The sequence below is a fragment of the Epinephelus fuscoguttatus genome, linkage group LG5 (assembly GCF_011397635.1).
Source record: "Epinephelus fuscoguttatus linkage group LG5, E.fuscoguttatus.final_Chr_v1".
Lineage (NCBI taxonomy): Eukaryota > Metazoa > Chordata > Actinopteri > Perciformes > Serranidae > Epinephelus > Epinephelus fuscoguttatus.
The window spans coordinates 26466935-26523805 of record NC_064756.1 but is presented as its reverse complement, the minus strand read 5'-3'; the positions used below and the strand labels follow the sequence as shown (position 1 = coordinate 26523805).

The window sequence follows — 56871 nt, the reverse complement described above, 5'->3', positions numbered from 1 at the left end:
ATTGTAACTTTTGTTCTTCTGTCATTGATAATAATCCTAACAAGTGATATCAGGCATTATATTGCCAATATTAAAAATAAAATTACTCTAGCCTATTTGTGCTCATAGCAACAGCAAAGCTGGTGGTAAATAAAGCTAAAATTACACATTGTAACCCTAGTTCTATGGTGTCGAGCTGACCCTTCTACCGGCTGAAATAACATGGGACACAGCATGTGACACATCACGTCAGGTACGTGACGCAGGATTCTTAACCTGCTCACAGACTCCATCTCATGTGGTTGCTGCCATCTTCACTGTGTGCGTTTTGAGTTTTGCCAAGTGATATTACATTATTACATATTATAGTTATGGAGGGTTTGGAAACTTATGCTATGTAAACTGTTACCAAATTAATGAACTGAATTGCTTTAAGAACAGGTTGGATTGATTTATTAAATGTGAAATGTAAAAACACACACAACCCAGATAGCACACATACATCTGGCCGACGTCGGCCTGAGGACAACACATCGGCCCTGAATTTATAACGTCTGACAAGTGTCGGCCGCATGGGCGGATATCTTTAAATTTAATACTCTTTTGTCTCAGATCATCAGACGTCTCTGTTACGTCGGATTTGGGTCGGCCCAGTGCTGTAGAATGTCTGCCCACATACGGAAGTCGCCACAAAGGCGGAATTTAACCTCCGCGGTCTTTGTTTCGAACGGAGCTTGAGGGACATAGCATCTCATCGCAGTTGATTTCAGGTAAGCTAATTGGAATAAATTGGCAGAAAATAGCTATGTTGATTCTTCTGTGACCATTAAAAGAGGTTCCTGGTGATAGCATCTGTCCCCGCAGCTAACGTTATCTTTCGTTAGCTGTTAGCTAGTTTAGCTGTTTAGCTCATGTTAGCTAACAGGCTACAACTGTGCTGTTTTCATTTTATTTTCCCTAGTTGACGTCATCTGCTCATCTGGTTATTGTGAGGACTCGTATTGGGCTAAAGTGGAAGGGCCCGCAGCTGCGACCCGTGGTCCCGCGGCCCCCCGGCCTGACCTGAAGTGTGCATGAGAGGAGCAGAGAGGAGTGCGGAGGTAAGGCGGGGCGGGCCTACACTGTGTATGCCAGAACAGGTGCTCAAGTGTGGGGGAGAGGAGTGGAGAGGAGCGCAGAGGTCAAATAGTGAAGTTGAAGGATGCCTTCGGTATGTTGTTAATGTGATTTTATGGGCAATTTGTCAGTCGAGGTCTCCTCCTCTGCAAAGCAAACTGACCCGGTGGCTACAGGTAATAGCGCAGTTTTGAAACCACTGTTTTTCCGAGATGAAGGACTGATTGTTGAGCTGCTGTTAACAGTTAACGGCGTTAACGCCGGATCCCGTTATTTAACAGTTTCAACACTAAGAGTGACGGACCCAAAGCCTTCCATCTGGCTAAAAGACAGCTGACATGCTAAAAAAACAATACAGTGGTGAAGTTGGGATTTGTTTCTTGAAGTTATGTGCTCATCATCTTTTCTGTCTCTTGCAGGCTGCCAGGAGAAGCGGACTGGCCATCAGATATCGTTTGTGGAAATTTGAAAATAAAGTCAAACTGACTTTTGTCTCTTCTTTGTGCACACTTACACACAAAATAGGGTAACAGTCAGCTATTTTTGAATGTTAGCATTGATTTCTCACATTGAATGGTGAAATATTTGTAGTTTGAAAAGTCCGACCTAAATGAATAAAGGTCATAGTTAACGAAGCATATGAATATTATTGAAGGAGCGCCCACTGAGCGCAGCTTCTTTTATTTGATCATTTGAACGTCACATGGTGATCATTTTTGATTAAAGGCCGACGTCTCAGCAACATCTTGGCAATGAGCAAACGCTCTCCCTGCTACGTCTTAATGATCTAAACTCTAAACCGACGTTGGCCAGATGTATGTGTGCTATCTGGGAAGGTTGCTCCACTGCTTTGCATTACCTCTGGTACAATAAGGTATTAATTATTCATCATGTTTAAGCAGATTGTCTCACTTCTTTGCACAGATCTGTGTAGTTTTTAACTGATTGCACAACACCTTTGTCCCATGTATGTTGGTCGTAAGAGTAGAGTCATAATGTGTTGTGTTAAAGTATTCTCACCCATATTATCCAAGTTATCTGTCCCCAGCTATTCTTTCTCAATAACTTAACATTGCTGTTACTATCAACCTGTTTTTGGCTGTGTTTCTGTATTGCATAAGTAAATGGATTAATGTCTTATGAAACTAAGTGCAGGTTTTATGACTCAGTGCCACGTCATATGATTGCTTTCTTTGTGTTCCTCTCGGGCCTCAACAGGATAATGTAACATTTGGGTCCAAACAGTGACACCAAGAGGCCAAAACCTGAAGCTAGGATGGCAAATACCTCAACTGCATCTGCATACTTGCCTGGTGAACTGACATAAGCAGGGACAAAGGCCACCCACACTGCACAGAAGATCAGCATGCTGAAAGTGATGAGTTTGGCCTCATTGAAAGTATCTGGAAGATTCCTTGCCAAGAATGCTAACAGAAAACTGAGGATGGCCAGTAAGCCAATATAGCCCAGTAACACTCCAAAACCAACTGTGGACCCAACTACACACTCATAAACTATCTTGTCATTGTGGTATTGAGTGTTTTTATGAGGAGCTGGTGAGGAAGAGACAAGCCAAGCAGTGCAGATTGCTGCCTGAATAGAAGTAAGAACCAGAACTGTTCCTCTCTGCTGCAAAAGACCAAACCACTTCAGATGGGCTTCACCTCCTGGCTTGGAGGCCTTGAACACAGCCAGAACCACCATGGTTTTCACCAGGATGCATGATATACAAAACACAAAGCTGATCCCAAATGCTGCATGTCTCAGTTGGCATGTCCACAGCCTGGGACATCCAATAAAGAGCAGAGAGCAAAGGAAACATAATTTAAGAGACAGCAAAGGTCACCAAATGCTGTGGTGAAGTTGACCTTTTCCAAGTAATACACAAGCTATGTATATCAGAATAAGAGACAGAGGAAGACAATTATTACTATTTTATGACCACCATGAACACAGTTGAATCCAGTATTCAATAATCAAACTGCACACTACACTTATGAAGATATTAACAATTCATACAAATTATTTATTTAATAGTGACATCACATCACTAACAATATTGTGTTCCCAGTGCCAAGACATTGTCTTGTCTCAGACCTTATAACACTATAAAATGCTGTCATCCAGTGGTAGGTAAAATCCTTTCAACTATCTGCTATGCAGTTTACAATTAATAATCTCATAGCATTTAGACAGATGAATGGTAGGGTGGTGGTGGTGGTGATGATGGGGGTGTAAAATGATATCCCACCTGCCATGGCTCCAGTCTTTGCAAACTGCCACAGCTGTGCCCACTGAAAGGTCCTCTCCCTGGCTCACACTGCAGCATGTCATCAAGAGCATATGCCAGGGCATACACAGCCTTGTACACGTTATACTCTGGCCTGAGGTTGGAAATGTCAAATAATTCAGTGTCCACATTCTCCAGATCTTCCTGTCCAGTGCATAGAGATCCCCCAGCCTCCACCCAACCTGCTTGAGGTGGTGCAAATTTACACTGAAATGTGTGTTCCCAAAACTGATTTACCTGAAATATATTTAAAATAGAGGTGGAACATTAGGGAAAGGAATAGGGTTAGGGAAAAAAAATAACTAAATGCTATTTTTTTTTTTTTTTTTTTTTTTTTTTAACTGTCATAAGTGTGTCAAGAGACAGACACAATCTTCTTGCTAGGGACAAAAGCATTTTGCTCACTGACAATTTTAGGAAATAATTTTCATTATAGAAATGAGGAATATTACTAAAACTGTCCCACGCTGCTTAAATACTGAACACTTTACCAGAAGAAAATTGGTGACAATAGGCCATACAAGTTAAAAGCATTTGTTATCTTACTTATGAGCAGGGACTCTCTGTATGTCTGTTTAAATGTGAAGACACACCATCCTTGTCTCAACATTGCACAACTCCTGTTGACCTGGAACCCCCACGCGGGTCGCCAAATTCCTGTATTACATTTGTGCTCTTTGTGCTCACAAATCTTAAACTTATAAATACAAGATTAATTAGCAAAGATCAACTCCCACCAGGTAATTTTCATAGCTGTTGTTGTGTTGTAGGTCAGGAAGTATTTGCAGCAGAAAGTCCCTGAACCCTGGTATGTGTCCTCGACGGATAGCAATGCCCAGAGTGCCACCCAGGTATGGCATGAGTTGAGGAGTCTGAAGGACAGTAGCTGCAGTCCAGGCTTCACTGGCCATCCACTGCAGGCCTGTCATGTTCTGCCTCACCACCTGTGAATTGTATTGTAAAAAAACAACATAAATTCATACTGTCATGACATGGTTGATATCTTGTCTTACTCAATTCATAAACTGGTGCAGTCCTGTGTTTTACACAGTATAATGAATTAAGTGATGTGTGTCATCATAACTGGACGTCAGTGAAATTTGTCTTAGTCACTCAAAAACCCTGCAGTGCCTTTAACAAATAAGATGTGTGATTTATTCAAATAGGGCAATTATTTTATTGGAACCTAAATCTATTTGTTTGACCACTGAAACGTATATAATATATACATATATATATATATATATATATATATATATATATATATATATATATATATATATATAAGGGTTGCAATTGAGTTGTAATTTTAAGCCAAACCTCTTTCATGAGGTTGATCATGTGACTTTGATGTGCAAACACAATGACCACATGAGCTGTAGAGTTCCTCATAACATCCACAATCCTTCTGAGTTCAGATGGATCATTGCCCCAGGGCAAAACCTCTAAGTAGGCCAGACAGCCTCCACCAGACTGAGCCAGGTCAGATTGGAAGGATCGGGCAGCATGGAGTCCATAATCATCATCACTGATCAGCAGACCTGCCCAAGTCCAGCCAAAGTGCCTGAGAATCTGAATCATAGCACGCACCTGAGTAAATACAGAGTGGAGGGATTAGTGCACAGGCTGGAATAATCTTTAAGTGGAGAAGCTGCTAAACAGGTTCCACAATGGATCATGTTTAATTATTGTCTTTCAGTTTTGTTAGCTGAGACCAAACAGGTCCAGTGACACAAAGAATGTGACACATTTTACACAAAACAAATACAGTATTAGTTGCATTCCAGAAATATTATTTCTGAAGAACGTTTAACTGGACATGCTGTTTCAAATGCATTTGTATTTTGTTGATAGATGGTCACCTGGAAAGCATCACTTGGTATCGTCCTAAAAAAGGATGGAAACTTCTGCCGGTCACTCAGGCACGAACATGTGGCAAAATGACTCACCTGTGAAAGACAGACTGTTCATCCTAAAAACATTCAAAGCCTTTATTGACTCCTTCAACTTTTCAAGTTTGATTAGTTCATGTTTACAAATAACATTAAATCTGAAATTAAATCAAAATGATCCAAAAGAATTATGGTGGAAAACTTACCATAGGTACTCTGTACAAACCTAAGACAGAGGAGATGGCAATAGAACGTGTAGAGGAAGAATCACCCACAATGCCTAGGACTGGAGGGTTTCCTACACAGGTCTTGTCCAACATAAACTGCTCCTCTCGACCGCTGGCTAATGACAACGCTGCACGGAATCCAATTCCTAGTTTACCGCAGTTGTCATAAAGACTATAACCCAGAGTCACATTAGGCAGCAGGTTGGAGTTTCTGTTGATCTCATCAATAGCAAAGGCCATGGTCTGGGCCCGCCTGAATCCTAGAACATCAAAACTAACATAAAAATACCACTGTTGGAAAATTCAACAACTGTTCTGACATGTACATGCACAAATACAGATTTTGACCTGACAGACTCACCTGTGGCAGGTTGGCTGTTGTGGTTTGGAGGTAAAAGACAAGTCAGAAAAGACAGAAAAGAAGTGGACCTGAAACAGCCCACCCAGAACCACATCTCCAGCCTTGTGCATCCCATTTAGATGAAATTGTCCCAGTAACTGGCAGGAGGTGGAATAATGAAGAGAGATCATGGCAGAGGAAAAGTAGGTATACAACAACATCAGGTACACCAGCAAGAACAAGTTGATATCTAAAAATGCAGACATGACTGTCCTCCTGTTTACCCCTCTTTGACCTAGTGTCAGCTCCTTTTATTGACTTGTTTAATGTTGCACACCACCCATCAGAACATAAGCATTAGTAGGGGCAGGGCCTAATATATAATTAATTTGAGATCAACTTTAAATTGAGGCAGAATTAATTTGTGTACCTTTAATAATATCTCCCCAAGGTCATTTTAGCAACGCCTCTAAAATACAATAAATATATAAAATTAAAATTTGACATTGTACATTTTTGCAAACCACAGAGATGTTACAATTGTGTATTATTGTCTAGGGGATATAATGGAACTGTGGTTTACTAGTTATGCTTTGGCACAAAAACCACCTGATTATGGTTGGGAAAACATCTTATTCTGGCCAAGCAGCATCCCCTGGAGCTAAAAAAAATGAAGCCAACATGCAAGTGCTTAAAAACTGCAATTCCTGGAATGGTCACTTGAGGCTGGCTCCAAGAGAGAGTCAGTTCACATGGCCACCAATGTTAAAATGCCCAACTTTACAGCAGAAATAAAAAGCCTGGTACAAAAATGGTTTTGGCCTTTAATTTACCCATTCATGACAGTTGTACTGGAGGTGAGTTTTGATATAACTCAGTTATAGTTATAGTTATTTTAGTTATAATCGAACTCACTTGTTTAAATTTTGTTAAGAATCAAAGTGATGCAAAATAAGGGTGTGGCATCTTTGAGTGACAAGTTGTCTGTGAGGTGTCAGCACAAACTATAAGTCACATCCAGTCTCACCCCTTCATGGCTCCACCCTCTCATCTAAATTTCTGACAGCCTAAATGCTCAACTCAAGGCTTCAAATGGTGAGTCCACAAACCAACTTGGTGATGTCACGGTGGCTACATCTATTATTTGTATGCAGTCTATTGTTTTGGCCTAAAATACACAGTTTTGGTGCCACAGTCACCTCTGAAAACACAGTAGTGCGTGGCCAAAAAACAACCAGTGTAATTGTTTGTTGGTCTTGAACACTGGTGACTATTGGTTGGTCACTTGGCAACTGTTTCACCTAGATGTCCCACCATCCACCATTTCCTTCCATTTATAAAGTTGGTTCATATACATACAACTATTCATAGTTTGTGGAAACTTACAATGCCAAATTTTCCTTCTGGCGACAGGGCTGGGATGACCATTGTGATGAATGATCTACTGAATTTTGCACAAGAGTCATGTTATGTGTTTATTATAATTTTTGAATGATATTAAATGGACTTTGACATGTACATTGAGTTGTAGATAAAGTAGGTAGACTGTTTTACCTTCCAGTAAAACATCTACTTGCTGTGTTCTGAGGAATATGCAGTGGGAAACAAGCTTTTAATCACTTTGCAGTTTAATACATACGTGTATCAGAAGAGTTACTATTTACTGTGTATAACTCAAAATTTGTGTGACAAGCAAAATTTGGTGAGTTAAACTCACCAAATGCTCAAATCAGCCCTGAGTAAGTCCACTAGATGGTAGCAGTATACCAACCCATTTGGTGAAATAATCCATCCTCCCATCCATCCGCACTGTGTCTGTATGATGGAGAGTTATTGTATCTGGATGGTCCCCATAGTAACTTGGCAGGTATTAGATACAGTAAGTTCTGCGGAAACATTTGCAAGGCACATTTCCCCATTAGACCTTAGTCTGTCCCACTGGCAATGTTATAGATATGGTAACTGTTGGTACTATTTCTATGATTACAGGCACAAACTTTAAAGAGTGCAGTAATCCATTTAATCCCAAATTTTTCCCAGACATAAAACTTTCCAAATGATATGTCACTGGTAACCCTTAATCAACATTATTCATTTTTTAAAATTTTCCAGGAAAAGTCAGTGAAAAGTCAACCAGTCAGTTCAATCAATCAATCAATTTTATTTATGGAGCCCAATATCACAAATCACAATTTGCCTCACAGGGCTTTACAGCATACAACATCCCTCTGTCCTTAGGACCCTCGCAGCGGATAAGGAAAAACTCCCCCAAAAAAACCTTTAATGGGGAAAAAGCAGTAGAAACCTCAGGAAGAGCAACTGAGGAGGGATCCCTCGTCCAGGACGGACAGACGTGCAATAGACGTTGTACAGAACAGATCAACATAATAAATTAACAGCAATCCATATGACACAATGAGACAGAAAGAGAGACAGAGACGGAGAGAAGATGCAGGACAAATGGTAACGGTAATAGCTTACAACAACATTAATGGAAGTAATGATATTATAATTATAATTCTGGCTATTGTGGTACAATATGTTGAAAGTATATATTAATATCTAATAGTATACATATGTGACAATAATCATATGTGTATAGTAACAGTAGAAGTAGAAGTATGACTAATGATAACAGCAGCAGCAGGAGGCATCTGGCAGGACCACAGCAGCAGCACAACCACACACGTCACACTATCCAGGCACCGCTGCGATATGAGTTAACCTGCGAGACAGTGGAGCACAAAGGCTCCAGTGAAGAAGACGAGTTAGTGACATGCAGTATGGCCGAGTTAGCAAGATGCAGTAACAGGACATGAGAGAGAGAGCGACAGAGAGAGAGAAGGAGAGAAGGTGCCCGGTGTATTATAGGAGGTCCTCCGGCAGACTAGGCCTAAGTCAGCCTAACTAGGGGCTGGTACAAGGCAAGCCTGAGCCGGTCCTAACTATAAGCTTTATCAAAGAGGAAAGTCTTAAGTCTGGTCTTAAATGTGGAGAAGGTGTCTGCCTCCTGGACCGTAACAGGAAGATGATTCCACAGGAAAGGAGCCTGATAGCTGAAGGATCTGGCTCCTGATTTACTTTTGGAGACTTTAGGGACCACGAGTAACCCTGCGTTCTCAGAGCGCAGTGTTCTGGTGGGATAAAATGGCACTGTGAGCTCTCTTAAGATATGACGGAGCCTGACCATTTAGAGCTTTATAAGTTAACAGTAGGATTTTAAATTCAGTTCTGGATTTTAGGGTCCATGTCATTGGTTCGACATCCCATTAGTCCGACTGTCAGCGGTGCTGAACGGCTCGCGGCGGGCGTATGGTGCTCCGTGACCGGCTTGAGGCGGAGCAGGCTCATGGCTTATGTGTTTGTCACTTTCTTTTTCATTTTAACCCACACCATGATCTTTTCCTGACCCTAACCAAGTGGTTTTTGTGCCTAAACCTAACCAGACCTTAACCACAGGGCATCATGATGATTTCGGAATGGACTTCGGAACAATGAGTTTAATATGGTTGGAACAATGGGATGTCGAACCAATGGGCTGTTGGACCAATGGGCAGTTTCCGGATTTTACAGGGAGCCAGTGCAGAGGAGCTAAAACAGGAGAAATATGATCTTGTTTCTTATTTCCTGTTAGTACACGTGCTGCTGCATTCTGAATTAGCATATATAGAGTAAATAGGATTGGTCCGAGCACAGAACCTTGCGGAACTCCAAAACAAACTTTACTACTTAAGGATGATTCATCAAGAACGTGAACAAACTGAAAACGATCAGATAAATAAGATTTAAACAAGCTTAGTACAGAACCTTTTAGGCCAATTAAGTGTTCCAGTCTCTATAGCAGAATTTGATGTTCAATAGTGTCAAACGCCACACTAAGATCTAATAAAACAAGTACAGAGACGAGTCCTTTGTCTGAAGCAATCAGAAGGTCATTTGTAATTTTAACTAGTGCTGTCTCAGTGCTATGATGCACTCTAAATCCTGACTGAAATTCCTCAAATAAATTATTATCATGGAGAAAATCACACAGCTGGTCTGCGACTACTTTCTCAAGGATCTTTGACATAAAGGGAAGATTAGATATTGGTCTATAGTTGGCTAACACCTCTGGATCCAGGGTGGGCTTTTTTAGGAGAGGTTCAATTACAGCTACCTTAAAAGACTGTGGTACATAGCCTGTTAATAAAGATATATTGATCATATCTAATAAGTGAGTGTTAACTAAATGTAAGACTTCCTTAAGTAGCCTAGTTGGGATGGGGTCTAAGAGACATGTTGATGATTTAGATGAAGAAATCACTGTGGTCAATTGTTTGTGTGCCTCTAATAGTTAGAATTTTGTCGTTAACCCTATGGGCCCGAACGACACATAATGCGTCCAAAATCACACCCGTTCGTCTCTACTGATTTTCTCCACGACCGTCAAAGCGAGAAGCTACGCATATTACGTCAAACAGTGACTGCAGCTGGAACCACAGCTCTTCCCAGCCTTCTTCTGCCGGCTAACAAAGCAGTACACCATCAAGTGACTCTTTCTCCCATCCACTCAAGGATCGGTAAAGTAACAACTGGGCATAGCTTTATCACAGCTTTACAGGCTAAGCAAGACTGTTTAACTTGTATGTGATTTAACCCTATGGGCCCGAACAACGCATTGTGCATCCAAATTCACACTTGTTCTTCTCTATTGATTTTCTCCGCGACCGTGCGTCATAGCGAGAAGCCACACATATCACGTGAAACAGCGAAATTGTAGCTTTCCGACAAGACCAAGCAGTTGTCGGTAGTCCAATGTTTTCACAGCGAAAAAATGACATAGTTACACTAAAATTATGTATAACAGAGTTTTCATACAGCTCTGCACACACTTGGATGGATTACTCGGGAATGCAGGCTCCCACAGAAATGCCACGCATATCACATTAAAGCACAGGAGCAGAGCTTTCCAGTGATACCACACACACTATTGTGCTGTCATCCCATCACGCTATAAATCCAGATTAATTGTCTACAAAATAAAAACCTGACGAATTTCTTTACAATCCATTATACAGATCTTGTTATCACTTCATGTAGTGAGGAATATCGTATCTTACCATGTCTTAGGCTTGCGTGTGATTCTCCCTGTCTATCCACATTTGTAGTCCAGCTTTCAAGGTGCAAATTTCTCCATATTGTCCGGACACTCCATCAAACTTTGTATGACAAGACCAGCCACTTCACCTGTGCACACTCAGACAACTGCAGCCTAATTATGCATGACAGGGCCTTAGTCACCATATACATTGAGGGGGACACGTGCCCCCCTACCTATAACCAAAATGTCCCCCCAGTAAACTGAAACTGAAAAACAAATATTATCTTGGAGGACATCATTGCACTTGGTTGACTATTTTTATGTGATCTTAGATATAAATATTGCATGTTTCTTTCAGATAAAACACATTTTTGACTTGTGAATGAGTCAATGGAATTTCTTGCAATAATGAAATAATAAAGAATACTGGCAATTATGTCTGCCTGGCACAAACCACATGTTTTGGACAACTGTGAAGTGACAGAATGTCCCAGCATCATGGTTCTTATATTGCCAGATTCCAGAGAGTCTCCCCTCTTCATATATGGCAGAATATGTCATTTTCCAACTTGCTATGGTGAGATACATGTAAAAATGTAAGAATTTAGTCACACGGATTTGTTTTTTTCATTGATATAAAAATTAATTTAAAATACAGGCACATAGAAGGACATGAAATTCAATCTGGCCCAGATTGTCCTGAAAAAAAAAGAAGATATAGCATGTGTATGTAGCCTTTATAATGACTGTGATATGAGCTTAAAAGTAAAGGCAGTACAAATACCCCCAAAACGCCTAGGGCCCATAGGGTTAAAAAAGCTCATAAAATCATTACTGCTAAAGGCTAAAGGAATACAAGGCTCAATAGAGCTGTGACTCTCAGTCAGACTGGCTACAGTGCTGAAAAGAAACCTGGGGTTGTTCTTATTTTCTTCTATTAAAGCTGAGTAATAGTTTGCTCTGGCATTGCGGAGGCCCCTCTTATACGTTTTGAGACTGTCTGCCCAGACTAAACGAGATTCTTCCAGTTTGGTTAATCGGCAATTCCTTTCAAATTTTCGCGATATTTGTTTTAACTTACGGGTTTGAGAGTTATACCAAGGAGCGAACTTTCTTTGCTTTGTTAACTTCTTTTTAAGAGGTGCTACGGAGTCGAGTGTTGTTTGCAGCGAGCCTATGGCGCTATCGACAAGATGATCAATTCGGGAGAGTTTAAAGTCGGTATCATTTCCTTAAATTTTGCAACAGCAGTGTCTGATAAACATCTAGTATAGTAACTGAAGTAGTAAAAAGAAATCAAAAGTAATCAAATAATGATCCGATATTGAGGGATTCTGTGGAAAGACTGTTAGGTTATCAATTTCAATTCCATACGTCAGAACTAGATCGAAAGGTATTGTTAAAACAGTGAGCGAGTTTATGTACACCCTGACTGAAGCCAATGGAGTCTAATAATGAGATAAATGCGGTAGCCAGGGAGTCATTATCAACGTCAACATGAATGTTAAAATCGTCTACAATAATAATAATATCTGATTTAAGAACTAAACTGGATAAAAACTCTGAGAATTATACAAATTCAGAATATAGGCCAGGAGCACGGTACACTATAACAAATAAAAGTGGCTGCAAGGTTTTCCAGGTCGGAGAACAAGACTTTCAAATGAATTATAATCTAGTTTAGGTTTAGGGCTGATTAACAGGCTAGAGTTAAAAATGGCTGCAACTTCCAATGTGGGTATTATTATGACTGGGAGGAGTGGATTCATTTAGACTGACATATTCATCTTGACACAGCCAGGTTTCAGTGAGGCTGAGTAAATCAATATGATTATCTGATATTAATTTGTTTACTAACACTGCTTTCGATGATAGACACTTGGGCCCGTATTCACAAAGAATCCTAAGACTAAAAGTAGCTCTTAGTGACGTCCTTCTAAGAAAAATCTTAGAATTCCTCGAATTCTAAGATTTTTCTTAGAATTTTCCCTTGGTAAAATAAAAGTTATTCACAAAGCATCTTAGGCCATAAGAGAGCTCCTAAGGTAAAAAACTGTTAAGAGGAGGGAGGAGGACTTTTAAGAAGGCTAAGAGTGTCTTAAACAGAGAAGATGGCGGAAAGACAGAGATGAAGGAGAGATATTCTCCGTATATTGAACTACAGTGATTTAATTAGACGCTACGGGCTTGATCGTGCAGGGATAATGTTTTTGGTTGACTTCATCAGGGATGAGCTTACTTTTCCCACCCAGTGTAGTAACGCAATAACACCCGCTTTGGATTGCAGCACGTACCAGCGCTTCTCACACTCATCGCTTGTGCGTAAAAGGAGAGGGAACGACGCACTGATTTGTCAGGCAATGCGCTCCCAAGTCTGCCTCTTCCCTTGTGCCGTGATCCCGGGACCGAATTTCCCTCTTAAAACTCCTTTGTTCTCCACGAGCTGCGCCAACAGCAGGCACTGCTCTTCTGTCCAGTTCGGCCTTCTCGTTCTTTTATTCTCCATTTCATTCGTTGTTTTGGTCATTCTGCCAAATCAAACCACTTTTTACCAGGAGGCCAGCAATCACAGTAATTGCTGACAGCTGAGTCTGCGTCCACCATTAATATCAAATAGATTAAGTAGTAAAATTACCAGCATGGTGAGTAAACATAATAAGCAAATCAATATTATAATCAGCATGTGAATGAGGTACGTTCAAACATTTTGAAGCTGTGTAACAATTAATTTAATTTTGCTGAGTTTCATCATCATGACATAAAATTATTTTCACGATTACACATTTCTTAATAGCCTACAGTCTAAGTTCTATGATCAGTTGATTTCACTGTCCATTCATTACTAGAAGCACATTTGATTTTATTTTTATTTTTCTTTTTTCCTTTTTGTAACAACCAATCACAGCTTTTAGAAGACTGCGTCATACCTAGCAACGGGGTCAACCACACCTCCTCACCAAGATAAAAGTTTCTGTCTCCTCCTTGCTCAGAGTTGCTCTCAGAAACTTCCTGAATCACTCTTAAGCGAAGATTCCTTGCTAGGAATTTTTAGGCTAAGTTAGGAGCTCTCTGAGAGGACTCTGAGAATCTTTGTGAATACGGGCCCTGATATTTAACAGTCCACATTTAATTCTCCTGTTTTGTCTTTCTGTCACAGAAGAGGTTTTAATTTTTATGAGGTTGTTATACACAACTCCTCTTTGTTTAATTTTAGATTTAGATAATTTAGGTGGTCGGGGGACAGACACCGTTTGTTTAAAACTATGGGTGTGTAACTGCACTAGAAGCTCAGAGAAGCATATAAGACTTCGACTCTGAGTCCTTTGCCAGGTTCCTAGATATGAGAGCAGCTCCATCCAAAGTGGGATGAATGCCATCTCTCCTTATAAGACCAGGTTTTCCCCAGAAAGTTTGCTTTATGGTCTGTTATAATTGTGACCAGCAGGATAATGTGTTATATCTACCATTTATTGACTGAATTCACATAATCTCCTTTGAGTTAATCAAAATTCACATCTATCCCAGCTCAGTTATTAACAAATTTAATGGTTGTTACTGCACAATGGAGTAATGTGGGTTTTCACCAGATCCACACACGTGAAGGCTGCTGTTGATGAACATCCCTTCCAGTGGGTCTGGGGATTGCCCACCATCCTGTCAGCTCTCTCATCTCATCTTAAACTTTTAGAGTATATAACATAAGAAACATAAACAAACGTAGACTGTACATTAGGGTGAGCAACTCCCTCCTAAGGGCTGGGTGTTGCCACCAAATGTTGTCAGCTTCCATTAATTAAAGATTAGAATGGTGGTAATGTTCCAAATAATAAGGCAACCTGATGCCATCCAGCAGCCTATAATAATGCTGCAACAGGTGCTTTCCAGCTTACCAGCGGCATATCATAACAACCAAAAAAGTTACGCCCAGCCGTGTCACATACTGACACTACCCGGCCATGTATCATACTGCTGCAAAAGGTGGCTTTTGGTGTCACATGTCTGACGCCGAAACCACTGACAAAGTGGCGATATCTGACAACTTTGGATTGAGAACTTGCTTCCCTAATCACTGATAAAGGTGTTCCTGCAGCATATGAATGTAACAGCCTGGCTCACAAAGACAAAGGAAAAGAAGCTGGAACTTTGAGATGCCTGTTTGGGTGTAGCTCTGTTGAAAGCCTGTTTGTTAATGAGTCTATGTGAATGTGATTTGTGTTGCAAACGGTCTGGATTAGTGCAGAGATTGTTTACTTGTGTGCAAGAATCTGTTTGTGAACAGTATTAGCAAACTAAACACTTAGCTTTGGCGAAGCCAACTAATCAATGACCTAAATGCAAAGAATCACAGCAATACATCAATGACAGTATTAAATCACATACAAGTTAAACAGTCTTGCTTAGCCTGTAAAGCTGTGATAAAGCTATGCCCAGTAGTTACTTTACCGATCCTTGAGTGGATGGGATAAAGAGTCACTTGATGGTGTACTGCTTTGTTAGCCGGCAGAAGAAGGCTGGGAAGAGCTGTGGTTCCAGCTGCAGTCTTTGCTGTGTCCTTGTGAGTTAGATGCTGGATGCTAACTCACTTAGTTCCTTGTTGTTGGAAATTAAGTTGCAAACCTTGTGCTTGTAAGTGTAACTCCTCTGGTTCAGGTTGGCCTCAGCCTTGAGTGTGGGCAAGTCGTGGTCCAGGAAAAAGAGAGGCTGTTAGCAATTAGCCCCACCTTTGATGGTTCAGGGCAAGGAGCAGGGGCCAGACCATCTGGGCTGTTCCAGGCCCAGCAGGAAAGAGGTGTGGGCTGCTCCGCAGTTCCGGAGCAAGAGCGAGATTTGTCTGAAGGGAGCAGACCTTCTACAGATGCCTGTGACATCACAGAGTCACATGTCACTGTAAAAGTCCTGTCCACAAGTTGTAAGACTTGTGTCTCACTGAGGTGTGAGGTGAGACCTCCTGGAGATGGGTATCAAATAGCTGTCTTTGTTTGGAGAACAAAGAGTATGCAGAGAAGGAAGCCTTTAAATGTCCAGTTTAGATTTTACCAAATGGCAAATAATCTGTGGTCCTGTGAATCCCAGCACATGTGACACAACACAAATTTCATTCAGACTGTTATTATTTTAATATTTACCTTAAATGCTTTGATGCATCATTCAGCAACATTTTTAGAGCCTTAAAACTGAAACCCTTTTCGGCGGTAACTACTGTATAATGCCTGATGGGATTATTAATTACTTATTACCTCAATGCCTAATGAGTGCAGGCAAATACTTTTCATCTCTATTCCCCCTTCCCTGAAATAAAGCAGAATATTGCATTCATTAGAAGTCCATTTCATTTTACTGATGATAATCCTTTGTGAGTGTCTCAGGAGTAAATATGTTGCAATTCATATCTGAAAACTAAACAATAAACAAACTCATAATACAAATGTGATAGCCTGTTGAATTAAATTACTAATAAAAACTAGACTGACAGCATGTCAAATCACAAATATGGCAGACACTTCAAACCAAACTTTCTAAATGTTGAGTGTAATTCCATGCAGGCTTTAGAAAACAATTGTAACAATGAATACAACATCTCAAACAGGTATAATTTCTTTCTGTTTAATATTTGACCACTGCATTGTCATATATTCCAGAATTTTGGCCACTGAAGCGCAGTGGGGCTTCTCTCAGACCAAATCACTACTTTGTTCACAAAAACATGAAGAGTTTGATCAGTGCAAGGCACAGCCCCCAGACATATTCAACAGCTGTTTGTGTGCTTTGGTGATTGCGTGGCCCTATCCAAGAATGCCTTGCAAGATGGCTTTGTGAGTGCATCTCCCAAGCTTACAGGCAGGCGGGCAGGGAACCTCCCACTGTGGCCTGGGTACTCTCCTTATATGGTGTGGCAATGTCTGTGGCCTTGTTTGGCGGGTTGAGTGTCGAGGACATATGGCAGCATCTTGGTCTACGCTCTGCCTGTTTCAATGGTTCTATCTCTTGGACATGTCAGGCTTCTTTTCAAGGTCTGTGCTCACTGAAACAACACAGGACTGGTGAAAACATTTGGGTGTGTTGCACCTGACTGGCCCCTGGGCGTGATACATTAGCATGTTTCCATGCTCCTTGATGACCCAGGAAATGTGGTGTGCAGGGTGTCTATTGCTTGTTTTTCGATCCCTGCAGGTTACAGCAAAGCTCCACCCAGTTAGGTTGCCTACTATCTCTGTTGACTAAGGCGCGCTACTTCCTCAAAGAAAAAGTAGGTGCACTACATCAACTAACCTTCAGCCGGTCAGGATTATTGTAGCTTAATGTTATGTCTTGACGGGGTGTTCATTTATCAGGGTCCACCCACTGTATCCAAAGAGTCCAGCAAAGAGCTCAGCCTGTGCTAATAGAACTAGGGTTACAATATTGTAACTTTTGTTCTTCTGTCATTGATAATAATCCTAACAAGTGATATCAGGCATTATATTGCTAATATTAAAAATAAAATTACTCTAGCCTTTTTGTGCTCATAGCAACAACAAAGCTGGTGATAAATAAAGCTAAAATTACACATTGTAACCCTAGTTCTATGGTGTCGAGCTGACCCTTCTACCGGCTGAAATAACATGGGACACAGGACACGACACATCACGTCAGGTACGTGACGCAGGATTCTTAACCTGCTACACAGACTCCATCTCATGTGGTTGCTGCCATCTTCACTGTGTGCGTTTTGAGTTTTGCCAAGTGATATTACATTATTACATATTATAGTTATGGAGGGTTTGGAAACTTATGCAAACTGTTACCGAATTAATGAACTGAATTGCTTTAAGAACAGTTTGGATTGATTTATTTAATGTGATATGTAAAAACACACACAAGGTTGGTCTGCTGCTTTGCATTGCCTCTGGTACAATAACGTATTAATTATTCATCATTTTTAAGCAGATTGTCTTGGTTCTTTGCACAGATCTATGTAGCTTTTAACTGATTGCGCAACACCTGTGTCCCATGTATGTTGGTCGTAAGAGTAAAGTCGTAATGTGTTGTGTTAAAGTATTCTCACTCATATTATCCAAGTTATCTGTCCTCAGCTATTCTTTCTCAATAACTTAACATTGCTATTACTATCAGTAACATATATCATCATAGTAGTATAGTATATATATATATAGTATAGATAGTATCATTACTATCAGTGCGCGAGGCAGGATACCAACGTGGTCCAGGTGCTCTCCAACTTCCATGACCCCAAGGAGAGAGGAGTGGTGCTGAGAAGGAAGGGAGGCGACATCCATCCAGACCCAGGTTCCTGTGCATGTTTGCCTGGCCGACTATCAAAAGCGTATGAAGGGGGTGGACCTACTGGACCAGGTGGTAGGCTACTACATCTTCAAACACAGGTCCAAGAAATGGTGGTGCCAGCTCTTCTTTTTCTTCCTCTCTGTCAGCTGCTACAACGCCTTCGTCGTGGCAAAGAGTGCTGGAGCAGCGAAGAATGGCCTGAAGGACTGGGTGGAGGACCTGGTTGGTGAGCTGGTCACTGATGTCAGGGCAAGGAGTGCCCCTCAGCGCGCCCCCCAACCATCCTCAGGCATGCACGATCATGAGAAGCTCTTTTCTCCCAAGAGGAAGACTTGCATTTTGTGTGCAGAGAAGCCTGGCTGTCCTTCTGCAACAGAATATGGATGCCGGCAGTGCGAAGTGCTGCAGGAGAAACTAGATATCACACAGCCCAGCACACACACACACACACACACACACACACACACACTCTTATTGATCTTGCAAGTGAAGGTACTGTGCAGGTGTGAGGGTGAGTGTGTGTGACACACATGCACACACACACACACCCTCACACACAGTATGTGCATTCTCAAGTACCTTCACTTGCAAGATTGTGAGTGTGCAGGTGTGAGGTTGTGTGTGTGTGTGTGTGTGACACAGATGCACATACGTTCACTCACCCTCACACCTGCACACACACCTGCACACACACACACACACACACACACACACACACACACACACACACACACACTCACAATCTTGCAAGTGAAGGTACTTGAGAATGCACATACTGTGTGTGACTTGAGTGAGTTAGGACTGACAAACACAAACATGCACATTACACACCATGGACTTGAGACTGAGACTTGAGACTGAGACTTCTTTGTTCATTGTATATAGTTATCTGAAACACACACACTCTCTTCTCTGTCTTATGGTTGTCTGTTATTGATATTTTTGTTGTTTATTGAGTTTCTGAAAATCTAAGTTGAAGATTGCTGTAAAACAAGTACAAATAAAAGCTACACTTGTATGCTCTAAAATGCTTTTTATTTCATGTTTCAATCTGCTCCAGAGCCTGAGAAAATAAGGTTTTAGTAGACGAGGTCAGTTCTTTTACATTTTTCAGAATATGCTCAGGATTAGGGCTTTATAATGCCTTTTTTCCAGGCGCGATTAGGTCTAAATGGGTTAACATTGCTGTTACTATCAACCTGTTTTCTGCCTGTATTTCTGTACTGCATAAAGAAAATAGATCAAGTCTGTCTAATAAAACTAAGTGCAGTTTTTATGACTCAATGCCACGACCCATGATTGCTTTCTTTGTGTTCCTCTCTGGCCTCAACAGGATAATGTAACATTTGGGTCCAAACAGTGACACCAAGAGGCCAAAACTGGAAGCTAGGATGGCAAATACCTCAACTACATCTGCATATTTGCCTGGTGAACTGACATAAGCAGGGACAAAGGCCACCCACACTGCACAGAAGATCAGCATGCTGAAAGTGATGAGTTTGGCCTCATTGAAAGTATCTGGAAGATTCCTTGCCAGGAATGCTAACAGGAAGCTGAGGATGGCCAGTAAGCCGATATAGCCCAGTAACACTCCAAAACCAACTGTGGATCCAACTACACACTCATAAACTATCTTGTCATTGTGGTATTGAGTGTTTTTATGAGGAGCTGGTGAGGAAGAGACAAGCCAAGCAGTGCAGATTGCTGCCTGAATAGAAGTAAGAACCAGAACTGTTCCTCTCTGCTGCAAAAGACCAAACCACTTCAGATGGGCTTCACCTCCTGGCTTGGAGGCCTTGAACACAGCCAGAACCACCATGGTTTTCACCAGGATACATGATATACAAAGCACAAAGCTGATTCCAAATGCTGCATGTCTCAGTTGGCATGTCCACAGCCTGGGACGTCCAATAAACAGCAGAGAACACAGGAAACATAATTTAAGAGACAGCAATAGCTGGAAACTCAGTTCTGAATTGTTGGCCCGCACTATAGGGGTGCCACGATGATGGATAAAGATTCCTAGAACAACAACACATATAAATGTGCCCAACAATGAGGCAGTTGTCAAACAGATACCCAGAGGCTCATTATAGGAGAGGAACTCTGTTTTCTTAGAAACACAGTGGTCATGTTGGGAACTGGACCAGAAATCCTCTGGACAACTGGTGCACTCCATGGAGTCTGTGAAAATAGGGAAAGTAATTAGATAAATGGTTATATTAATCATTCAGACTGCAATTTTTAAACTGAATACCAACCAGTCATATTGCTGACCTTCCCCTCAGAACAAGGGATGCAGTCAAAACAGCACTCAGGTTCCCCCTTCTTTCTGGCCATGCGGGTACCTGGAGGACAGCTGTCACTGCACACTGAGAGGGGTGGCTGTAGAGAGCAAAATTATTGTGTCTTTCTATGTTAATGTATACCGCCAAGATCTATAGTACAAAGGATAGTTGCCATAATGAGTTATTCATGGGACACAAAATAGGTGACTGAAAAAAACAGAAGTAACCTGTTTGGATTCAAAGTTCCAGAAGATTTTGTCTTCATCAAGTGTGAGTTCTTCACCTTTGGCTGACTCTTTCACCTCACCTACATTCTGAACTTTAGTTCGTCCATCAGGGAGCCACAACCAGTTCATGACATTATATATTGGTAAGGCATCACCATTCTCATCAAATGACACTTGATCACCAAATGCTGTGGTGAAGTTGACCTTTTCCAAGTAATACACAAGCTACGGATATCAGAATAAGAGACAGAGGAAGACAATTATTTTATGACCACCATGAACACAGTTGAATCCAGTATTCAATAATCAAACTGCACACTACACTTATGAAGATATTAACAATTCATACAAATTATTTATTTAATAGTGACATCACATCACTAACAATATTGCGTTTTCAGTGCCAAGACATTGTCTTGTCTCAGACCTTATAACACTATACAATGCTGTCATCCAGTGGTAGATAAAATCCTTTCAACTATCTGCTATGCAGTTTACAATTAATAATCTCATAGCATTTAGACAGATGAATGGTAGGGTGGTGGTGGTGATGATGGGGGTGTAAAATGATATCCCACCTGCCATGGCTCCAGTCTTTGCAAACTGCCACAGCTGTGCCCACTGAAAGGTCCTCTCCCTGGCTCACACTGCAGCATGTCATCAAGAGCATATGCCAGGGCATACACAGCCTTGTACACGTTATACTCTGGCCTGAGGTTTGAAGTGTCCAATAATTCAGTGTCCACATTCTCTAGATCTTCCTGTCCAGTGCATAGAGATCCCCCAGCCTCCACCCAACCTGCTTGAGGTGGTGCAAATTTACACTGAAATGTGTGTTCCCAAAACTGATTTACCTGAAATGTATTCAAAATAGGGGTGTAACATTAGACAGAAGTCACAGTTTTCTTCATTCATACCCTGGTCATGGTTCGGTGTGGGTTTGGTTAGGGAAAAAAAAAACAACTAAATGCTAATTGTTTTTTTTCTAATTGGAGTGTGTCAAGACACAGACACAATCTTCTTGCTGGGGACTAAAGCATTTTGCCCACTGACAATTTTGGGAAATGATTTTCATTATAGAAATGAGGAATATTACTAACACTTCTGTTATTGTTTAAACACTGAACACTTTCCCAGAAGACAACAGGTCACAACAGGCCATAAAAGTTAAAAGCATTTGTTATCTTACTTATGAGCAAAGACTTTCTGTATGTCTGTTTAAATGTGATTCAGATTTCTTAGTGTGGATTGCTGACAACCCAAGGACGTATCATTTCAATTTTGGTAGAATTTTGACCCATGACATATTCAATATTTCAAGATTTAAGAATCATTAATTTTTTGCCTCATAATGGAATTCTTTGTGGTGCACTCAACAATAAGAAGAGCCTATAATCTCAAAGTAACCTTTCAATAAACTAGTTAACAGTGCTGTTTGCAGCAGTGTGGGTTAAGCTTCAGGGGTCTGTGTACTGAGTCAAACACATCTTCACCCACATAAGTAATCCATGTATATCCTTCACATATCTAACTGGCCAACTATCCTAGCAGGTTTGCCAGAGGCCAAGCAATCAGCCCATTCTGAACAGATACATTTTGAATGGGCACCACATTATGCTGTGAAATGACTGTTTCAATTAGTTCTACCTTTGCTATATAAAAACATTTAAAACACCCAAACATAATAGTGATAGGCACATCTGGGGGACACTGTCAAATATGTATTGGCATGTTGGATGTATTTATATTAACAGACTCTACAACGAAGGAACAACGAAGACACACCATTCCGCAACATTGCACAACTCCTGTTGACCTGGAACCCACACGCAGATCGCCAAATTCCTGCATTTCATTTGTACTCACAAATCTTAAACTTATAAATACAAGATTAATTAGCAAAAATCAACTCCTACCAGGTAATTTTCATAGCTGTTGTTGTGTTATAGTTCAGGACGTATTTGTAGCAGAAAGTCCCTGAACCCTGGTATGTGTCCTTGACGGATAGCAATGCCCAGAGTGCCACCCAGGTATGGCATGAGCTGAGGAGTCTGAAGGACAGTAGCTGCAGTCCAGGCTTCACTGGCCATCCACTGCAGGCCTGTCACATTCTGCCTCACCACCTGTGCATTGTATTGTAAAAAAAAAATACATAAATTCATACTGTCATGACAGGGTTGATATCTTGTCTTACTCAATCCATAAACTGGTGCAGTCCTGTGTTTTACACAGTATGATGAGCAAAGTGATGCATGTCATCATAACTGGAAGTCAGTGAAATTTGGCTAAGTTAGTCACTCAAAAACCCTGCAGTGCCTTTAACAAATAAGAGGTGTGATTTATTCAAATAGGGCAATTATTTTATTGGAACCTAAATCTATTTGTTTGACCTTTAAAACATATGTAAAATATATATATAAGGGTTGCAATTGAGTTGTAATTTTAAGTAGTCGTGTTTTACACAGTATTATGAGTGAAGTGATGTGTGTGTCATCATAACAGGACGTCAGTGAATTTGTCTGAGTTAGTGATCTCACTCAAAAACCCTGCAGTGTCTTTAACATATAAGAGGAGTACTTTTTTCAAACTATTTGTAACAGGACAATGATTTAGGCGAACCTCTGTCATGAGGTTGATCATGTGACTTTCATGTGCAAACACAATGACCACACGAGCCGTAGATTTCCTCATAACATCCACAATCCTCCTGAGTTCAGCTGGATCATTGCCCCAGGGCAAAACCTCTAAGTAGGCCAGACAGCCTCCACCAGACTGAGCCAGGTCAGATTGGAAGGATCGGGCAGCATGGAGTCCATAATCATCATCACTGATCAGCAGACCTGTCCAAGTCCAGCCAAAGCGCCTGAGAATCTGAATCATAGCACGCACCTGAGTAAATACAGAGTGGAGGGATTAGTGCACAGATTGGAAAAATCTTTTAGTAGAGAAGCTGCTAAACAGGTTTCACAGTGGATCATGTTTAATTATTGTCTTTCAGCTCTGTTAGCTGAGACCAAACAGCTCAAAGAATGTGACAGATTTTACACAAAACAAATACAGTATTAGTTGCATTCCAGAAATATTATTTCTGAAGAACGTTTAACTGCACATGCTGTTTCAAATGCATTTGTATTTTGCTGATAGATTGTCACCTGGAAAGCATCACTTGGTATCGTCCTAAAAAAGGATGGAAACTTCTGCCGGTCGCTCAGGCACGAACATGTGGCAAAATGACTCACCTGTGAAAGACAGACTGTACATCCTAAAAACATTCAAAGCCTTTATTGACTCCTTCAGCTTTTCAAGTTTGATTAGTTCATGTTTACAAATTACATTAAATGTGAAATTAAATCAGAATGATCCAAAAGAATTATGGTATTAAACTTACCATAGGTACTCTGTACAAACCTAAGACAGAGGAGATGGCAATAGAACGTGTAGAGGAAGAATCACCCACAATTCCTAGGACTGGAGGGTTTCCTACACAGGTCTTGTCCAACATAAACTGCTCCTCTCGACCGCTGGCTAATGACAACGCTGCACGGAATGCAATTCCTAGTTTGACGCAGTTGTCATAAAGACTATAACCCAGAGTCACATTAGGCAGCAGGTTGGAGTTTCTGTTGATCTCATCAATAGCAAAGGCCATGGTCTGGGCCCGCCTGAATCCTAGAACATCAAAACTAACACAAAAATACCACTGTTGGAAAATTCAACAACTGTTCTGACATGTACATGCACAAATACAGATTTTGACCTGACAGACTCACCTGTGGCAGGTTGGCTGTTGTGGCTTTGAGGTAAAAGACAGGTCAGGAAAGACAGAAAAGAAATGGACCTGAAACAGCCCACCCAGAACCACATCTCCAGCCTTGTGCATCCCATTTAGATGAAATTGTCCCAGTAACTGGCAGGAGGTGGAAAAAAGAGGAGAGATCATGGTAGAGGAAAAGTAGGCATACAACAACATGAGGTACATGAGCAAGAACAAGTTGATATCTAAAAATGTAGACATGACTGTCCTCCTGTTTACCCCTCTCTGACCTGGTGTCAGCTCCTTTTATTGACTTGTTTAATGTTGCACACCACCCATCAGAACATAAGCATTAGCAGGGGCAGGGCCTAATATATAATTAATTTTAGATCAACTTTGAATTGAGGCAGAATTAATTTGTGTACCTTTAAAGCCACAGTGTGTAGGAATTTCTCCCATCTAACGTTGAAATCATATATTGTGTTCAAACAGATGGCGCACTCTAGTGCCTCACTGTTTCAAACATGTATTGCAACAACTGTAGCAGCTGTGTACCAAAAAGCTATGATAACACTGATGAAACCATGTCATCCGATACTACATGGAGTATTCAGGCTCCTACACAGACACACACGACGCGAGTTGACAAACCCCCTCCTCACCATGCTGGCTGTGTTTACAACGTAGGACTGTTGGGGCAGATGTAAATTAAAACAAACCAATCACGTCTCATCCTTTGACAACTGACAAGTGGCTCAACCTCACACACCTCATCCCTCTCCTCGCATTATTGCGCCGCTAACAGCTGTTAGTGGCCAGCGGCACTACTGCCACATAACAAAGTCCCACTCTTTGAGCATAATGCAGGATCATGTATTATGCAGCATCACGGGAGACGGAATCCTCGTCGCCAAGAAAGTGCAAAAGGGAATCAAAAAGGCAGCGTGACCAGCGAATTAAAAAAACAAGGGTCAGCATTGGGGTTGCCTTTCCCAGGTGGAGAGAGCTGCTGAAGGAGAAAGGTAATACAATCACAGACCAGCGCTAACAGCGGCTAACAGTGGCGCAGTGATGTGAGGAGAGGGATGAGGCTGTTAGCGACCGGCGAATTAAAAAAACGAAGGCCCACATCGGGGTAGCCTTTCCCAGGTAGAGAGAGCTGCTGAGGGAGAATGGTAATGCAATCACAGGCCAGCGCCGCTGTTGGCTGTTAGCCGCTGTTAGCGGCCAGTCGCTAACAGCCTCATCCCTCTCCTCGCATCACTGCGCCGCTGTTAGCCGCTGTTAGAGCTGGCCTGTGATTGCATTACCATTCTCCCTCAGCAGCTCTCTCTACCTGGGAAAGGCTACCCCGATGTGGGCCTTCATTTTTTTAATTCGCCGGCCACGCTGCCTTTTCTATTCCCTTTTGCGCTTTCTTGGCGACGAGGATTCCGTCTCCCATGATGCTGCATATGCATGATCCTGCATTATGCTCAAAGAGTGGGACTTTGTTTCAAATTTACCAGGGTAGTAGCGAAGCGTCTCTTGCTCCTCTCCTTCGGCTCCTCAGTCACACAGTGCTGGCCTGGCTCTCAATGAAAACGCCGAAGGCGGTGCTGTATGTCCCTTGCTGACGGGTGTATTCTCAAGATGGCGAAACGTAATGGAAGCCCACAGACGACTTACCCCCGCAATGTACAAACAAATCCGAAATTCTCCTTTTACGAGAATAGGTCAGATTATTGGTGGAGGTAATAGTACACCAGTGATGACATATTTATGAATGCAGACATCAATTTTTGCCAATAAACAACTGAAAATGTTACACATTGTCCCTTTAAGAATGTCTCCCCAAGGTCATTTTAGCAACCCTCTCCAAAATAAAATAAAATAAAATAAAATAAAAATAAATAATTAAACAAATAAACTGAATTAAATAAAAAAAAATAACATTGTATAATTTTTGCAAACCACAGATATGTTACAATTGTACATCATTGTCTAGAGGATATAATAGAACTGTGGTTATGACTGGTTATGCTTTGACACACAAAACACTTGATTATGGTTGGGGAAAGATGCTGGTTTGACCAAGCAGCATTATCCGGAGCTAAAAAATGAAGCCAACATGCAAGTGCTTAAAAACTGCAATTCCTGGAATGGTCACTAGAGGCTGGCTCCAAGAGATTGTCTGTTCCTATGGCCACCCATGCTAAAATGCCCAACTTTACAGGAAAAATAAACAGCCTGGTACAAAAAACGGTTTTGGTCCATAGCCCATTCATCTATTTATGACACTTGTACTGAGGGTACATTTTGATATAACTCACCCATTTAAATGTTGTTAAGCATTAAAGTTTACTAAATTAAGGGCGTGGCCTCTGTGAGTGACAAGTCGTCTGCAAGGTGTCACCACAGACTATGAGTGAATTCCAATCTTCTCTCCTCCACAGCTCCACCCTCTTGTTCAAATACGGTCACTTCTGGCTCCAAAAATCCAAGATGACAAAGGCCAAAGTGACCAACTCAAGGCTTCCAAAGGTGAGTCCACAAAACAATGGGTGATGTCACTTTGGCTTCGTTGATTATTTTTATATGGTCTATTGTTTTGGCCTAAAATACACAGTTTTGGTGCCACAATCATCTCTGGAAACGCAGCAGTGTCTCGCCAAAAAACAACTGGTGTAATTGTTTGTTGGTCTTAAACAGTGGTATGTATTGATCAGCCATTTGGCAGTTGTCTCACCTAGGTGTCTCACCATCCACCACCACCCCCACCTTCCAATGACAATTGTAATCTATCCCTGGTTTGCAGAAACTTACAATGCCAACATTTTCTTCTAGTGACTGGGCTGGGATGACCACTGTGATTAATGATCTACTGAAATTTGCACAATAGTTATGTCGTATTATGTGTTTATTATAACTGGACTTTGATAGGCTATGTAATGCAGACAAAGTAGAAAGACTGTTTAACCTTCCAGTAAAACTTCGACTTCCCTTGTTGTAAGGAATATGCAAAGGGAAACAAGTTCTTGATCACTTTGCAGTTTAATAATACATATGTGTATCAGAAGAGTTACTTTATACTGTGTATAACCCAAAGGTTGTGTGACAAACATACCAAATTGAACTCACTAAATGCTCAAATCAGGCCTGGATATGTCCACTAGATGGTAGCAGCATACCAAGACATTTGGTGAAATAACACAACATCCCTTGCACTGTGTATGTTTGATGGAGAGTTATTGTATCTGGATGGTCCCCATAGTAACTTGGCAGGTATTAGATACAATCAGTTCTGCAGAAAAGTGTGCTGGACAGATTTCCCCATTAGACCTTATTCTGTTCAATTTGCAATGTCATAGATTTGGTTATTGTTGGTACTATTTCTATGATAAAGACACAAATGTCAAAGAGTGCAGACACTCATTTACCTCAATTGCTTAATGAGTGCAGGCAAATACTTTTCAAGGCAGAATGACCTTACTTATCTCTATTCCCCCTTACCTGAAATACAACAGAATATTGCATCTATTATTACTCCATTTCACTCAGTTACTGATGTGAATGGACCCAGGAATAAATATGTTGTAATTCATACCCAAAAACCAAATAATAAGGAAACTTATGATACAAATGTGATGTTGAAAAAAATTACTAATGAAAATGAGACTGACAGCATGTGATATCACAAATATGGCATACATTTCAAACTAGTCTAAATTTTGAGTGTGATTCAATGCAAACTTTAGAAAATAATTGTAACAATTAATACAAAATCAGATAGAAGGCAGAACAATTTAACTACCAATAAATACAGGTTAGAAAATACAGGCATACTTTATTTAGACTTTCACCCTTAATCACACCCACTTTCAGGCTTCTGTTGGAATACAAATACAGAGACAGATACAGATGATTTTGTTGGTTGTACAGAAACAGCAGTGACACCTCTGTACACCTCTACAATACACTTTGAATAGCATTATGGCTTTTGGGTTGGATGTGCCATCCCAAGATTATCAGTGACCACATCTGGCCACCCCTTATGAAACATTTCTGGGGGCAGCGCTGGTGAACGTGAAGTTTCACTGCAACCTTTCCTGTCTCTTTATGGGGAGTGGAGTGGCATGGCTGTTAAAGCCCTAACCAAGGAACACCTTGCGAGATGGCTTGTGAGTGCATCTACAAAGCCTACAGACAGGTGGGCCGCATGAACTCCACACATGGTGCGGCAGTGTCAGCGGCCTTGTTCAGCAGTTTGCGTTTCAAGGACATATATATGGCGATGTAGTGGTCTACACCCTGCCCGTTTACATGGTTTTATCTCTCTGACATGTCTGGTGCCTTTTCAGGGTCTGTGCTAACTGGAACAACACAGAACTGGTGAAAAGGGTTGAGTGTATGTCGGCTCTGTTGCACCTGACCCCCGTCTAAGCGTTATACATCAAAATGTATCTGTGGTCGTTAATGACCCTGGAAATATGGTGTGCAGGGTGACTATTACTTGTCTTTCAACCCCTGCAAGCTAGGTTGCTTACCACCTGCGTTGGCTGGGGTGCTCAGCTTCTAGGAAGAAAAGGTAGGCACGCTATGGTGATGAACCTTTCGCTGGTCAGGATCAGTGTGGCTGGGTTGATGTTATTTCACGACAGAGTGTTCATCGGGCTCCACGCACTGTATCTAAAGAGTCCAGTAAAGGGCTCCACCTGTGCTAATAGAACTAGGGTTATAATATCATAACCTTCATTCTATGTCTTGGATAATAAGCCTAACAACTGATATCATATCATATTGTTAACATTAAAAAGACAAAATTACTCAAGCCTTTTTATGCTTGTAGCGACAGCAAAGCTGGTGATAAATGAAGCAAAAATTACACATTGTAGCTCCTGTTCTATGGTGCAGAGCTCACCCTTCTATTGGCTGAAATCACGAGACACGGACACATCATATCACATAGGCAGAGTGAGGTTGTTTACCTGCTGTGTGTTTTCAATTTTGCCATGTGATATTGCAGTTGGTGAGAGGGTTTGGAAATGTATGCTATATTAACTGTTACCGAATTAATAAACAGGTTCCCTTTAACGATGAAACCCATGGATTTGATTAATTTGTTATAATCTGAAATGTGAAAATAAACACAAGGTTGCTATGCTGCTTTGCATTGCCTCTTGTAAAGAATAGCTTTTTGAATTTTGGGGAAACATAAAAACGTAAATAAACTGAATTTATATAATTACGACAGAGTAACCCAAGTAGTCTGTGATATTTATTTTGAAAAAGTAAATAAAGCATAATAAAGTTTATTTAGATTTTACATTAACTTACACCATGAAAAGTCACAAAAGCAATAATGGCATTTTTAAGTGCAATTTCTTTGTACTATTAACTGCATTCTAGGGGGGAAAATAGGATATTGTCATTAGCTATTCTCTCTCAATACCTTAACATTGATATGACTAGAAACTTGATTTCTGCCTGTGTTTCTGTACTGTACAGAGAAAGGTGATTAATTCTGTCTTATGAAACTAAGTGCAAGTTTTATGAGTCAGTGCCACGACCCATGATTGCTTTCTTTGTGTTCCTCTCTGGTCTCAACAGGATTATGTAACATTTGGGACCAAACAGTGACACCAAGAGGCCAAAACTTGAGGCCAGGATGGCAAATACCTCAACTACATCTGCATATTTGCCTGGTGAACTGACATAAGCAGGGACAAAGGCCACCCACACTGCACAGAAGATCAGCATGCTGAAAGTGATGAGTTTGGCCTCATTGAAAGTATCTGGAAGATTCCTTGCCAGGAATGCTAACAGAAAACTGAGGATGGCCAGTAAGCCGATATAGCCCAGTAACACTGCAAAACCAACGGTGGACCCAACTACACACTCATAAACTATCTTGTCATTGTGGTATTGAGTGTTTTTATGAGGAGCTGGTGAGGAAGAGACAAGCCAAGCAGTGCAGATTGCTGCCTGAATAGAAGTAAGAACCAGAACTGTTCCTCTCTGCTGCAATGGACCAAACCACTTCAGATGGGCTCCACCTCCTGGCTTGGAGGCCTTGAACACAGCCAGAACCACCATGGTTTTCACCAGGATGCATGATATACAAAGCACAAAGCTGATCCCAAATGCTGCATGTCTCAGTTGGCATGTCCACAGCCTGGGGCGTCCAATAAAGAGCAGGGAGCAAAGGAAACATAATTTAAGAGACAGCAATAGCTGGAAACTCAATTCTGAATTGTTTGCACGTACTATAGGGGTGTTACGATGATGGATAAAGATTCCCAGCACAACAACACATATAAATGTGCCCAACAATGAGGCAGTTGTCAAACAGATACCCAGAGGCTCATTATAGGAGAGGAACTCTGTTTCCTTAGGAACACAGTGATCACGTTGAGAACTGGACCAGAAATCCTCTGGACAACTGGTGCACTCCATGGAGTCTGTGAAAATAGGGAAAGTAATTAGATACATGGTTATATTATTAATTCAGACTGCAATTTTTAAACTGAATACCAACCAGTCATATTGCTGATCTTTCCCTCAGAACAAGGGATGCAGTCAAAACAGCACTCAGGTTCCCCCTTCTTTCTGGCCATGCGGGTACCTGGAGGACAGCTCTCACTGCACACTGAGCGGGGTGGCTGTAGAGAGCAAAATTATTGTGTCTTTCTATGTTAATGTATACTGCCAAGATCTATAGTACAAAGGATAGTTGCCATAATGAGTTATTCATGGGACACAAAATAGGTGACTGAAAAAACAGAAGTAACCTGTTTGGATTCAAAGTTCCAGAAGATTTTGTCTTCATCAAGTGTGAGTTCTTCACCTTTGGCTGACTCTTTAACTTCACCTACATTCTGAACTTTAGTTTGTCCGTCAGGGAGCCACAACCAGTTCATGACATCATATATTGGTAAGGCATCACCATTCTCATCAAATGACACTTGATCACCAAACTGTGTGGTGAAGTTGACCTTTTCCAAGTAATACACAAGCTATGATTATCAGAATAAGAAATAGAAGAAGACCAAAAGTGAAAACAATTATTTTATGACCATCCTGAACACAGTGGAATCCAGTACTCAATAATCAAACTGCGTACTACACTTATGAACATATGAACACATTAACAATTCATACAAAGCATGGGTGCAGATCCCGGGGGGGGGACGGGGGGGACATGTCCCCCCCAAATTCTGAAAAACACAAATTGTCCCCCCCATTTCTAAATAGCTTAAATGACTGAAATTGAACAAATGTATACAGTATTCCTATATACTGGGAGAAAGGGAAGATGATGAGGAGAAATGGGAATCTGTGAGAGGCGAGAGATGAGAACGTGAGTGGACATGCCTGAGACCCTGAAACTAGAAGTAGCATTAACTAACAGCAAAGCAGTGAAAAGGAGGGTGATGGCTGGTTCCATGTACTACTGGCTGTTTAAGAGAAATAAACAGTAAAAGGAAGCATATGATTCTCTTTGTAGTGCTTTTTGAATGACTTGGTGATGGTGATGAGCCTCTATGAAATCGTGAAATATGCTGGCAATCTCAAGCGCTCTGTGGGCATGATTTGCACGCTTGCAATTTAAAAAAAATCACAACTGATTGTGTCCCCCCCAAACTTGTCATCAGATCTGCACCCATGATTGTATTTTTTTCATACTGAAATCACATCACTAACATTATTGTGTCCACAGTACCAAGACATTGTTGTTTCTGTCCTTATAACACTATACTCTGCTGTCACCCAGTGGCAGGGGAAATCCTTTCAGCTATAGTACTCTAATAGCTTCATATTCAGTCTTGTATCCTAATTGTTTGTCTGCACAAAATATTAAAGTATAACATTTAGCCAAATGAATGGTGGAGTGGCAGTGGTGGTGGTGGTGATGATGATGGGGATGTAAAATGATATCCCACCTGCCATGGCTCCAGTCTTTGCAAACTGCCACAGCTGTGCCCACTGAAAGGTCCTCTCCCTGGCTCACACTGCAGCATGTTATGAAGAGCAAATGCCAGGGCATACACAGCCTTGTACACGTTATACTCTGGCCTGAGGTCTGAAGTGTCCAACAATTCAGTGTCCACATTCTCTAGATCTTCCTGTCCAGTGCACAGTGATCCCCCAGCTTCCACCCAACCTGCTTGAGGTGGTGCAAATTTACACTGAAATGTGTGTTCCCAAAACTGATTTACCTAAAACATATTTAGAATAGAGGTATACCATTAGACAAAAGTCAGTTTCATTCATACCCTGGTTTAAGAGTCACTGTCCAGTGCAAGTTTGGTTTGGGGGAAAAGAAACCCAAATGCAAGAGGATTTTATTTTGTTTATTCTCAACAGAAGTGCATGTGTCAACAGACAGACAAAATGCTCTTGCTGGGAACTTAAGTATATTGCCCACTGACAACTTTCGTAAACGGTTTTCATTATTAAAATGAGAAACATTACAAACACTTATGTCCTACATTGTATAAACACTGTACACTCTTCCAGATGGTAAGAGGTCACAATAGGCCATAAAACTGAAGTTTATAGTAAGATTTATAGTAAGATAGGCATAGCAAACTTATACATTATCTATAATGTATTATATCTTTCTATAATATACGTTATCTTACATTATAGTAAGATAAGCCTTTTTTTTTTATCTTCCTTTAAAGCAAGGACTCTCTGTCTGTCTGTCTGTCTGTCTGTCTGTCTGTCTGTCTGTCTGTCTGTCCTTCAAATTTTTCAAGAACTGTTCATCTGATCTACAACACCCTTGGTGTATTGGTGATGACCCAAGGACATGTCATGTCAATTTTGGTGGAATTGTGACACATGACATGCTCAATATTTCAAGATTTAAGATCCAATAATAATTTGCCTTATAAACCACAGCTGATTGAGAATTTTTTTGCGGTTCACTCAACAATTACATAGACCTATAATCTCAAAGTAACCTTTCAATAAACAAGCAAGTTTGGTGGGGGTAAAAAAAAAACCCCAAATGCACAAGGATTTTCTTTTTTCTTTCATTTTTTCAACTGACAGAAGTGCATGTGCATGCTGGGGTATAAGGCAATTTGCCCACTGACAATTTTGGTAAAAAAAAAATTCATTATAAAAATAAGAATATAATCTAATATATAATATAATCTCCATAATCTCAAGTCTTTTTCAAGCGCTTCAGTGCACTGTGTACTGAATCAAGGACGTCTTAACCCACATAAGCAATGTATGTATATCCTTCACATAGCTTAAATCTTGGGCCCACAACCCAACTATCCTACCAGGTTAGCTGGAGGCCAAACAATCAGCCAGATGCATTTAGAATGGGCGCTGCACTCGTGCCATGAAATTGAAAATTCCAAAATACATACAATAAAATAGAATGAAACTTGCACATTAGTAATACCAAATCAATTAGTTCTACCTATGCTATATGTAAAAACTTCAAATCACCCAAACATAATCACCCCATAATCATCACTCACTCCACAATGATGGAACAAAAGTCCATGCCTTATGACATTACACAACTCTCTTTCTGTCACTGTTGACCTGTAACCTGCAGGCAGGTCTTCAAGCTCTGGCATTTCATTTATGTTCACAAATCTTAAACTTACAAGTACCCCATTAAATAGCAAGGATAAACTCTCACCAGGTAATTTTCATAGCTGTTGTTGTGTTGTAGGTCAGGACGTATTTGTAGCACAAAGTCCCTCAACCCTGATATGTGCCCTCGACGGATAGCAATGCCCAGAGTGCCACCCAGATACGGCATAAGCTGAGGAGTCTGAAGCACAGTAGCTGCAGTCCAGGCTTCACTGGCCATCCACTGCAGGCCTGTCACGTTCTGCTTCACCACCTGTGAATTGTATTGTAAAAAAAAACAAAAAAAAAACACATAAATTGATACCATCATGACATGGTTGATATCTTGTCTTAATGAATTCATAAACAGGTGCAGTCCTGTGTTTTACACAGTATTATGAGCAAAGTGATGCATGTCATCAAAACTGGACGTCAGTGTAATTTGGCTGACTTAGTGATCTCTCTGAAAAACCCTGCAGTGCCTTTAACATATAAGAGGTGTGATTTAATCAGATAAATGTATTTGTTACAGGACAATATTTTATTTGAACTTAAATCCTTTGGTTTGACCATTAAACCATGAAGTTAAAAAACAATAATAAAGTGACAGTGGAGTAGTATGTTAAGGCCAACCTCTTTCATGAGGTTGATCATGAGATTTTCATGTGCAAACACAATGACCACACGAGCCGTAGATTTCCTCATAACATCCACAATCCTCCTTAGTTCAGATGGATCATTGCCCCAGGGCAAAACCTCTAAGTAGGCCAGACAGCCTCCACCAGACTGAGCCAGGTCAGATTGGAAGGATCGGGCAGCATGGAGTCCATAATCATCATCACTGACCAGCAGACCTGCCCAAGTCCAGCCAAAGCGCCTGAGAATCTGAATCATAGCACGCACCTGAGTAAATACAGAGTGGAGGGATTAGCGCTCAGGGTGGAAAAATCTTTTAGTAGAGAAGCTGCTAAACAGGTTCCACAATGGATCATGTTTAATTATTGTCTTCAGCTCTGTTACCAAAGACGAAATAGGTCCAGTGACACGTAGAATATGACGGGTTTTACAGAAAAGGAATATATAAATCATTGCTGTACAAGTAAGCTGTTTCTTAAGAACGTTTAACTGCACATGCTGTTTCAAATGCATTTGTATTTTGTTGATAGATTGTCACCTGGAAAGCATCGCTTGGAATCGTCCTAAAAAAGGATGGGAACTTCTGCCGGTCGCTCAGGCACGAACATGTGGCAAAATAACTCACCTGTGAAAGACAGACTGTTCATCCTAAAAACATTCAAAGCCTTTATTGACTCCTTCAACTTTTTAAGTTTGATTAAATCATGTTTACAAATGACATTAAATTTGAAATTAAATCAAAATGATCCAAAAGAATTACTGTGGAAAACTTACCATAGGTACTCGGTACAAACCTAAGACAGAGGAGATGGCAATAGAACGTGTAGAGGAAGAATCACCCACAATTCCTACTACTGGAGGGTTTCCTGCACAGGTTTTGTCCAACATTAACTGCTCCTCTCGACCACTGGCTAATGACAACGCTGCACGGAATCCAATTCCCAGTGTGAGGCAGTTGTCATAAAGACTGTAACCCAGAGTCACATTAGGCAGCAGGTTGGAGTTTCTGTTGATCTCATCAATAGCAAAGGCCATGGTCTGGGCTTGCCTTAATCCTAGAACATCAAAACTAACATAAAAATACCACTGTTGGAAAATTCAACAACTGTTCTGACATGTACATGCACAAATACAGACTTTACTGAAAATTAAACAGTTGAACAGCAACAATTATTATAATACTTGAATATGAAATGATTAAAGGAGACTATAAAAGTAATAGGTCTTAAATGGCATAAATATACAATGTCATTCTGTCAGAGTATCGTCTTATTATCTAAAATACATTCAACTAATGAGATTGATTTTGCCCAGTTTCTCCTTTTTGCTGTCTCCCTGACAGACTCACCTGTGACAGGTAGGATGTTGTGGCTTCGAGGTAAAAGACAGGTCAGGAAAGACAGAAAAGAAGTGGACCTGAAACAGCCCACCAAGAACCACATCTCCAGCCTTGTGCATCCCATTTAAATGAAATTGTCCCAGTAACTGGCAGGAGGTGGAATAAAAAGGAGAGGGAATGGCAGAGGAACAGTGGGAATATGACAACATGAAATACATGAGTAAGAACAAGTTGATATCTAAAAATGCAGACATGACTGTCCTCCTGTTTACCCCTCTCTGACCTGGTGTCAACTCCTTTTATTGACTAGTTTAATGTTGCACACCACCCATCAGGGCATAAGCAAAAGTAGGGGCAGGGCCTAATATACACATAATTTGACATTATATGTACATAATTAATTTGTGCATTTTAAATAACATCTCAGGGTGGTCCTTTTGGCTACTTTGTAACCCAGTTTTAAGTTGTGGAATACCCAACCTCTTGCCAAAATCAATTTTGTCATTGTATATTTCTGCAAACCTCAGATATGTAACATTTCTACATGAATATCTAGTTGATATGTTGAAACTTTACATTCCAATAATGCTGTGGTTAAAATGTGGTCATGCTTAGGCACAAAACAACTTGGCTGCAGTTGCAGTTCAAATGGTGCCATCTGAGGCTGGCTCCAAGGGAATGTCCCATTAGTTAAAATGTCCAACTGTCCTCCAGAAATAAACATGTTCACAACCTTGTACCAAAACAAACAAAGAAAAAGTTTTGGTCCCTAAAGCTTATATGAATGTCCACAGCCTTGTACCAAGAAAAAAAAAGGTCCTTACAGCCAATTTCAAGATTCATGACAACTACATGGGGGATTAACTTTTATAAAACTGAACAATTCAGATTTTATTGAGGATTAAAGTTACACATCATCAAGGGCGTGGCCTCTTTCAGTGACAGGCTGTCTGCATGGTGTTACCACGGTCTATGAGTCAAATTCAGTCCTCCATCCTTCACCTCTCCACCCCTTCATCCAAAATTGGTCACTTCTGGATCCAAAAATCCAAGATGGTGACAGCCATAATGCTGAATTCAAGGCTTCAAAAGGTGAGTCCACAAACCAATGGGTGATGTGGTGGCTGCGTCCATTATTTTTATACAGTCCATTGTATTGGCTTTAAGTACCCAGTTCAGTCAGGAACACTTTAGTCAAATATCGAAAACTAGCCGACATCTTTACTTTTTCTTACCATAGTTCATCTAGGTGCAGTGTAATAACAAGTTCGGCTTTACTAGATATTAGATATATTCAGTAGATCTATCTTTTTACAACCCTATTTAGAACCTTACTTTGCAAATCAGAAGAACTACAACTATGCTGCTGATATGTATCAAGCTGCATGGCGTGGTCCCAGGGAATTATAGTTATTAAAGAATATATTTTTTTTTCCTAGATTTGGAAATTGTAAATACTGAATTGAGAGTACACTGTGGACTTTAAGGGGATGGTAAATACACTTGTGTAATCAGATTTTAAATGTCTAATTTCTAAATGGGTGAAAATTTATTTTATCCATATTTTATCCATATCTGACAGCACCCTCAGTTGTAGACTACACTCACATGATAGCTGAGGTCAAGAGCTCTCTATAACAGTTGGTCCCATGTCTGTACCCCCTTTCGTTGCAGAGTTATAAGCCCTCAAACATGCACTGAGGTCAAGGTTCAAAGGTGAATGGCTGAAAGCAGGAGCCATGTAGAATATTCATACTGACAAATGTTACTCTCCAGGTTGAGACCTTTCCAATGATGTATTTGGTTTAGCTCTACAACAAAGTAGTGGTGGCAGCCACTGGTTCTGTGGCGCTGGCTTAGGGTCCGCTCTCCCCTGGTGGAGTGGACGGTGGCTGGGTGCCAGGGGCGGACGGCTCCATGTGATGGTGTTTCCTCTCTGGTTCTTCCGTGCTCAGCCTAATTCTTTTCTTCTAATTTTTTTATTTATTAGTGCCGTTTGGATTCGGTTACGGCAGACAGATGGCAATTTGAAATGGAATGAAGCCCAGGGCAGACAGTACAAAACAGAAGTTGAACGCGCGCCATCCGCCCACAGCACAATGCTCTTAAAGCTCTACGCTATCAAAAGCTGGCAAAATACATTTATTTTATTTTATGGCCTTGACATTAACCTGTCATATTGTTGAGTTATCAAGGACACTTCCGTGTTTTTGTATGTATACAGGAATGTTAAAGATATCATTGAGGAAAACAAGGTTGACGTGATGTTATTGAATCAAGAATCCTAATTGACTTTACATTGGCATTGTTTCCGTGGTACCGGCACATAATTTCAACCCATTATGTGCTGCCGCCACGGAATGCGGTGTTAAGAGGTCGTGGTCATTTCACGTGTTTCTGTGAGATCAGGTTGTCCCAGAAAGATGGGAGAGTTAAGACTTATTTTGGATCTCTACACCCTAAACCAATGCGTTGCCTGCAGGATATATCATATGCTAACTACTTCCTATCACTGCTGGAACTGCTCCTGCTAGGCAATGGGTTGACCACTGTTGACTTAAAGACAGACACTTTCATGTTGTGGTGGCTCCAAAGCACAGGAAGTTCTTGCATTTTGCCTTCCATGGGATAGCCTATTAGTACAACAGAGTGCCGCTGGGCTATTCCCTGGCACCTCGCACCTTCAGCAAATGTGTGGATGTGGCAATTGAGGGTCTTTCATCTTAATGACCTCATCATCATGGCCAAGTCTGAGGAGCTGGATATGTTCCACACAGCAAAATTGATCTTACAATCAACTGGAAGAAGAGCAGCCCCCTTCACACCAACTGATAGAGTAGCAGTACCAGCTGTGGTCATCCATCTGGTTGCTGCCAACTTCACTGTGTGTGTATTGAGTTTTGCCAAGTGATATTGCAGTTGGTTATGGAGGGTACGGAAACATATGCTATATAAACTGGTAAAGAATTAATTAACTGGATCATTTAAAGCAACACTTACCTTTCTGAAAATTTTACACTTTTCTTTGTTTAGGTTAAAATGCTGTTAATACGCTGATGGCACACTAAAATGTAAGTGAATTCCACCAGAGATGAAAACTCATAATTATACCATTCTCATATGATTCTGGCCTGTCTGTCATCCCCACGTGGAGGCCTTCGACTGACGTAACCACTCGTTTAACCACCCCCCACAACCTCCACCCCTGAATCTGAGACAACAAACAAGTTAGTAACAGGGACGCTTGTGGATATAAACTAGTGACAGGGACCCTTGTGGATATAAACTTTTCTCCGTAACAAAAGCAAACAAATGCGGACCACCACATCCACCTCCAGCCGCTCCAACAGGGAAATCAGTTGGCAAAAGAAAGAAACGATGCAACAAGAAATAAATTCATCAGTGCAATACAGTCGCAAGTTTCTAAGAGACATTAGAAATTGCTGCAGAGATCTAACGCTACAACCAAGAGAGCTCAGGATGTGTAGCAAGCTTGACCTGCTACGTCGAGCTAGCCCTGAAATGACCGTGGTTTCGCCTGGAGCTGTCCCGACAGGGAGATGCCAGCAGCGCTGTGACAGGATGCGGGAGCGGGGGAAGCGCGGAGGGGTTAGCTAGGCTAAGAGCTAACCCCATCAAACCAGCTGTTCCCAGTGTCCTTCTGGTGATGTCTGCTCACTGGACACGAAAATGGATTACATCCGACTATGGAGATCCACTCACCAAGGAGAGAGGGACTGCTGCGTCCTTGTGTTCACTGAGACATGGATGAATGGTAACATATCAGACTCCGGTGTTGAGCTAACGGTTCTTACACTACACAGAGCAGACAGGACGGCAGCATCATCTGGTAAGCTCCTGGTGTATACACAAACAATTCATGGTGCTGTGATGTGAAGAGGATCTCCCAGTTCTGCTCTCAGGATGTGGAGTTTTTGACTGTGAAATGTCGACCCTTTTCATCTTACTATTCCACGATATGTTCTTTCTTATATGTTGCACAAATATGTTTTGTTTCTGTTTGCTTGGGGTATGCAAAATGTCATTTCGTTTTTGTGCTGGTTCAGTTCAGTTCGTAACATTATGACAACACAGCATCCAGTTGCTAATGGCTAACATTAGCCTACTGTAGCGTAGCCTCTGAAACATAAACGTGATCTTCCTTGTGCGTTTCCACTTACTAGTAACGTTAATGCTACTATCTAATGTTTGCACTGTAACCTTATTCTAAAACTCATCAGTCATCACTGACTCTGGTTGAGTATTAAAACTCTGAGGTTGCGTTTGACTGTCGTTGTTGTAACATTACACTGGCTCTCCTCTTCCGTGTATCTAATGTTACCTTGCCAACGGCTACGTCTATAGTGAGGATGTAATGGAAGGAGGTGGAGTTGCAAGAGGAGGAGGATGGGACTTTGGAGGGAGGTGGGAGTTGTGGATGTTCAATTTTTTTCTAAGTGCTGTGTGAAATGCAAGAAAGGTAAGAGTTGCTTTAACAACAGGATGCATTATTTCATTAATCTATTTTAATATGAAATATAAAAACACACACAAGGCTGCTCCGCTGCTTTCATTGCCTCTGGTACAATGAGGTATTCATTATTATCATTTTAAGTCAAACTGTATTTGATTTTTACACAGTTCTGAGTAATTTTTTCCAGTCGTTGGGTAATGGTGTTGCACATGGATAAATAGATCAGCCATGCAATAATAGGGTTGCGCAGGCAATGTTTCCAGGTTCAGTGAAGCAGATAGAAGTGATTATAATGGTTGCGGTTTGCTGCAGCCATGCCCTGGCTGACGTTTCATGCCGTGTCCATGTCCCATGTGCTTTGGTTGTAACCATGTAACAGTGCCATTCCTAAAGTCTCTGAATCAGTGGGAGTTAGAGGCCCTGTATGTTCAGAATAGGCTATCACAGCCAGCTTCTCAGATGCTTGTATTTGGTACTGTATAACTCAATCAATGTTGTCTGCATTTCCTTCATACTGTGCTAAGGAAATTATGGATTTCTGCATCTTTTAAAGACTGATTTTGTTTCTGTTGATATTTTGAAACTCAGGAACTAAGACAAGCTTTTTTGAATTTGGGGACATTATAAAAACTTTTGAGTGTATCCACATCAGCTCCAAACAGGCCTAAACTAAATGCATATAATAACGTGTTTAAGTGTTCTCACTCATATTATCCACGTTATCTGTCACCAGCTATTCTTTCACAATAGCTTAACATTGCTATTACTATCAGTAAATACCTATTTTCTGCATGTGTTTCTGAACTGCATAAAGAAAATGGATTAATTCTGTCTAATGAAACCAAGTGCACGTTTTATGACTCAATGCCACGACCCATGACTGCTTTCTTTGTGTTCCTCTCTGGCCTCAACAGGATGATGTAACATTTGGGTCCAAACAGTGACACCAAGAGGCCAAAACTTGAGGCCAGGATGGCAAATACCTCAACTACATCTGCATATTTGCCTGGTGAACTGACATAAGCAGGGACAAAGGCCACCCACACTGCACAGAAGATCAGCATGCTGAAAGTGATGAGTTTGGCCTCATTGAAACTATCTGGAAGATTCCTTGCCAGGAATGCTAACAGAAAACTGAGGATGGCCAGTAAGCCAATATAGCCCAGTAACACTCCAAAACCAACTGTGGACCCAACTACACACTCATAAACTATCTTGTCATTGTGGTATTGAGTGTTTTTATTAGGAGCTGGTGAGGAAGAGGCAAGCCAAGCAGTGCAGATTGCTGCCTGAATAGAAGTAAGAACCAGAACTGTTGCTCTCTGCCGCAATGGTCCAAACCACTTCAGATGGGATCCACCTCCTGGCTTGGAGGCCTTGAACACAGCCAGAACCACCATGGTTTTCACCAGGATGCATGATATACAAAGCACAAAGCTGATCCCAAATGCTGCATGTCTCAGTTGGCATGTCCACAGCCTGGGACGTCCAATAAAGAGCAGGGAGCAAAGGAAACATAATTTAAGAGACAGTAATAGCTGGAAACTCAGTTCTGAATTGTTGGCGCGTACTATAGGGGTGCCACGATGACAGATAAAGATTCCCAGCACAACAACACATATAAATGTGCCCAACAATGAGGCAGTTGTCAAACAGATACCCAGAGGCTCATTATAGGAGAGGAACTCTGTTTTCTTAGGAACACAGTGATCACGTTGAGGGCTGGACCAGAAATCCTCTGGACAACTGGTGCACTCCATGGAGTCTGTGAAAATAGGGAAAGTGTTGATGTACATGGTTAAGTTATTTCTTCAAACCGCAATTACTAAATACCAACCAGTTGTATTGCTGATCTTTCCCTCAGAACAAGGGATGCAGTCAAAACAGCATTCAGGTTCTCCCTTCTTTCTGGCAATGCGGGTACCTGGAGGACAGCTCTCACTGCACACTGACCGGGGTGGCTGTAGAGAGCAAAATAAATAAATGTTATTGCGCTCTACTTTACGATGGCATTATCACTTATCCATGGTACACCAAATAGGTGACTGAAAATCAGACGTAACCTGTTTGGATTCAAAGTTCCAGAAGATTTTGTCTTCATCAAGTGTGAGTTCTTCACCTTTGGCTGACTCTTTAACCTCACCTACATTCTGAACTTTAGTTCGTCCATCAGGGAGCCACAACCAGTTCATGACATCATATATTGGTAAGGCATCACCATTCTCATCAAATGACACTTGATCACCAAACTGTGTGGTGAAGTTGACCTTTTCCAAGTAATACACAAGCTATGGATATCAGAATAAGAAACAGAGGAAAGCCAGAAATGAAAACAGTTATTTTATGACCATCCTGAACACAGTTGAATCCAGTATTCAATAATCAAACTGCATACTATACTTATGAACATATGAACACATTATTATTATAAACACAATTTATACAAAGCATGCCTTTTATAGTGAAATCACATCACTAACAATATTGTGTTCCCAGTGCCAAGACATTGTCTTTTCTCAGACCTTATAACAACATACAAATCTGTCACCCAGTGGTAGGTAAAATCCTTTCAACTATCTGCTATGCAGTTTATGATTAATAATCTAATGGCATTGAGCCAAATGAATGGTAGGGTGGTGTGGTGGGAATGTAAAATGATATCCCACCTGCCATGGCTCCAGTCTTTGCAAACTGCCACAGCTGTGCCCACTGAAAGGTCCTCTCCCTGGCTCACACTGCAGCATGTCATCAAGAGCATATGCCAGGGCATACACAGCCTTGTACACGTTATACTCCGGCCTGAGATCCGAAGTGTGCAATAATTCAGTGTCCACATTCTCTAGATCTTCCTGTCCAGTGCATAGAGATCCCCCAGCCTCCACCCAACCTGCTTGAGGTGGTGCAAATTTACACTGAAATGTGTGTTCCCAAAACTGATTTACCTATAATGTATTCAAAATAGGGGTGTAACATTAAACTTCAAATGAACAAGTGAACAGCAGGCTCTGCAGACTGGCTCAAGCTTGTCTTCACCACATATGCAATGCATATTCACATCTTGGGCCGACAGCCCAGCTATCTTATGGGGCTGGCCAGAGGCCAAGCAATCAGCCAGTCTGAACCGACACATTTTGAATAGGAACTGCAGTAATACGATGGAATGAAAAATTCCAAAATACATAGAATAAAAGTTGTGCATTATAAAGGCTTTTTCAGTTAGGTCTACTTTGGCTATATTAAAACATTTAAAACTTCCAAACATTATCATAATGGTGATAAGCACATCTGGGTGATGCTGTCAAATGTGTATTAGCATGTTGGATGTGTTTACATTCACAGACTCTCCAATGATGGACCAATGCAGACACACCGTCCTTGTCTTATAACATTAATTAACTCTTTCTCTGTTGATGTTGACCAGGAACTCTCGGATGGCTCTTCAAATTCCAGCATTTCATTTATGCTCAAAAATCTTACAAATACCACATTAAATAGCAAGGATAAACTCTCACCATGCTATTTTCATAGCTGCTGTTGTGGTCAGGACGTATTTGTAACACAAAGTCCCTGAACCCTGGTATGTGTCCTCGACGGATAGCAATGCCCAGAGTGCCACCCAGATACGGCATGAGCTGAGGAGTCTGAAGCGCAGTAGCTGCAGTCCAGGCTTCACTGGCCATCCACTGCAGGCCTGTCACATTCTGCCTCACCACCTGTGAATTGCATTGTACAAAATACATAAATTCAAACTGTCATGACATGGTTGATATCTTGTCTTACTCAATTCATAAACAGGTGAAATCGTGTGTTTTACACAGTATTATGAGCAAAGTGATGTATGTCATCATAACTGGACGTCAGTGAAATTTGTCTGTGTTACTGATCTCACTCTAACACCATGCAGCACTTTTTAAAAATAAGAAGTGTGATTCATAAATCTATTTGTTACATAACAACATTTTATTGGAGATTAAAACCTTTGGTTTGACGATTAAAACACAAAGTTGAAAAATTAGATGAAGTTACAATTAAGTTGTATTTCAAACCCAACCTCTTCAATGAGGTTGATCGTGTAGCTTTCATGTGCAAACACAATGACCACACGAGCTGTAGATTTCCTCATAACATCCACAATCCTCCTTAGTTCAGCTGGATCATTGCCCCAGGGCAAAACCTCTAAGTAGGCCAGACAGCCTCCACCAGACTGAGCCAGGTCAGATTGGAAGGATCGGGCAGCATGGAGTCCATAATCATCATCACTGACCAGCAGACCTGTCCAAGTCCAGCCAAAGCGCCTGAGAATCTGAATCATAGCACGCACCTGAGTAAATACAGAGTGGAGGGATTAGTGCACAGGCTGGAAAAATCTTTAAGTGGAGAAGCTGCTAAACACGTTCCACATTGGACCATATTTAATTATTGTCTTTCAGCTTTGTTAGCTGAGACCAAACAGGTCCAGTGACATAGAATGTGACAGGTTTTACACAAAAGGAATATATTATCATTGCTGTACAAGGAAGCTGTTTCTTAAGAATGTTTAACTGTACATGCTTTTTTAATTCCATTTGTATTTTGCTGATAGATGGTCACCTGGAAAGCATCGCTTGGTATCGTCCTAAAAAAGGATGGAAACTTCTGCCGGTCACTCAGGCACGAACATGTGGCAAAATAACTCACCTGTGAAAGACAGACTGTACATCCTAAAAACATTCAAGCCTTTATTGACTCCTTCAACTTTTTAAGTTTGATTAGTGACTTTTAATCTGAAATTAAATCAGAATGATTCGAATGAGGTATGGTGGTACACTTACCATAGGTACTTTGTACAAACCCAAGACAGTGGAGATGGCAATACAATGTGTAGAGGAAGAATCACCCACAATTCCTAGGACTGGAGGGTTTCCTGCACAGGCCTTGTCTGTTATGAACTGCTCCTCTCGACCACTGGCTAATGACAACGCTGCACGGAATCCAATTCCCAGTGAGAGGCAGTTGTCATAAAGACTGTATCCCAGAGTCACATTAGGCAGCAGGTTGGAGTTTCTGTTGATCTCATCAATAGCAAAGGCCATGGTCTGGGCCCGCCTGAATCCTACAACATCAAAACTAATAGAAAAATACCACTGTTGGAAAATACGACAACTGTTCTGACATGTACATGCACAAATACAGATTTTACTGAAAATTAAACAGTTGAACAGCAACAATTATTATAATACTTGAATATGAAATGATTGAAGGAGCCAATAAGAAGAGATAGGTCTGAAATGGCATAAATACACAATGTCAGAGTAATATCTTAATATCGAAAACACATTCAGCTAATGGGATTGATTTCCCCAAGTTTCTTCTTTTTGCTGTCTCCCTGACAGTCTCACCTGTGACAGGTAGGCTGTTGTGGCTCTGAGGTAAAAGACAGGTCAGGAAAGACAGAAAAGAAGTGGACCTGAAACAGCCCACCAAGAACCACATCTCCAGCCTTGTGCATCCCATTTAGATGAAATTGTCCCAGTAACTGGCAGGAGGTGGAATAACGAGGAGAGTGCATGGCAGAGGACAAGTAGAAATATAACAACATGAAATACATGAGTAAGAACAAGTTGAAATAAAAAAATACAGACATGACTGTCCTCCTGTTTACCCCTCTCTGACCTGGTGTCAACTCCTTTTATTGACTAGTTTAATGTTGCACACCACCCATCAGGGCATAAGCAAAAGTAGGGGCAGGGCATAATATACACATAATTTGACATTATATGTACAGAATTAATTTGTGCACTTTTAACAACATCTCAGCTTGGTCATTTTGGCTAATTTTTTCAACCCAAATTTAAATTGTGGAATACCCAACCTCTCGCCAAAATCAATTTTGCCATTGTATATTTCTGCAAACCTCAGATATGTAACATTTGTACATGAATATCTAGTTGATATGTTGAAACTTTACATTCCAATAATGCTGTGGTTAAAATGTGGTCATAGGCACAAAACAACTTGGTTGCAGTTGGAAAAAGATGAGAAGTGCCAAAACCACAATTCTTCAAATGGTGCCATTTGAGGCTGGCTCCAAGGGAATGTCCCATTAGACTCCTATGTTAAAATGCCCAACTGTACTCCAAAAATAAACATGTTCACAGCCTTGTACCAAAACAAACAAAGAAAAAGTTTTGGTCCCTAAAGCTGATTTCAATAAGCACGACAACTGCATGGGGTCTAAAGTTTTATACAACTCAACAATTCAGATTTTATTAAGGATTAAAGTTACACATCATCAAGGGTGTGATCTCTTTGATTGACAGGCTGTCTGCAAGGTGTTGCCACAGTCAGTGAGTCAAATTCAATCCTCCATCCTTCATCTCTCCACCCTTTTATCCAAAATTGGTCACTTCTGGCTCCAAAAATCCAAGATGGTGACAGCCACAAACCAATGTGTGATGTCAAGGTGGCTATGTCCATTATTTTTATACTGTCCATTGTATTGGCTTAAAATACCCAGTTTTGGTTTCGCAATCACCTCAGGAAACACAGCAATGTCTCACCAAAAATCAACCAGTGTACTGTAATTGTTTGTTGGTCTCAAACAGCAGTGTGTATTGGTCGGTCACTTGGCAGCTGTTTTACCTAATTATCTCACCATCCACCATTTCCTCCGCTGTTTGACAACGAGGTTAGCTTATATACATGTAATCAGAACTATGTCACTTATAGATGTTAATATATATGAAATGTACAATTGTAATGTGTCCACGGTTTGCAGAAACTTAAAATGTCAACATTTTGTTTTGGTGACAGGGCTGGGTTTACCACTGTGATTAATGACCTACTGATATTTGCACAAGTTATGTTATATTATGTCATAAAATGGACTTAAATACGTACGTATATTGAGCTGCAGATAAAGAAGATAGATCGTTTCGCCTTCCAGTAAAAAAAGATATCCTGGGGTTGTTGTAAGGAAAATGAAAAGGGAAACAAGTTTTCTTCTGAATCACTTTGCAGGTTGATGCATATATGTATCAGAAGTTACTTCATACTGTGTACAACCCCAATTTTTTGTGACAAGCACACCAAATTACCATTGGTCAAATCGGGACAGAGTATGTCCACTTACGTGAAAGCAGGTGGCGATTTGTTCATAGATTTCTCAGCCTCTTTCGTGTCGGCTGGTGTTGGCTTGGCCCTTTCCATGTTGGCCCCTCATGGGCCAGCTTATCATTTGCGGAGGAGCTTGGGGCAGAGCAGGGCCAGGCAAATTATCACAGCTTTTTAGCCTCCCTCCCTGCAGCTGGTTGCTCATCCCCTGACCCAGTTTTACAGGGAGGTGGAATGGACAAGACTCTTAGACTGGGCTTTTCTCTTCAGTTCTCCAGATAAAATTACCTCTCAGCAGACATCCAGGGCGTTACAGAAGCAGGCTGTGTTTGTCATTCCCACTCACGACAGATAGAAGGGGGTTTACTCTGTGTACACCTGGGTCCCAAAAAAGATGGGAGAGTTAAGACCCATTTTGGATCTCTGCACCCTAAACCAATGCGTTGCCTTCAGGATATATCATATGCTAACTACTCCCTATCACTGCTGGAACTGCTCCTGCTAGGCAATGGGTTGACCACTGTTGACTTAAAGACAGACACTTTCATGTTGAGGTGACTCCAAAGCACAGGAAGTTCTTGCATTTTGCCTTCCATGGGATAGCCTATTAGTACAACAGAGTGCCGCTGGGCTATTCCCTGGCACCTCGCACCTTCAGCAAATGTGTGGATGTGGCAGTTGAGGGTCTTCTTTTAGGAATCTTCTTTTTTTTTTTTTTTAAGATATTTTTTGGGGCATTTTCAGCCTTTAATGGATAGGACAGACAAGTGTGAAAGGGGGAGAGAGAGAGAGGGAGTGACATGCAGCAAAGGGTCACAGGCTAGAGTCGAGCCCGGGCCACTGCGACAACAGTCTTGTACATGGGGTGCCTGCTCTACCACTAAGCCACCGACGCCCTTCTTCTTTTATCTTAATGACCTCATCATCATGGCCAAGTCCGAGGAGCTGGATATGTTCCACACAGCAAAGTTGATCTCACAATCAACTGGAAGAAGAGCAGTCCCCTTTTACACCAACTGATAGAGTAGCAGTACCAGCTGCGGTCATCCATCTGGTTGCTGCCAACTTCACTGTGTGTGTGTATTGAGTTTTGCCAAGTGATATTGCAGTAGGTTATGGAGGGTACGGAAACATATGCTATAAAAACTGGTAAAGAATTAATTAACTGGATCACTTAACAATAGGATGCATTATTTCATTAATTTATTTTAATATGAAATGTAAAAACACACAAGGCTGCTGTACTACTTTTCATTGCCTTTGGTACAATGAGGTATTCATCTTTATAATTTTTAAACAAACTGTACTTGTTTTTTACACAATTCACTGTAGTTTTTACCTGTTGGTGGGCCCTGGTGCTGCACAGGGAAAAATAGACCAGCCATACCATAATGGGGTTGAGCAGGCACTGCTCCCATGTTCACTGAAGCGGCTAGAGTTGGTTATAATGGTTACGGTTTGCTGCGGGCATGCCCCAACTGACATAACATGCTGTGTCCATGTCCCATGTGCTTTGGTTGTAACCATGTAACAGTGCCATTCCTAAAGTCTCTGAATCAGTGGAAGTTAGAGGCCCTGTATATTCATCAGAATAGGCAAAACTATCACAGCCAGCTTCTCAGATGCTTGTATTTGGTACTGTATAATTCCATCAATGCTGTCTGCGTTTCCTTTATATTGCATTGAAGAAAGCTATAGATAACTGCATCTTTTAAAGACTGATTTTGTTTCTGTTGATGTTTTTAAATTTGGGAACTGAGACAAGCTTTTTTGAATTTGGGGACATCATAAGAACTTTTGAGTGTATCCACATCAGCTCCAAACAGGCCTGAACTAAATGCATATAATGAAGACGGATAAACCACATAGTCTGTGCCATTTATTCTGAGAAAGTAAATAAAGCATAGAATAAAGTTTTTTCAAGTTGAACGTTAATTTAGACCATGAAAGTCACAAAGACACTAATGGCACTTAAAGTGCAGATCCTTTGTACTATTTAAAGCAACCTAGGGAAAAAATGAATGTGTTGTATTAAAATATTCTCGATCATATTATCCAAGTTATTTGTCCTCAGCTATTCTTTCACAATAACTTAACATTGCTATTACTATTAGCCTCTTTTCTGCCTGTGTTTCTGTATTGCATAAAGAAAATAGATTAATGTCTCATGAAACTAATACAGGTTTTATGACTCAATGCCACGACCCATGATTGCTTTCTTTGTGTTCCTCTCTGGCCTCAACAGGATTATGTAACATTTGGGTCCAAACAGTGACACCAAGAGGCCAAAACTTGAGGCCAGGATGGCAAATACCTCAACTACATCTGCATATTTGCCTGGTGAACTGACATAAGCAGGGACAAAGGCCACCCACACTGCACAGAAGATCAGCATGCTGAAAGTGATGAGTTTGGCCTCATTGAAAGTATCTGGAAGATTCCTTGCCAAGAATGCTAACAGGAAACTGAGGATGGCCAGAAAGCCGATATAGCCCAGTAACACTCCAAAACCAACTGTGGACCCAACTACACACTCATAAACTATCTTGTCATTGTGGTATTGAGTGTTTTTATGAGGAGCTGGTGAGGAAGAGACAAGCCAAGCAGTGCAGATTGCTGCCTGAATAGAAGTAAGAACCAGAACTGTTCCTCTCTGCTGCAAAGGACCAAACCACTTCAGATGGGATCCACCTCCTGGCTTGGAGGCCTTGAACACAGCCAGAACCACCATGGTTTTCACCAGGATGCATGATATACAAAGCACAAAGCTGATCCCAAATGCTGCATGTCTCAGTTGGCATGTCCACAGCCTGGGACGTCCAATAAAGAGCAGGGAGCAAAGGAAACATAATTTAAGAGACAGCAATAGCTGGAAACTAAGTTCTGAATTGTTTGCACGTACTATAGGGGTGCCACGATGATGGATAAAGATTCCCAGCACAACAACACATATAAATGTGCCCAACAATGAGGCAGTTGTCAAACAGATACCCAGAGGCTCATTATAGGAGAGGAACTCTGTTTCCTTAGGAACACAGTAGTCACGTTGAGGGCTGGACCAGAAATCCTCTGGACAACTGTTGCACTTTATGGAGTCTGTGAAAATAGGGAAAGTGTTGAGGTACATGGTTATATTATTATTCAAACTGCAATTTTTAAACTGAATACCAACCAGTTGTATTGCTGATCTTTCCCTCAGAACAAGGGATGCAGTCAAAACAGCATTCAGGTTCTCCCTTCTTTCTGGCCATGCGGGTACCTGGAGGACAGCTGTCACTGCACACTGACCGGGGTGGCTGTAGAGAGCAAAATAAATATGTGTTACTGCACTCCACTTTACAATGCTATTATGAGTTATCTATGGGACACAGAATAGGTGACTGAAAATCAGACGTAACCTGTTTGGATTCAGAGTTCCAGAAGATTTTGTCTTCATCAAGTGTGAGTTCTTCACCTTTTGCTGACTCTTTCACCTCACCTACATTCTGAACTTTCGTTTGTCCATCAGGGAGCCACAACCAGTTCATGACATCATATATTGGTAAGGCATCACCATTCTCATCAAATGACACTTGATCACCAAACGGTGTGGTGAAGTTGACCTTTTCCAAGTAATACACAAGCTATGGATATCAGAATAAGAGACAGAGGAAGAGCAGAAATGGTAACAGTTTTATTATGATTATCCATCATGAACACAGTGGAATCCAGTATTCAATAATCAAACTGCATACTACACATTATTTTATAGTGAAATCACATAACATTATTGTGTTCCCAGTACCACGATACTGTTGTCTATGACCTTATAACACTATACAATACTGTCACCCAGTTGCAGGGAAAATCCTTTCAACTATCTGCTATGCAGTTTATGACTGATAATCTTATAGGATTTTTGAATGGTAGGGTGGTGTGATGGGAATGTAAAATGATATCCCACCTGCCATGGCTCCAGTCTTTGCAAACTGCCACAGCTGTGCCCACTGAAAGGTCCTCTCCCTGGCTCACACTGCAGCATGTCATCAAGAGCATATGCCAGGGCATACACAGCCTTGTACACGTTATACTCCGGCCTGAGATCTGAAGTGTGCAATAATTCAGTGTCCACATTCTCTAGATCTTCCTGTCCAGTGCATAGAGATCCCCCAGCCTCCACCCAACCTGCTTGAGGTGGTGCAAATTTACACTGAAATGTGTGTTCCCAAAACTGATTTACCTGAAATATATTCAAAATAGGGGTGTAACATTAAACTTCAAATAAACAAGTGAACAGCACTCTTAGCTGCAGTGTGGGCAGCGTTTCAGGGCTCTGCAGACTGGCTCAAGCATGCTTTACCCATATAAGCAATGCATATTCACATATTTCATATCTTGGGCCCCCAGCCCAACAATTCTATGGGGCTTGCCAGAGGCCGAGCAATCAGCCAGTCCGAACAGACACATTTTGAGTAGGCACTGCAGTAACACAATGAAATGAATGAAAAATTCCAAAATACATAGAATGAAATAGAATAAAAGTTGTGTATTATAAAGACTTTCCCAGGTAGTTCTACCTTTATGGGGTGCCATTTGTAAAGTGGCTCACGCTGAAAATAACGTCAACATTTTGCCACATTTAGCTTCAAACAATGTTTAAAGTGTTTTAAGTGTTGTGAATTTTTTATCGTCACCTTTTCCCACATTTACAGCAATATTTGTTAACTTAGAAATATACTAAATAGTTAAATCTAAATATTAAATGTGGCAGTTAAATGTTAAATGTTAAATCTAAATCTAAATCTAAATGTTAAATCTTAATGCTAAATCTAAATGCTAAATCTAAATCTAAATGTTAAATGTTAAATGTTAAATCTAAATGTTCTGGATGAAACTAAATATTTACCTAATATGCAAATTCACACTGCCGGTCACCGGAAGTACCAAAATAAAAGCTCGAGATGGTCAGACTGTGTTTATAGAATCAAATAATGAATTAAAACCAACTTATCGGGGGAAATGGACACTTGAACATACATTAGCGTGATAATAACTACCTAAAATAACAAGAAACATGTTTGGAGAAATTTTATTTGATGTGTACTTTGAGTTGTTAGTGTCCCTTAGGAGGGAATCGCCTTGTTGTTAACAAATATTTCTGGGTAGAAAACCAGCAGAGTTTAGCTACATACATATATATATATATATATATATATATATATATGCATATCTCACATTTTTCACATCACTATATCACCGTTTAGACTAATCTGGTGTTTGTAAAGTCTATAAACACAATGATTGAACAAACATTACTATCACATTCTGAAATTAATAACATGGTTATCGTAGATTAGCGGGGCTAACCGTTAGCTGTTAGCCCCGTTAGCGGTGTCTGTAATGACTCATTAACTCTAAACGGTCCGTGAAAAAAATATTTTTTTCCAGCAGATGTCTTAGTTACAACATGATTGAGCTAACTGGAGTAGTTTCATGTCGTATCCGACAACGGGAGACTTTTAACAAATGACGTCCTGATGTTAGCTTTGCTGCTGCTGCGGCCACTGATGCTTTCTAGACATCGTGATTTCCCAGAACTGAATAAATACCACACATCGCAACACAAAACTGCTTTGCTAGCTCAATCATGTTGTAACTAAGACATCCGCTGGAAAAAAATATTTTTTTCACGGACCGTTTAAGAGTTAATGAGTCATTATAGACACCGCAAACGGTGCTAAGAGCTAACGGTTGTTAGCTTAGCTTACACGTCAAATAAAATTTCTCCAAACATGTTTCTTGTTATTTTAGGTAGTTATTATCACGCTAATGTATGTTCGTGTGTTCATTTCCCTCGGTAAGTTGATTTTAATTCGTTATTTGATTCTATAAACACAGTCTGACCATCTCGAGCTTTTATTTTGGTACTTCCGGTGACAGACAGTGTGAATTTGCACATTAGCCAAATATTTAGTTTCACCCAGAACATTTAGATTTAAAATTTAACATTTAGATTTAGATTTAGCATTTACATTTAACATTTAGATTTAGATTTAGATTTAATATTTAGATTTAACATTTAGATTTATATTTAGCATTTAGATTTAACATTTAGATTTATATTTATATTTAGCATTTAGATTTAACATTTAGATTTAGATTTAGATTTCATATTTAGATTTAACATTTAACTGCCACATTTAATATTTAGATTTAACTATTTAGTATATTTCTAAGTTAACAAATATTGCTGTAAATGTGGTAAAAGGTGACGTTAAAAAATTTACAACGTTGATGTTATTTTCAGCGTGAGCCACTTTGCAAACAGCACCCCATATATCTTGGCTATATTTAAAAATGTAAAGCTTCCAAACATAATCATAAAAGTGATCAGCACATCTGGTTGACATTTACATTCACAGACCCTATAATGGCAGGCATTGCAGACACACTGTCCTTGTCTTATAACATTACTCAACTCTTTCTCTGTTGCTGTTGACCAGGAACTTGCAAGTGGGTCTTCAAGCTCCAGCATTACATACAGTACCAGTCAAAAGTTTGGACACAGTTTTTCATCCAAGTAAATGGGAAAGTGTGTCCAAACTTTTGACTGGTAGTGTATGTGCTCACAAATCTTAATCTTACAAATACCAGATTAAAAAGTGAGGATAAACTCTCACCAGGTTATTTCCATAGCTGTTGTTGTGTTGTAGGTCAGGACGTATTTGAAGCAGGAAGTCCTTGAACCCTGGTATGTGTCCTCGACGGATAGCAATGCCCAGAGTGCCACCCAGATACGGCATGAGCTGAGGAGTCTGAAGCACAGTAGCTGCAGTCCAGGCTTCACTGGCCATCCACTGCAGGCCTGTCACATTCTGCCTCACTACCTGTGCATTGTATTACATAAATTCATATTGTCATGACAGGCTTGATATCTTGTCTTACTGAGTACATAAACAGGTGAAATCGTGTGTTTTACACAGTATTATGAGCAAAGTGATGCACGTCATCATAACTGGACGTCAGTGAAATTTTTTTGTTACTGATCTCACTCTAACACCATGCAGCACTTTTTCAAAATAAGAAGTGTGATTCATAAATCTATTTGTTATATAACAACATTTTATTGGAGATTAAAACCTTTGGTTTGACGATTAAAACACAAAGTTGGAAAATTAGACGAAGTTACAATTAAGTTGTATTTCAAACCCAACCTCTTTAATGAGGTTGATCATGTAACTTTCATGTGCAAACACAATGACCACACGAGCTGTAGATTTCCTCATAACATCCACAATCCTCCTGAGTTCAGCTGGATCATTGCCCCAGGGCAAAACCTCTAAGTAGGCCAGACAGCCTCCACCAGACTGAGCCAGGTCAGATTGGAAGGATCGGGCAGCATGGAGTCCATAATCATCATCACTTCTCAGCAGACCTGCCCAAGTCCAGCCAAAGTGTTTCAGAATCTGAATCATAGCACGCACCTAAGTAAATACAGAGCGGAGGGATTAGTGCACAGGCTGGAATAATCTTTAAGTGGAGAAGCTGCTAAAAACGTACCACAATGGATCATGTTTAATTATTGTCTTTCAGTTGTGTTAGCTGAGACCAAACAGGTCTCTAGTGACACATAGACTGTGACACATTTTACAAAGAAGGAATATGTAATTCATTTCGGGACAGCGGAGTTATTTCTGAAGAATGTTTAACTGCACATGCTGTTTTAAATGTATTTGTATTTTGCTGATAGATGGTCACCTGGAAAGCATCACTTGGGATCGTCCTAAAGAAAGATGGGAACTTCTGCCGGTCGCTCAGGCACGAACATGTGGCAAAATAACTCACCTGTGAAAGACAGACTGTTCATCCTAAAAACATTCAAGCCTTTATTGACTCCTTCAGCTTTTCAAGTTTGATTACTTGATGTTTACAAATGACTTTAAACCTGAGATTAAATCAAAATGATCCAAGAATTATGGTGGAAAACTTACCATAGGTACTCTGTACAAACCTAAGACAGTGGAGATGGCAATACAATGTGTAGAGGAAGAATCACCCACGATTCCTACTACTGGAGGGTTTCCTGCACAGGCCTTGTTTGACATAAACTGCTCCTCTTGACCACTGGCTAATGACAATGCTGAACGGAATGCAATTCCTAGCTTGACACAATGGTCATAAAGACTGTATCCCAGAGTCACATTAGGCAGCAGGTTGGTGTTTCTGTTGATCTCATCAATAGCAAAGGCCATGGTCTGGACCCGCCTGAATCCTACAACATCAAAACTAACACAAAAGTACCACTTTTGGAAAATACAATAAATGTGCTGACATGTAGATGCACAAATACAGATTTTGTAAACAATTAACCAGTTGAACAACAGCAATTATTATAATACTTGAATATGAAATGAATAAAGACGACCAATCAAAGAAATAGGTCTTAAAAGACAGACTGACAGACTCACCTGTGACAGGTTGGCTGTTGTGGCTCTGAGGTAAAAGACAGGTCAGGAAAGACAGAAAAGAAATGGACCTGAAACAGCCCACCCAGAACCACATCTCCAGCCTTGTGCATCCCATTTAGATGAAATTGTCCCAGTAACTGGCAGGGGGTGGAATATCGAGGAGAGCGCATGGCACAGGAAGAGTAGAAATATAACATGAAATACACCAGCAAGAACAAGTTGATATCTAAAAATGTAGACATGACTGTCCTCCTGTTTACCCCTCTCTGACCTGGTGTCAGCTCCTTTTATTGACTTGTTTAATGTTGCACACCACCCATCAGGGCATAAGCAAAAGTTGGGGCAGGGCCTAATTTACAACTAATTTGACATTAATTTTGTATTGAGGCAGAATTAATTTGTGCACTTTTTAGAACATCTCACCAAGGTCATTTTGGCTACCTTCTAAGCCAAATTTTAGTTGGGGATGACCCAGCCTATCACCAAAATAAAAGTTGGCATTGAATATTTTTGCAAACCACGGATATTTAACATTTGTAAATTATTGTGTAGTTGATATGCTGAAACTTCACATTTCAACAATGCTGTGGTTACAGTGTGGTCATGCTTTAGCACAAAAACAACTTGGTTGTGGTTGGGAAGAGATCACAAGTGAGAAAAACTACAATTCCTCAAATGGTGCCATTTGAGGCTGGCTCTGAGAGAGTCTTGTCAGATCCCTATGTCAAAATGCTCAACTTCACTATAGAAATAAACATGTTTACAACCTTGTACAAAAAAAAAAAAAAAATTAAGTATTCAATATTCACAATGACTGTATGTGG

The 56871-nt window shown here is 40.7% G+C and overlaps 4 protein-coding genes and 1 pseudogene across 4 annotated transcripts; all 5 read right to left on the bottom strand.

Annotated features, from left to right (window-relative positions):
* Positions 1–2271: 2271 nt before the first annotated feature.
* Positions 2272–11561, bottom strand: LOC125889004 (extracellular calcium-sensing receptor-like). Its single transcript, XM_049576662.1, has 8 exons — positions 11552–11561; positions 5866–6019; positions 5484–5778; positions 5248–5334; positions 4706–4975; positions 4123–4329; positions 3290–3622; positions 2272–2928 (listed from the first exon to the last, which is right to left on the bottom strand). Exons 1-8 carry the CDS (start codon positions 11553–11555, stop codon positions 2272–2274), a joined length of 2007 nt encoding a protein of 668 aa, XP_049432619.1. The 5' UTR covers positions 11556–11561.
* A 7920-nt stretch (positions 11562–19481) lies between these two features.
* On the bottom strand, positions 19482–24681 carry LOC125888291 (extracellular calcium-sensing receptor-like; annotated as a pseudogene).
* A 5325-nt stretch (positions 24682–30006) lies between these two features.
* LOC125889003 (extracellular calcium-sensing receptor-like) lies at positions 30007–36288 on the bottom strand. The gene is made up of 9 exons (XM_049576661.1): positions 36044–36288; positions 35470–35764; positions 35234–35320; positions 34693–34962; positions 34127–34333; positions 32400–32675; positions 31248–31472; positions 30995–31118; positions 30007–30917 (listed from the first exon to the last, which is right to left on the bottom strand). Exons 1-9 carry the CDS (start codon positions 36286–36288, stop codon positions 30007–30009), a joined length of 2640 nt encoding a protein of 879 aa, XP_049432618.1.
* A 5074-nt stretch (positions 36289–41362) lies between these two features.
* On the bottom strand, positions 41363–46095 carry LOC125888285 (extracellular calcium-sensing receptor-like). Its single transcript, XM_049575552.1, has 9 exons — positions 45887–46095; positions 45320–45614; positions 45099–45185; positions 44560–44829; positions 44021–44221; positions 43175–43450; positions 42572–42796; positions 42346–42469; positions 41363–42273 (listed from the first exon to the last, which is right to left on the bottom strand). The coding sequence occupies exons 1-9, from the start codon at positions 46093–46095 to the stop codon at positions 41363–41365; spliced, it is 2598 nt and encodes an 865-aa protein (XP_049431509.1).
* Positions 46096–49785: 3690 nt separating this feature from the next.
* Positions 49786–56187, bottom strand: LOC125888294 (extracellular calcium-sensing receptor-like). The gene is made up of 9 exons (XM_049575560.1): positions 56048–56187; positions 55571–55865; positions 55338–55424; positions 54794–55063; positions 54260–54466; positions 51544–51819; positions 50999–51223; positions 50773–50896; positions 49786–50696 (listed from the first exon to the last, which is right to left on the bottom strand). Exons 1-9 carry the CDS (start codon positions 56155–56157, stop codon positions 49786–49788), a joined length of 2505 nt encoding a protein of 834 aa, XP_049431517.1. The 5' UTR covers positions 56158–56187.
* Between the last annotated feature and the right edge of the window lie 684 nt (positions 56188–56871).

Bases quoted from the DNA above. Each gene is read 5' to 3' on its own strand.
- LOC125889004 (XM_049576662.1), bottom strand. The intron at 4,976-5,247 runs GTGACCATCTAT...GTATTTACTCAG, and splicing joins TACCAAGTGATGCTTTCCAG to GTGCGTGCTATGATTCAGAT. The intron at 2,929-3,289 runs GTCTAAATGCTA...TGACCTTTGCTG, and splicing joins CACCACCCTACCATTCATCT to TCTCTTAAATTATGTTTCCT.
- LOC125889003 (XM_049576661.1), bottom strand. From the start codon at position 36,288: ATGTCTGCATTTTTAGATATCAACTTGTTCTTACTCATGTATTTCATG. The intron at 31,473-32,399 runs GTGGGATATCAT...TGATAATCATAG, and splicing joins AAAGACTGGAGCCATGGCAG to CTTGTGTATTACTTGGAAAA. The intron at 30,918-30,994 runs GTTGGTATTCAG...CTATTTTCACAG, and splicing joins AAAGATCAGCAATATGACTG to ACTCCATGGAGTGCACCAGT.
- LOC125888285 (XM_049575552.1), bottom strand. From the start codon at position 46,095: ATGTATTTCATGTTGTTATATTTCTACTTGTCCTCTGCCATGCACTCT. The intron at 44,830-45,098 runs GTGACCATCTAT...GTATTTACTCAG, and splicing joins TACCAAGCGATGCTTTCCAG to GTGCGTGCTATGATTCAGAT. The intron at 44,222-44,559 runs GTTGGGTTTGAA...TGCAATTCACAG, and splicing joins CGATCAACCTCATTGAAGAG to GTGGTGAGGCAGAATGTGAC.
- LOC125888294 (XM_049575560.1), bottom strand. From the start codon at position 56,157: ATGCACAAGGCTGGAGATGTGGTTCTGGGTGGGCTGTTTCAGGTCCAT. The intron at 55,425-55,570 runs GTAAGTTTTCCA...TGTCTTTCACAG, and splicing joins GTTTGTACAGAGTACCTATG to GTGAGTTATTTTGCCACATG. The intron at 55,064-55,337 runs GTGACCATCTAT...GTATTTACTTAG, and splicing joins TCCCAAGTGATGCTTTCCAG to GTGCGTGCTATGATTCAGAT.